Below are 61,941 nucleotides of genomic sequence, written 5' to 3'. Positions count from 1 at the left end.
GAATTGTAAACTTCAACATTAAGAGTATGTGGTATAATCTAAGAGAAATGCAACCTTAAATAAGAGGAGGGGGACGCATTGGGACAAAAGTGAAAGGTGAGTGAAAAAAGCAAATTGCACTAATTAACACCATTCATGTCACAATGTCAGGCTGACTGCATTTGGGAAAGCAGGAACAGATTCCAGGCAGAGGAAAGTAAGGTCTTTGACTGAGCCCTTCAGCATGTTTTTATAAACTTGAGCACAAAAAGAAACCAAAACATCTGGCACCAGGATATTATGCAATGTTGTTTTATGCTGTTTTCATTGTCTAATATTCTTCATGAGAACTGTTAACGAGTTGCTTATTGTTGTCAGATCACTGTCCCGAGGTGCCTCTGTGAAAGTGAAGTGGCACAGACTTCCCTGAATCGCACCCTGAGGTTCTCAGTGGACACTTCTGTGCCAGCCAGTTTCCCCTGAAACCTTTCAGGTGCAAGTTTGTGAAGCTGATCCTTGAGCCCCAACAGGTCAAACCCCTGCAGGGATGTGCAAGGTGGTCTAATCATGCTGCTGCTCTGGAAGGGCTGAGCAGAAAATGGGTAAAAGTGGTTTAAAAAGTTGGCAGTGATCAGGAGACATACTGGCATATCAATTTGATAGCAGATAGGAGCATGGGTGGTATAAGAGCATAGGTCACACACGTTACTTTGGGCCTGTGAGAGGTGGAAATGGCTACCTTTGCTGTTCTCCTTCCTTTTGCTGCCGCTCTTCCCTGTCCTGTGCTGTCAGGGCAGGAGCAGGAGCGAGAAGGCTGTGCTGCCTTGTGTGCTCCACGTGTGTGTGGTTTGATGTATGGTCTCCCCCAGCCCTCACTTCTTGGCTTCCTTCAGCCCAAGAGAGCAAGAGACTCTCCCCATGCTCGGTGCTCACCTTTCTTCCCGCTCTCTCTGAGTGGCCCAGGAGCCTTGTCTGAAGCTAACACCTTCCTTTTCTCTGTCTGCCATCAGATCATGGCCAAGGGCCAGCATTTTGGTTCTCCCTTTTGTTCTCTCGCTGGCTGCTTGCTGACTTCAATAAAGGTGAGATGCTAACAGGCCTGGGGTCGGATCTTGTCTCAGCTTCCACTGCCTTTCCTCTCCCTATTCTTCACCCTTTCCTTGCTCTCATAACTGTGTCTTAACCGAGTGCTTGGTGTTCTCCCAACCTAGAAACTGTTTAGTCCGGGTAAGTTCCCTGGCTGAGAAGCTGCTCATTCTTCTTTAGGATTAATTTATTTTGTTAACAGCTAACTCCATGTGCTGAAACCTTAGCTGTGCACCCCTGGTCCTGGAGCTATGCCTTGGGCAGCACAGGGGAAGGGAACCAGCTGTCCTGTGGAGGAGAGCTCTTGGTAGGAAAGCTGGTACACTGGAGCTTTCCTGCCCGTGAGGCTGCCATGCACTATGACCTTCATGTGATATACACAGCCCTGCTCCCTTCCTTGGATTCAGTTTCTGGATACCTGCAAAGCCCCTGCCTGACAGGGGTTAGAGAGCAGAGGGGAAGGTAACACACCCCTGCAACCCTCTCCCCTCTCACCCCCTAATAAAAGCCCACACCCAAAGGCCAAGTCACAGGAAGCTTGGAGCCAACAAGGGGATGCCCTTGAGGGCACAGTTCCTCTCTCCCTTTCTCTCTCCCCCTTGCATATACCCATCATTGTAAAACATCGTCCTCTTACCATTACAGCTTAATGACTTTCCCTTCAACTTCACTAGAGGTATTAATGTCTCCATTAACAGCCACCAGAAATGGAAGCTCCATATATCATGAGTGCAGCTCGGTGTCCTTCTCCTCATACAGAAGTTTCATAAGCAGTTAAAATGTAGCCCTGTAGAAAATTAATGGCCCAATATACAAAATCTGTAATTGCTGCTAGAGGCGAGGAGGAGGAGGTGGTGGAAGTCTTCAATCTTGGTGTAATTAAGTATCTTGTTCTGTGGCTGCTTCTCCCCTATGCTGACGGGATATAGGACTTCTGCTTCACACACAAGGGATGGTGGGAGGCAAATGGTCCCTACTTAGCATCGTTTGCCCAACAGAGTTAAGCAGCAGGAGAGGTGCTGGTGTGTGGCTCCTCTTCCCATGGCCCAGCCTTGACGGCTGTGGTTACGTGAAAGGGTAGCAGGGTAGGGAGTGGGAGCTGCCTGAAGCCTTCCCAGGAAGATGCTGCTCAGACTATCCCCTGTGCCATGCAGTTTAAGCAATGGAAAAGCCAGGTGGTGGGGTGTGCGAGCCCAGTCTGCTCTGCTCATCCATTTCTAGTGGCGGGGCTCCAGCCTGTGTTGCTGTGTGGTATTGGGGATATTGGTGGCAACCAGCAGTGCGAGGGAGCTTGCCCATTCTGGAGGTGGCCCCGTAAAGTCAGGGAGGCTGGTCCTGGGGTGGCAGAGCGGGGTGCTAGGATAATTGGAGACTGATCTGGTTTTCCTCAGCCCTGTTTCAGAGGGAGGAGGTTGTAGTTACTCTTTCAAGGGTCTGGGGCAAGATGCAGCCACGTGGCTGCTGGTCTAGTCTGCTGTTACCAATACCAGTTGGCTTTAAACTCAATTAGTTGCCCCTAGGCATTGGGTGTTTTGACAGTGCTTGTATGGGCTTATAATGTCATAAAACCTGATTTAGCCTAATTTGTTGTCAGCGTTTCTGGAGCTTGTGGTCTAAATTCAGTTAAACCAGACCACTGTGTGCAGAGTGGGCTGGGAGGCAGCTTCAGCATTGATGTTCTCATTAAAGGCCTGTGAGGGAGAGGAGGGGACACACAAGCACCTGCGGCCAATGTCACTGATGGGCACTGCTCTGCCTGTCCCAGGTGCCCTGTGACCGGCAGGAGGGGCAGTGGTGGGCACCCTCCCTCTGCCTGCTGAGGATGCTGCAGGGAATGACACACAAGGATGGCAAGGATTTGGGGCAGTTGGTGCAGCAGATGCAACCACCAGCGTGAGAAGCACATACTTGTTTAAAAAAAAAATCAGAAAAGTATACCAGAAACTTCTTTTGAGCTTGCATCTGTCAACTGCAAAATAGAAATGACAGCAGCTAATGCTGTGACTGCCTTATTTTTAAATAATCTGGTGTAGCCCTGGGGGAAAATCATATTTTCAGAAGGTTTTTGACACTCTAGAAGGGGCCCAGCTGAAACAGACAGGGACAGTGACAACTGGGATGACCATCTCAAGCGATGTTGAAATCCTCAGCCTTTGCACTGCAATAACCAGATGACACATTTCATTAGCATTGGAAGAAGCAAAATAAAGTAGTAGAGTATTTTCAATTAAGAAAAAAGATATTTAAAAAAAAATACGGTCAGATGACTAAACATTAATGAATCCATCAACACTTTACGCTTTTCTGAACATTGTCAGTTCTGCCTCCTCTGGGAAAATAAAAGGCTTTAAAAATACTTAAAAAGCAAGAGTTTGACAGCATTTATGCTATGGTTATGTGAAAGTCCTTCACTTCTGTATTAAGCAAGAGGGCAGTGATCCTTCAGCCCAGGAAAAGAGAAACAGCATGCCTTTCCTAACCTCCTAGTGCAGATGCATTTTCCAAATACTGAATTAATGTCTGCTGGCATGAAAACTTGAAACAGATTTTGGCATGACACTGGTGCCTAAGGATGTGATTAGACTTCAGACCCTGATGCCAGTTCTTTGGGCAACTTCTCATTGTATGAACAACTGCAGAAACCTTTGGGAAGAGGAGTCTTGGAAGTAGATTGGATGCAGATAGGCAAAGGAAGGCACACCTTGTGACAGCATCCAGCTGATGGGTTTACAATGGCTTTTTTTATTTAGACAGTCTTGGTGCTGGGAACTGCAATTTGAAATTATTTTAAAAAAATCTTTTCTACAGGTATAGCCACAAAAAAGGCAGTGCCCACCAAAGATTGTTCTCCTGCTCTCACATTTGTCTTTCTGTCAGGATGGGTTTTTACAAGTGAGCCATGTGAACTTCAAAGCCAATAGACAGTAATGCATTTCCAGCTCATTTCCATACACAAGTGCAAAACCGTAACCTATCAGAACTTTTATTTTAATTGTACATTCACATTTCTCCATTGATGTGGGCGGCTTGTACACTGCTGAGTGATAAAGTTACACAGCTCTGCTCTTTTCGTGCATTGATTTCAGCCATCAAAGAAACTTAGAAAACTAACAATAAACAACTTTTCCATATATCTGTAGTCAGGCTGGGAAAAATTATGGGATTTTCTTTTTCCTTCCCTTCCTGCCCCCTGGCAACCAAATTCCCCCGACTTTTAGGCTTTTCTGTTTTAAATGACTGATAACATTACTTAATACTTAAGATGGTTTCTGATGGGTCTCTCGCAATGAACCTGGCTTAGGTGCACACTAGGCTGTGCTGCTCTCACTCCTCTGGTAGCTCGTTTGGGTGCATCGTTAGCAGCTGTTGTGACGTGCTCTTCGACAGTGCTGCAGGACAATATAATTTTTCTTAGCCTGCTATTTTTTCCTAACATTTTAGGTTCATCACAAGTCAGTTGCGGTGCTTTACAGTTTACAGACCTTTTTTTGCACAACCTTCTCTGTAGACTGAAAGCCATTCCGAAATGACAAAAAAATGCCGCAACCAATTAGCACGTACAAACATTTATTTTGAAATTTCCATTCTGACTGTTATGAAGAATTACATCATCAAAGCACTTCATGGCAGTGAAAATAGCTCTTACCCCTCTGACTCATCCATTACTCCATTAAAGCTGCAAAATGTGCAATCTGCTTGAAAAATAGGTTGCTTTTTATTCAGTTTCCCATGAAAAGTCAAAATTTGTAACAAAAAAAAGGAAAAAAACAAACCAGCCCAGCTTATAGGGACTCTACATCTGATCCTCTCCCCCTTCCCCCAAAAATAACTTACAAAGATAGTTTAAAGTTTTAAATGAGTTTAAAACCAAGTGCATCTTTTTTATTATTTTTTTTCTTCTTCTCATAATAATCTTAAAATTCTAAAAACCCATAATTTACTTTCTTGGAAAAAAGGCAGCGAGCCGTTGCTTCTTGATTGGAAGAATATGTATCTCCGGTGAGTTCATTTTCTTTAGCTTTACGCTCCTGTTTTTGATGGGTTTCCTGAGGGCCTCGGCGCTGTCCCGGGATTCGGGTGGGCTCTTCACATCATAGCACTGCAGCACCGAGTCCTGGGGCAGGTCCCTTTTGAAGGAAAAGTTTTTGGTGGAGACCCCCGACAGGCCCTTGATCTTGCCGCAGAAGATGGTGGGCACGGCATCCTTGACGGAGACGATGACTTTGGCTGTCTGCGAGGTGCTGACGATTTCGATGTTGTTGCCGGCCTTGGGCTCGCAGCCCGCCCTGCCCGCCTGCTCCACCAGCCACTTCTGTGGCTGCCGCAGCAGCTCAACTGTGCTGCTGCCCGGCGCCCTGCCCTCTGCCTTGCCCGCCGCCTCTGGGGGCTTGCAGGGGGCGAAGGGGGCAGCCGGGCCGGGAAGCTTGTCCGGCATGGGGTGGGCACTGCCCTCAGTGGTGGTGGTGGGGCCAGGGCCAGCTGCCTCCCCGTGGGGCCCCCCTGGCTTGCGACACGAGGCGAGGGACAGGTCCAGGGCCCCGTCCTCTGGTGGTGGTGGTGGTGGTGGCAGCGTGGCCTCGCTGGCCCGAAGCGCAGGCGGCCCTTTCATGGAGAGGTCCAAGGCCTCGTTCTCACCACCCATCTTGATGACAGTGTGACGGCTCAGCTGGGGAAACTCTCGTGGGTGGAGGAGTTCAAAGGGCTTTGTCTCCTCCTTCTCCAAGGGGGTCTGGGTGCCCTTGCAGGAGTGAGGGGTGAAGAGTGGTGGCTTGGGTGGGTCAGGGGCTGCCTTGGCCTCGGTGCCGTGGGGCACAGGGATGGGGACAGGGATGGGGATGGGGACAGGGACAGGCAGGGGCACAATGACGGGGTAGGGCACCAGCAGCGTGGCAGGGGGCACCAGTGGGGAGAGGGGTGAGCTGAAGGCCTGGGGTGGGAGAGTGGCGTAGTCAGGGGGTGGCTGACAGGGAGCAGAACCCAGGGCACCCTGTGAGGGAAACAGGTCCTGAAGGACGGCAGCAAACCCCGGTGTCTGAAAGACGGGGGGCAGGACGGACTCTTGAGTTTGGCCAGAGGGCTTGGGATCCAGGAGCTGGGGCTGCCCAACAGGGGTAGTGGTGCCAGGGAAAAGGCCAGTGTGCAAGGGGCTGGTAGGGCAGGCAGCCCCCGGGGGCAGCACCAGGGGTGAGTTCAGGTGCTGGAAGACATGCTGCTCCAGGAGGACGGGCAGCGGGACGGGGCCCTGGGTGGTCATGACGTAGGGGGTGGCAGCATTGGTGGCTGGCATCTGTGGGGCGGCGCTGCCGGCAACCTGCAGGTGGATGGGTAGGACAACAGGGCTGTCCCCCAGGCAGATGGGCTGAAGCACAGTGGCCGCCACCTTCAGAGCCACCCCACTCTGCGACTCGGCCGGAGGCGTCAGGATGGAGGGTGCAGGAACTGTCACCAGCGGGGAAAGGGCTTTCTTCATCAGGTCAGCCGAGTTGATGTTCCAGGCCTCTGCTGTGATCAACTGGGCCACCCCATTCTCCAGCTTGTTGTTGGCCATTGCTGAGGGCGAGTTGGTGACATCCATGGGCAGGTTTGGGGCATCCTTGTACAGCTCCTCCATGTTGCAGGGCTTCTCAGGCTCTGCTGGCGCCACCTCTACATCGCTGTCAGTGGGACCTGTGGCAGCTCCACGCTGCCAGGAGCATCAGCACCGACATAATTTGGCCTGCAAGCCAAAAAACATATTTTAGGCACCACATAAATCTCCTCCCTAAAATAATATTTGCAATTGCCTTTAAAGACCCCGTCACCAAAGAAAAGCTGTTAAGTGTTTCCATGCTTCAGGCTAACATATGTATAAGACTGCACTATATATACAGAGATGCTGGATATACATACATCCGTGAGTGTTGTGCAAAGAGTTTTGAGGAACTTATATTTAGCCATAAACACAGATAATTTAAAAGGCCTCGAGGAATGCCTGCAGCCAAAAAAACCCTCCCAGTACGCAGCCTGAAACAAGGACTCGGGATGCCCATTCCACGTTTTTAAACAAAGCTTCACGTAATGACAGTGCACGGCAGAGCTCAGTGACAGCATGTTGTTTTAACTCAACAGAAGCCCCCAAAACAAGTGTTTCTAAGAATATTCCACCACTGGCAAAGGCTACTTGATTCCCTTTCAGTACTTGTCCCTTTTTCATTCTGCTGGGATTTACTGAAGGCAAGCAGGCGAGCGCTGCACAGTGCATACAGCACCTCCGAAACTGCCGTGTACAGGACCTGAAAGGAGCATGATCAGGCAATAGCAAAGCAAAACCAATCCAAACCCCAGTGTTCACCCTGCCACAGAGCTAGATACAGTAACATGAACCAGGCACCTGATTCATTAAAGACCTGAAGAATAACACCAAAAGAAAAAAAAGCAACTTCAAATTTATTTTGACAGCCCAAGTCTTTATATCAACCAACCAAATGGCAATTAAAAAAGGGCAGAGATGGTTCTGTTCATTATTATGGTGAAATTTGCAGCCTGTTTCCCCTAAAGATTATCACCTCCCTCTCCTTGGGAAAAAAAACCAAAACAAACCAGCAAATTAATGGTGCTGCACATCCATTGTAGGGGTGGCTACAGGGGTGGCTTCTGTTAGAAGCTGCTAGAAGCTTCCCCTGCCCCTTGGAGCCAATGCCAGCCAGCTCCAGGACGGACTTCCTGCCGCCAGCCAAGGCTGAGCCAATTAGGAGTAATAGTAACACCTCTGTGATAACATATTTAAGAAAAGATGATTGTTCTGCTGAAGAAATTCCAGCCAGGGAAGAGTGGAGTGAGAACATGTGAACAACAATGTAGACACCAAGATTAGTGCAGAAGGAGGGGCAGGAGGTGCTCCAGGCACCGGAGCTGAGGCCCTGCAGCCCGTGGTGCAGACCATGGTGGAGCAGCTATGCCCCTGCAGCCATGGAGGACCATCAGGGTGCAGAGACCCACCTGCAGCCCATGGAGGAGCCCATGCTGGAGCAGGTGGATGCATGAAGGAGGCTGTGACCCCATGGGAGGCCCAAGATGGAGCAGGGTCCTGCCGAGACCTGCAGCCTGTGGAGAGGGAAGCCCACGCAGGAGCAGGTTTTTCCTGGATAGGACTTGTGGCCCCTGTGGGGGACCCACGCTGGTACAGCTCATTTGTGAAGGACTGCACCCCATGGAGGAGTGACCCACAGGACAACAGTTTGGGAAGAGCTGCTGCCTGAAGGATGGACTCACGCTGGAGAAGTCCATCAAGGACTGTCTCCTGTGGGAGGGACCCCATGGGAGCAGGGAAAGGACTCCTCTCCCGGAGCAGCGGCAGAAACAACAACTGACTGTAACCCCCATTCCCTGTCCCCCTGCACCCCTGGGGGGGAGGAGGGAGAACACGGAAGGAAGGAGGGGTGGGGGAAGGTGTTTTTAAGACTGTTGTATTTTCTTTGGCTCTTATCCTGTTAGTAATAATTATAATTATTATCCCCACTTTGAGTCTTGTTTTGCCCGTGAAGGTAATCAGTCACTGACCTCTCCCAGCTCTTATCTCTCATGATATTCTTAGCTGGTTTTTTTCTCTCTCTCCTCTGTCCAGTTGCAGAGGGGAGAGTGAGAGAGCAGCTTTAGTGGGTACCTGGTATCTGGCCAGGGTCAACCCACTACAGTCTTTTTGGTGGCCTGTACGGGGAAGTCATGAAGATTTTGAGATAAGGATAGTAATTGGGAGAGGTAACGGGCAAAACAAGTATTGAACAACGTCAGAGAATAAAATGATCGTGGGGAATTTTTGCTGTAGTTGTGGTAAAGGTACAAGGAGTGGATTTTGTGTAAATTGTCCACTTAAGTTTGGTGTTATGATGATGTTATTTTTATTTTTGGTGGGGAGAATTTTCGTTACATTCTTGTTTTGGTAGGTTGTTATTTTTGTTTATGTAAGGGAAGGTTGTGTGATGAATGTGGAATTTAAAATTCTTAAATATGTGATTCACAGAGGCGAGGGGTGGAATGTCCAGGGTCAACCTACTACATCCATTTATTTAGAAGGCTAAATAATTTCTGCCCTGTGAGCTGATGCCAGCAGATTTTGGCTGATGCCTGGCCGCTCCACCTGGTGCTGCCCATGCCTCCTCCGAAGTGTGCAGTGAATCCTGCTGAAGTAATAATCACCATGGAAACTTGTCCAGTTTCAACTCCGTTACCATGGGAAAGCACTGGCGCACCCCAAATCTACATTTTTCACCTGTACACGGCTGAATTCTGCTCTGTGATGGCAAATCGTGTGCCATCACTTGGCTACTCAGGCCCGTGGGAGTGAGGCACCTCCCCCTGCAAGCACCATGGCTTTGGGATGACAGGAGATGACAGGGAGGGCAGCACCACTCCAAAACTGGATGGGTAGAGAGTCCCAGCTCGAGGATGTGCCTGTGAGAGCATGCAAATAGCTCCATGGCTCTGGTGCTTACAGAAATTATTTGCTTGTGCAGATGTTTGTAAGACCAACAAACCTGCAAAGGGGACAGGGAAAAAGGAAAAAAAAAATCAAACCCCACAAACAGAGGCTAAAAAATGTCCAAAGCAGGGAAGTAGGAAATCTAAGTCTCTCCTGAGACTTGTAAATCCTTGGATTTGGCAGTAAGATCCTATGGTGAGCACAAGACTACCTACAGCAGAAATGCCAGGAGTTGATAATAGAGGCTGGCTGCGTAAAATGCTAATAATTTATCAGGCACGTTTGAGTTCTTAAAAAAGGATTTTGAAAAGTAAACAGATAAGTCATTTCTTTTCCTCTCCTGCTGCTGGCTTTAGGAAAATAATTCTGGATTTTTCTCATCTCCTGAAATGTTCTGCAGAAAACATTCACAAATATAGGGTTGAAGGGTTTTTTTGTTTGTTTCCTTTTTTCAAGCCTTGGCTGACACAGATTACAGGGAGGCAGAGATGGCCAAGCATGGGAAAACAGGAGCAAAAATAAAATCCTTTTCCAGAAAGTGACAAGAATCAGTATAAAAAGCATGGTGCCAGTGTTGTTTTGAAAAAAAAGAAGAGCAATTGTTTCTAAAAATAAAGACAATGAGGAGACAGCTCAGCAGATTCAAGCTGAAAAAAAATAGACATCGTCATTTCTATTAAGGAACTAAAAAGCCATTTTCTACTGCTCTTATATAATCTCTGCCTCCCTGTTTTTCAAATGACCATTTTAAACCCCTGGGTCTCTGCAGCACACACCAGCATCTTTGCTCCTCCAGCTGCTGCAGCACAGCCGAGTATTTTGCACGACAATGTCTCTTCCCAATGTTTCTGTTTGCTTGGGAAGCATGAGATCACGGTGTTTTCACAGAGAATTAATGATCTGGCAGAGACAGGAAATTCCCCTGGCAAACCCATTTCACGTTGAGAAACAGAAAAATTAAGATGAAAATTATGCTGTGTAAGAGACTTGAGGGATTAGCCTGCTGTATGGACCCATGGAGAGAGAGAGAGACAGATCACTGCTTAAGATGAAAGTATAAAACATAATAAAATCTCCCCATTGCTGCTTTAAAAGGCGACAAGGCTGGAGGCAGAGGGAATATCGAGATGAGGAGAAGAAGAGCTCATCTATCACCATCAGACACCTTGAAGAAATGCCTGTGGGCTTGGCTGTTTTTTTTAAAGCATAGTCAAATATTGTTTTCCACACTGAATCCTATATGTTCCTGGGAACTATAAATATACATTGTTGAGCTCTTGGTCCTACACTACCTCTGGGAGGGCCCCATGGTGCAAGGGAAAGGAGACAAGAAAGGTGAGGCACAGCCCTTGATCCAGGTTTATGGGTTTGGGGTGGGGGTTTTTCCTCCCCTCACCTTTCTTATGTGGAATTGTATCTTCCAGTACACCTGCTTCTTGAGCATGTCATCATTACAGAAAAAAAATTAACATACATATATATTTTTATATATATATATACACACAAAAACACACTTAAAAATATTTCCCAATCCTGCCCTCAGCCTGCAGCTTGGCAGTAGCTGGCTGCCAGATACAGTGGAGTCCCAGCACAACTTGCCTCTGGCTCCCTGTAAAGCAATTTTCAGTTTCATTTGGGAGGGAATCTCAGGGCTCCTAAGCACGTGTTCGACTAAACACCTGTTATCAAGGTCAGTAACCAGACAGAGCGAAAAGGATCCAAGTCCCCAACCCTCAAGTGAGGAAACCTTTGAAGATCTGAGATAAGAGACAGGCTGAAGTTGTCCAAAGAGGTGTTTCCTAGTTCCTGGACTCCTTTTTTATATACTCCTTATATCAGGTACACAGTACAAAACCTTAAATCAACATGGAAATGACTGAAACTAAAGTCAATTTTTAGTACTGGTATTAATAATGATAGCTACACTATATTTCTCCTTTAATAAAAATTAACTTGAAGTATGTGCTAGGTTTCAGGGTTTTTTGGGAGTCTTTTAAAATTGCTGCTTTACTACACATAAATGATTCAGTTATCCAGTTTTTAAAATAAGTTTCACATCCCTAATATACATGAAAGAAGGTGTGCTGGTTTAGAGTTAACCAGCAGGGGAAATGAACTCAACTCAAAGGAGAGATTATAAGTCAGAATAACAATTTACTAAAATAATACAGTAAGTACAATCATACAAACAAACAATTGGTTTTAACCCACAAAACCCAAATGTATAACCCAGTACCCTGGGGCATGAACAAAGTGGTGTTCCTTGGGCCCCGCTTGAGTCCAAAGTAAAGGGAGAGGGGAAGAACCTGCTGGTGGGAGAGCGGTTGCAATCTGGTCAAAAGTGGTGATTGCAGTGAGATGCTGGGGAAAAAAAGCTGTTGCAGTCCAGTTGAGGGTGGTCTAAGTCTGGTTGAGAGCGATGAGCTGCAGTCTTTCTCTGGATCCCACAGAGTGGTTGAAAAATGTTCCAAAACTCCAAGATTATATATCCTCCAGTTCAGGCAGGAATGCTCAGTGCTTCCCTCAGGGCGGGGAGTTCCACAAAAGGTGTGAGGACAAGAGCATCCTCCTATCTCACAGGCCTCTTAACACCTAGTTTGTAGCCTGAGGAGTCAGGCTCTATGGGCAGAGGGTGCGAATAGTCTATTGACAACAATAGTCTAGTTTCTGGGAAATGGCATGGAAGGCTATAGAATACACAGTTTTGGGTTACACCCACCATGATGAACTGGTCTTCAGCTGTCCTAACTAGGACAGAAGGTAATATAATCCAGTGAAAGTGCCTTAAGTTTCCTTTGTCTACCATACCTCAGTGCTGGAAAATCAATTAATTTCACTTTCCCAACTTATCTATTTTATATTTAATTTTATGTTTGTTTTAATTGAAAAGAAGCTTGCAATACTGAAATGAGCCCTACTGTAAATAAGCCAAGCTTTCCTATCGAGTGCTGATAAGAGTTAAGTTCATGGCACTATGCAATGATGTGTGTAACTGTACAGGAAATGGTATCTTAGCTATACAAAAATGCCATGAAAGGCTAGTGATCACTCTAGCTTATTTTTTTATCTCCTGCTGATGGCTGTGCAACAGACTTTTCTCAGGGCTGCTGGGTGCCTTCCTGTGGGGCAACAGCATGGCACCATACACAGATACCCCTGTGCTCTGCTTGCTCATCCATACCATGGCTTGTACCTCACTATCTACACAGAACTCAAATTATACTGTGCACACTACGATGCTCCCTTAGTGGGATGCCTGGCGCAGTATCTCCTGGAAAAATAGGGTTTTCCTTCAGTATAAACACAGTAACAAACAGAAAATTAGAAATCTGACTTAACTGGGCAGCTTGGGGACAAAATTATGGTTGGATTTGGACTTCAATGTTTTCCCAAAACTCACTGCTTAATGTCGCTGATCCTCCTGCCAGAAGCAACATTTTATTTTTTGCTCTGCAGAAGGCCATTAACAAGGGCTGTGGTGAGAGCAGCCCTGACAGGGACGTCTCACCTTCAGGAGGCCAGCAGAGCTGCCAAGCACCTCCATGGCCTGCACCTGACCAGAGCATCATACTGGGTCCTGCACAGCCCAGTCCTCATCAGGCTGCTCCTGCCACCGCATGGCAACACATCCCATCACCCTTGATGCACCACGAAACCACACGCCCAACCTGTGCCCTACTGGCACACGGGTTTCTGAAGGAGCTCAGGGTTGGGCCTGCTCACCCTCAGCTGTCTCAGCAGCCGAAGCTCAACCCATGTTTCTGCATCCTTTTGCTGTAAATACGCAAGTGGGCCATGAGGACACATATCGACACAGACCAACCAGCAACAAATCGTCTTCCATCCTACAAATTTTGGTCTCTATAGTTTCAGCCATACACAAAGGCTTCACCATATTATTAGTGATGTTTTGTTGCTAGAATAGAAAAAATGTATTTAAATGAACTGAGCTTTCATATACTAAATACATGGAACTGTTACTATGCAAATAACACATGAGTGGGCTCTCCCTTACATGCAAACCACAGATGAGTTCAGCAGTGTTTGGCTCCCATATTTCCCATTGATTCATCTATTCATCCAGGTACCTGGGACTGCCAGTGCTGGCTACCCCATATACCCTTTTAGTAGTGTAAACCTCAAGCACCAAAGGGCAAAGGAATGACCAACTCAGAGATAATGGTGAACTTGCCTCCTCCTTGTGTTGCACCATTTGTGGTGCTGCATTTGATACCTCCCCAACACATCAGCTGAGTGCAGAGGCACCAGGAGGGACAGTGGGCCCTGTTCCTCTTCTGCTTGCAGAAGGGCTCTCCAAAGTAGGGCCAGGCAGAGCAAAGGAGACCTACAGGACATTTCCTAAGGCAAGCAGCCTTTCACACACTGCCTCTAGAAAAGGGACTCAATGACTCCTCTTGGTCATCACAAAAGGGGAATCACAGGGGATGCACTTCTCTGTCTGCTCCAAGGGGCACCACGGAAGCATCCTGGTTTAGCCCTACCCTCTTCTGCCTCATTCCCTTGACGCAAACACCCAGCAATGCCCTGTTAAGATTTAGGAGGCACCATTCAAAATCAACTGAGGACAAGCAGAGAAAGGCACTAGAAAGAAAGATGGGCAGGATTCATTCTGGTACCAAGAAGAGAGAGAAGGGAAGGCTACACTGGGGTTTCCCTGCCAGTGTGAAAGCTACACCCACAGACATTTCTGCCCACCACTCTGCACAACCTCTTCCACTCACCATGCACCTACGCACTGCCCAATGTTACTTCTCACTCTATGGAAGCTACACCACGGAGGATGAGCTGGACACTGCCAAGGAACAATTAAAATAAGCATCTCATCAGACAACTTCAAGAGACACCAGAGAAATAACAAGTCTCCAATGCAGCTCATGCAACAGGTACTCTTATTTTCCACCACTGCATTATGGTTCCTTCCAGGAGGAAAAGCTATTTGTGTCAAGGCTTCTATCCAGGCTGTTAAGCCCTGGGGGAATGAGAGGGAAAGGAAATCATTACAGCAGTGCAAAATAGCACGTTAGAGATGGGACACTGACAATATGTATACACTGCTTCGGCACACAGCATGATCGTTCTCAAATGCAGAGACTTGACTAACTGATCCTACTCTGGTCTTTTAAATAGTTCAGTTGAATAAATACCATGGCAGTCTGCCTATTGCACAGGCTAATCACCTGCAAAGAGCATGTTAGAGTCATATATTTGCTAACTATATTGCTGTTGTCAACAGCCTGTAGTTAGCAATCCATTCCAGGGAGGAGAGAACTCACTTTTTTCTCATTTAAAAACAAATCAGAACAATTGAAAAAAACAATCCTGTCATGGGCCTGAAACCAGTGTCTTTACTCCCAAGGGCAATATATACAAGACAGACAATAAATGCTGTGGAAGGAACAGAACATTTGCCTGACAAATTTCAACCTGTAGTGAATTTTTATATCCAATTTGAAAGCCTCACAAAACCCCTTATATTGGCAGTGGAAACTGTGACATACGCCAAGCGTAAGGGAGACTGCAGTTGCCACTGTACTGTCAGAGGTCTTTTCCCTTCCCTTCCCTTCCCTTCCCTTCCCTTCCCTTCCCTTCCCTTCCCTTCCCTTCCCTTCCCTTCCCTTCCCTTCCCTTCCCTTCCCTTCCCTTCCCTTCCCTTCCCTTCCCTTCCCTTCCCTTCCCTTCCCTTCCCTTCCCTTCCCTTCCCTTCCCTTCCCTTCCCTTCCCTTCCCTTCCCTTCCCTTCCCTTCCCTTCCCTTCCCTTCCCTTCCCTTCCCTTCCCTTCCCTTCCCTTCCCTTCCCTTCCCTTCCCTTCCCTTCCCTTCCCTTCCCTTCCCTTCCCTTCCCTTCCCTTCCCTTCCCTTCCCTTCCCTTCCCTTCCCTTCCCTTCCCTTCCCTTCCCTTCCCTTCCCTTCCCTTCCCTTCCCTTCCCTTCCCTTCCCTTCCCTTCCCTTCCCTTCCCTTCCCTTCCCTTCCCTTCCCTTCCCTTCCCTTCCCTTCCCTTCCCTTCCCTTCCCTTCCCTTCCCTTCCCTTCCCTTCCCTTCCCTTCCCTTCCCTTCCCGTCCCGTCCCGTCCCGTCCCGTCCCGTCCCGTCCCGTCCCGTCCCGTCCCGTCCCTTTCCTTCCCAAACCTTCCCTTCCCAAACCTTCTCTTCCCTTGAAAATATTTGAGATTGATCTTGCTATTGCCAAATCTTCCAGTTTCTTGTATCTGCAGCGTATCCCAGTTCCTGGGGTCTCTAAACTGTCATGCTTGGAGGAACCTTGCAGCAAGTTTATGAAAATAAAACCTTTCCAATGGCGGTTTATTTTTTGTCCTTGGTATAGTACAGAAACACCTGAACAGCATCAGCTCACTTAGCCTCCAGAAAGCTGAACACGTGCTTCAAGGTGGAGACAGTGCACAGAAATCTGATGTATTAAGCCTGACACATGAAGGACAAATATAAATTTGCCAGCCATAATTACTGCTGAGTCACGTGCCACCTGGTTCGGTGACGTCCCTTTGACCCAGCAGGTGCTTCTGACTCAGTGCAGCTTTCGTGGTCCAAATTTCTGTTCCAACAGGGAAGACAAGTTAGTGTTTTTGTGACTGCAGAAGTACCAGTTTAAATCAGCTTTCCCTCTATGCAGTTGGCAGTGCGCAGGTGTCTCCTTCCAAAGCATGATGTAGTCCCTTGGGACAGGAATGTCAGTGGCTCCAGCATTGTGTTGGCACAGACACATCAGTGCCCAGCAATCACACTCCTGCCCTGAGCACCTGCCATGGGAAGGTGCTCCCTGCATAGCCCTGGGGGAGCATCTTTTCTGCAGCACTTTCCCAAAAGCCAAACTGGAAAGCTGCTTGTTCCTGGGAAAGTCCTGCTGCACTCTCCTCTCCATCTCTCAGCCCCACTGAGCACCACTCAGAATCACTGAATCACAGATGGACTGAGGCTGAAAGGAACTTCTGGAGGTTACCTGGTCCAACCCCCCTGGTCAAGCAGGGCCACCTAGAGCTAGCTGCCCCAGACTGTGGCCAGATGGTTTTTGAGTATTTCCAAGGATGGAGATACAGTGACCTCCCTGGACAGCCTGTGCCAAGGCTTGGTCACCCTCACAATGAAAAAGTGCTTCCTGATGTTCAAAGGGAACCTCCTGTGTTTCAGTTTGTGCCCGTTGCCTCTGGTTCTGCCACTAGGCGCCACTTTAAAGATCCTGGCTCCATCCTCTGCACTTTCCCTTCAGGTATTTCTGTGTACTGATGAGATTCTCCCTGAGCCTTTCCTTCTCCCAGCTCAACTGTTTCAGCCTTTCCTCACAGGAGAGATACTCTAGCCCATCATCTTTGAGGATTGTGGTCAACTTGGTGTCCACCAGGACACCCCAGGTCCTTTTCTGCCAAGTTGCTTCCCAGATGGGCAGCCTTCAGCATGTACTGGTGCCTGGAGTTGTCCCCAGGTGCAGGGCTTTGCACTTCCCCTTGCTGAACTTCATGAGGCTCCTGTCAGCCCATTCCTCCCACATGTTGATGTCCCTCTGGATGGCAGCACAGCCCTCTGATGTAACAGCCACTCCTGCTGGTTTTGTGCAATCTGCAAACTTCTGCAGGTATGCTCTGCCCATCATCCACACCATTAATGAAGAGGTTGAGCAGGACTGGACCCAGTACTGACCTCTGGAATTCACCGGCCTCCAGCAGGACTTTGTGCTGCTGATGTCCACTATCTAGGCCTGGCCATTCAGCCAGTTTCCAATCCACTTTCTGCTCATCCAGCCCCCGCATCAAGCAGTGTGTCCTTGAGGATCTTACAGGAGACAGTGACAAAGGCCTTCCTCAAGTCCACATAGACAATATCCACCACTCTACTCTTATCTACCAGGTTCTCCTCGCATACAGGAGGTCAGCTTCCCAAAGGGAAGGCAAACTGACAATGGACTGAGAGTCTCAGAAAGTCTAAATTAAAATTATATGAGGGAAAAATGGAACTTACTCTAGGGATCTGTCTTGCATCAGAGCTCCTGAGATTTACTATACCTTAACCTCCACAGCTATCACACACATTGTGCACCGATGTATTTACTTTTGCAGTAAGATCATAGGAAAAATGCAGACTCATGCTAGCATTCTTGGGCTCAAAGTGCATGATTTTCCTATGGGAAAAAATATTTTAAAGAATTTTTCTTGTCATTAAATATCCCATTTAACTGATTATTTAGTATCGCTTTCAATCAAAACATTATATTCGCCAGCAAAGCAAAGAAAAATGAGCTGGTTTGAGTACACAGAGCTAAACAAAACAAACAAGAGAGCCCTTGCTTTACAGTAAATTTTAAAACCCATGCATTTTGTTTTCCCAGCAATCAATACACCAATGATAACAAGAGGAAAAGGGTACCAATTAAACATAATTGCCAGCCTTGCTTCCCCCAAAACCCGAAACAAAAAGCACTCAGTGTCAGCCTAATAAAATATTTGTTCCTTTCCCAGTCAAGTACCTTATTAAACAGCCCTTAAAGCATCTCAGTTCTTACAAAGGATTTCCAAGTTTGATATCAGTGAAACGACTTCAAAGCATCATTAGTTTCCCAGTGGAGGTTTGTTCACTGATCTGAGACACTAGGCTCACTATTTTGTCCTGACTCTCACCACTGATCCCAGGCACAGATATTTTTACTACACTCACTTGATCTTTTCCAACATCCAGATGAGAACTGGTATCAGTGTGGCAAAGGCTGCCTTGCCACCACTGCCCATCTCTTCTTGCTTATGTGAATCTGTCTTGCTCCTGGTACAAAAGACAGGGACCCTGCCATGGACTAGTTACCAAGTCTCAGCTGAGAGATTAGTGAGGTAAAATTAAAAATCACTTCTTAAGCTGCTCTGGCACTTTTGCAGGCAAAACATCTGACTTTTCCCCATTATATCAACATGGTTTTGACTACTTTGTCTGTCTCCCAACTAGCTGCAATAGTGAAGCATGCCAGACTTGAGGAATAAACCAGCCTCACCAGCTCAAACCCCATAAATGAAGCAAGGTGCCACCAGTATCACATATGCCCCCAGTGACCCAGGCCTTCAGACTCACTGCAAACCCCTTCCCACATACTCCTTACAGCACCCCAACTCCAGTTAAAAAACACTTTTTGTTGCTGCAGACAGGGCCAGAATAGGGCTAGACTCAGCAATGCTAAGGGGACTCCCCTTAAGCTTGTCTTGCTTTCTGGACCTTCTTGAGACAGAAAGGAAGAACAAGCAGAAATCAGTTTTATTATATTTTAAAGCCATGGGGGTTAGAATAGCAAATTCCAACACTTCTGTAACTCATCTTAAATCAACTGAAAGCCACATTTTCACATAACCTCTCATTGTCCTAATATAGCCTGGTTTAAATAAATAAATAATGAGAAGAAAAGCAAAACTAAATGAAAAACTGAACCTTCCAGCTTGCAGATCCTTTCTGGTGATTTACAAACGCTCCTATCTAAGAACATGGGTAAGGATGTGCATGTGATGAACCACATCTACATGTGTCACCCAGGTTGCCATGGTGGGCCGAAAGGGCAAACCCTTCCTCCTGCCCCTAGCTCTGATGACTCTCATAGCACAGATATTGTCCCAAATGACAAGATTTAGGGATGGGCCAAAGAGCTGGGGATCAACAACACACTCATAAGCTTATTTTCCCTTGTGGGACAGGATCTCACTTGGGAGCACAGGCAAAGACGAAGGTGCAGGAGTATTGCGGTGCTGCCTGAGGAGCAAAAGGGTAGAGGAGTCTTCCCCTCCCCCTGTACAAACGGTGGTTATTTAATACTTCATCTTTCCCCACTAGCATAAGTAACCAAATGCTGCATCACCTTGCCACTTCAAGATCAAGCCTATGCTCATAGTTTCAGATTTATTAGACTGAATCTCCTCCTCTCCCACCCCATCACTTCGATAAACCAAGCCCAACATTTAATCAGCTACATGACGGCTCTAACTCTCAGCAGAAAGTACGTGCATGGCAGATTTCAAGTACTCATGCACCACCCTATCTCTAATATGCGGATGGAAAAAAACCTTCAAGCAAAAAACGTCCCTCATTTTTATCCTTACAAAATATTTAAGCAGCTGCAAGGATTTTGTTTAAAAGAGACCGAAAAACATAAGTCTCCTGTAATGTGAGAAAAAATGCAGCACTTTTTTCTTTGAATCTCACATCCTTTTACACACGCTTTCATCACAGCGTTTGTACCAAGTGTTTCCTGGTTTGACTTTGAGGGGCAGAGAATTGACCTCTTCTCTCCGTCGTGCTGTGATGCACGAGATGTCAGATGAATTCTGACTGAATTCAAAATAACACCCAGCATGAGAGGCAGCATGACAGTGCTGATGGATGTAACGAGAAAACCTCACAACCTTTCAACGTGTTTTCACCCACAAAGACCAATTTTGTCTTCCTAGAAGCCCCTCGACTGAAGTGTGAAATATGCCTCTGACAGATGACTCTGACCACAAATAATATGTAAATAACAGAAAATACTGAAAATAGGTCATGTTACATCTCAGTGCCACTGAGGTTACTGCTGTTCAGTCAACCAGTCCAAGTTATCATAGAATCACAGAATCACAGGAAATACTGAGTTGGAAAGCACCCATCAGGATCATCAAGTCCAACTCCTGGCCCTGCCCAGGACACCCCAAGAATCACATCATGTGCCTGAGAGCATTGTCCAAACGCTTCCTGAACTCTGTCAGGTTTGGTGCTGTGATCTTTTCCCTGAGGGGCCTGTTACAGTACCCAACCACCCTCTAGGTGAAGAACATTTTCCTAATATCCAACCTAAACCTGCCCTGACTCAGCTTCATGCCATTCCCTTGAGTCCTGTCAGTGGTCACAAGAGTGAAGAGATCAAAACCTGCTCCTCCACTTCCACTCGTGAGGATGTTGCAGACTGCAATGAGGTCTCCCCTCAGCCTCCTCTTCTCCAGGCTGAACAGACCAACTGACCTCAACTGCTCCTCATAAGGCTTCACCTCCAGACTCTTCACCATCCCTTCGGACACTCTCTATTAACTTCATATCTTTCTTATATGGTGGTGCCCAAAACTGCACACAATATTAAAGGTGAGGCCACCTCAGTGCAGAGCAGAGCAGAGCAGGAAAAACCCTTCCCTCAACTGGCTGGCGATGCTTTGCCTGATGCCCCCCAGGACACAGTTGGCCCTCCTGGCTGCCAGGGCACTGCTGACTCATATTCAACTTGCTGTCAACCAAGACCCCCAGGTGCCATTCCGTGGCACTGCATTCCAGCATCTCATTCCCCAGTCTATGTACACATCCAGGGTTGCCCCACCCCAGATCTGGAATCCAGCACTTGCCCTTGTTAAACTTCCTATGGTTGGTGATTGCCCATCTCTCTAATTTGTTGAGGTCTTTCAGCAATTACAGATTCCAATAAATTGCATTACCTGTAATGCCTACAAACGCCCCACATGCACATGCATAAATGCAAGCACTTCTTCTCTAATGCCTTTTGCCTCATCCATTTGACTGTGACGTGTAATGGGCAGCAATCATTTTGGCACATGACTAGCACAAAGCACAGACCTCAGGTTGGATTCTAGTTACTGCTGCAATCACTCATGAGGATGAGTGGGCTCACATCCACGCACATCCTCACTGAGGTGGAATGGGGCTGCCTTCCCTTTCAGTCTAGCTGCTGGCCACTACTTGTGTTTGCATTTCTCCAGTGCCTTTTATTCCCCCTCCGTCACGTTTCTCTGCTGCTGGAGCACATATAATCTGCCTAAGTGTGAATATTAATGTCTAATTTTATTGATTTGATGCTCCACGAACCAAGATCTTTCAGCCAGTTCAAAGCAGTCTTCTCCAACTGGGTATCCCAGCTTGGACCGACACACTGCTTGCAATGCATGGAGGTGAGACTATTCCAAACTATGCCAAGATTACACAAAAAAGTAATAATGTTCTTTGTCATCAGGGATCCAGACTCAGACTACCCAGAGGAAAATGGCTGTATTTCAGGACATGCAGGCAGGGCAACCAGCACTGTAAGAATAGCACTGCTATTGCAGGTAAAAGTAAATATTATTTTCCTGATCCTATGAACAAGTCAACATGAACGTATTTCACAGATGCATGTTGCAAGAGGAAACAAGGTCAGTCCTGCCCACACTTTTCCATCAGACCTTTGGAGACAACATGCATCATGATGAGTGCAATATACCAAATTTTGTTATCATCACCTCCCCTATCTTAACGATGGCTGCATGGTTCCAGAAGAGGAGTGTGCTGCTGTAGGATATAGAGTTCCTGACATATTTAGTGCAGCATTTTTCACCAGCAATTTCCGCTGTGATGCGGGCTATTACATGTTCAGAAAAACTTCGGGAAACTGCAGGATGCAGAATGACAATTATATCTTTCCCAGAGACTACTACGTTAATGGATCGGCATCATCCATCACCATAGATCGTAAGGCCTCTGGGGAACATCACCAGGCCACTCCAATAAATCTGACTGGGAGATTTCGTATTTGGCTGTTCAGCTCAGCCTAAGGAAGCAGTTTAACAACACACTCTGCAGTATGACTATGGCTCAGCTATCCTGGTGAGGCGATGTTGCTTCATGTCCATGAAGCTCTGGATGTAAGAGGTCCTTGCACACAGGGCTGCAGCCTGGCATGAATTCCTCACACAGTCGGTTCTTCAAAGAATCGCATTTTGCTACATGGATTGTAGACAGTGAAAGAAGAAAACTGCATAGCTTCATTCCTTTACCAACAACAACAAAGAAAAGGAAACAAAAAATAAAGAAGAACAAAACTAACAGAAAAAAAAAAAAACAAAACCAAAAAACCTGCCAGCAGACTGGTGCAGCTCTGAAGTAAATTTTTTTTGCTGTCAATCTTCTTCATTCTTCAGGCCACCTCAGCAGACAGAGCAGACTGTCTGCCATGAAAATGTAAGGTGATGCTCTATTAGGGAAGAACATACTTCTCGCAAGCTCTTCCTTCAGGAAAGCCAAACAAATAACCCACAAATAAAAGCCTCCATGGCTGTACCATGTCCTAGCTTATTCTTGTAATAACAGGAGGATAGGACCTGAGGCTGTTTCTCCTTGTCTCCCATGCTAATGCAAATACAGGAGCAGTGTAAGAACAGGCTGAGGGGAAGGTCAGCCCCATCGAAGCCCTTTTGGGAGGCAATTCTGAGAGAGGGGGTCTGAGGGCACTTTTGTCTCTCTTGCTTTGTGGATATTCTGTTTCAGGCAATGATATATTTTCCTGCTACGATTTTGATGTAGGTGGAGCTAACAATGTCCTTGTACAGAATCGGGGGTGGGGAACTGCCACAGCATTGCTGCTCCTAGGCTTAACCATTTTGAGTTCTCTCTTCCCTTAGGCACCAGCTTTCACCACTCATTCCACCCCATGCCTGTCCAATGCCACGGGCAATGCCTGTAGTTCTTCTCCCTCAGCCTGGGTATACAATGAGATTGCACCAACATCAATGCTATTCCCACTACGATAGGGCCACCACCAGACATGCCCCCAGGAATGGGGACAGCCTCGGGGTGCCACCCAAGCCTGTCCAACCCTCCCCATCTCCACATGCAGCTCTTTAACAACTCATCCAAAGGACGGCTGACCCTTTCCAACTGTTTCAGTGTGGGTGCACTGGGTTTGGTCAAAAGAGCAAAGATGGAGACTGAGGGCTTGAACTACTGCATCACCAAGTACCTGCTGATAACCCAACAGAGCCTGGGAGATTAGCAAACAAGGAGGAAATAGTTTTAACTACGCAGTAATTTCAGGGAATAAAAACTGCCTATAGCCTGTATAAGTCATGAGAAACAGCACGCGCCTGTCTTGCCTCAGGCAAATCCATATGTTGGTAGCAAGCTACAAAAATGACACCCCTCCTTGTAGATAGAAACAGCAAGAGCACCCAAGAAGCACAAAATATTCAGTATTTTCTTGGTGGGGTGTTAGAGAAAACAACTATGCTCATTTAAGAGCCTGCTGTTGGCAAAGAGGGAGGGGCAGATGCCACCTGCAAAAGCTCTCCTCCATCCCTTCCGGTGAGATGGTCAGCACCTACACTTGCCCCACACTCAGGGGGTAAAGCCACTGCTGAACAGAGGGGATGCTGCACCTTTCAGTTCCTCCTGCATGCAAAATGTGGGGTTGTGCCACACTGCCCCAAGAAACTCCATGGCTCCAGGTGGGCTGTCCTGTCCAGGCACTGCACACGCAGGGATGGGTGGTCTGTGAGGTACCAAGGCAGTGCATGCCAGGCCACTGGGCTCCCAGGGGCCACTGCTGGCCTGTCTTTGCCCAGGATGGTGGCTGAGGGAAACCAGAGGCATCTGCAATATGAGATGCATAGCAGGAACAAGCCAGAACACTACAGGGGTTGCACAAGAAACCCCGAGAGCTAAGGCAGCAATCAAGAAAAACCTATGTTTTTACTGCCTGTCAGTGGAGGTGCTCATGTGCCAAACTGTTGGTTGAGCTGGGTAAACATCTGGGCAGTACAAACCAAACCAGAACAGCTGTCCCCTGGCAAGCACAAACCTTTTGTGACCCCAACTGAATCCTCCCCTAAAAGGTATCACGATCCATAGTTAAGAAACCGAGCAGAAAGCTGCTGGCCACAGCCACCCTAGGGAGGGTGACCACCAAGCAGGTGTAGGTGACCATAAACGCTGTCAAGATGTGCTCCACAACAAGAAGGCAAGAGAGTTGCTCTAAACTCAATATCAACAATTTTTCCAATGGGAAGGACAGGTCAGGCTGCAACAACCAACTTGCATTTCCATGTCTGACTCATACAACAAAAAGGGCCATCTTCACAGGACGCATTTCCCAGAAAACACTTCATGCAGGTTAACTTCAGTAATCTCAAGGGATGGCAGCCAGCTGTCAGCTGCTGGGCATAGCACTTGCTTCTGTTTGGACACAGGCCCTTGGCTGGACCTCACTGGTGAGGTCAGTGCCAGCACCCACAGCTTCCTAGGGTACGTGGCCATGGAGAATGCGTCCTGGCACACACCCACCTTACCACCCCCAGGCATCTTCCATGTCCAGTGGAAAGGCTCCCACAGCATGATGCAAAAGCATGAAGAATCATTAAAATCCATTGACTTTTTGTCTGACACTAGCAATTTTACAGCTTAATGCTAACCAGAGTAAGCAGGAGAGCATGCTGCTACCAAAAATAAATTAAAGGGGGCATGGGTCTTTGAAGATCCCAAATCACCCCGTACAATTAACACCCGGTAAACTCTACCTGGTCCTTACAGTGACTAAGGCCGACTTGGCCACTGCTCTGGGTGAAGCTTTTGCGAGGATCCAGCCACTGGCACAGGCTGACAGTGGCCAAGGGGTGGGTAGAGGAGCATCCCAGCAGTGGCAGGCACACACCACCCCTGTGGTGATGGCACCAACGCCACCAACGCGGCAGCAGCAGCAGGAATGGACACAGTGCTGGGGAGACGCCGGCAACAGGGTGCTGCTGGCCGGCTGTTTGGGTTTAGCTGTCTAAACAGGCACTGAGGGATTAGGTCCCTGCGTGTCTTCAGCACTAATTAAAGGTTGTTTATTATCCAATTGTTCCTGATAGCATATATTTCTTCCTTGTGTAAACACAGTTGACGCCAATGCCTAAAAGAACCCGCAAATCCAAAAGTGGTGGGAAGGTCTGTGTTTGAGCAAGTTATGGGGTGCGAGGGACACCCCACAGCCTGCCCCACTGGTGCCCAGCTCTCCTTATCTAGCAGCCACAGGAACTGGTGCTTGCCGTCACACAGTGCTGGGCTGAACACTCCTGAGCTCCATCAATTTCTTCCATGCTGTTTGTGACTTGGGCAATAGTTACCAGGAGAAGTTTGGGCTGAAGCATTCGCTCTTGGAGCAGCAGTAGTAAACATGCCATCAGATCTGACCAAGGCAGCTGGAGCAAGCTCTGACAGCAGCGTGAAGTTGATACCAGAGCATCCTGGGCAGTGCTCGTACACACAGTGACACACAAAATGTGCCTCTGGAACAACGGGCAGCATACCCTTATTTCATCAATCAATTTTTGGGACCCTAGAAAGGGTTTACCTATATAGTGTCAAACAAGGCCCTTTGGCAACATCTGTGCCCTTGATACAGCCAGTGAAGAAGAACCAGTGCCTTCTCCAGACCTTGGCTTTAGATGGGCAGTGGGTATCGAGTGGGTTTGGCTGGGACGAGAGCCCAGACTTTACATCAGAAAGCCACCAAAGCTGAAAACTCAGGCACCAAGGAGAACAGAAATGCAACTTATCCTCATTGCCTATATGGTCCTGATTCTGTGTGGCTGCATTCTTAAACACAGTTATCCCCTCTTTTTCAAAAGGCCTTGCCATGCTGCAAAAGGACATACATAAAAGGAAGAAGTGATTCTTTTTCATGGGTCTCTTTGTGACTTTCAAGCTTCTGACTCCAAACTAAGCAACACTGATTTCACACAGATTTGCACATGTAATATAAAAAATTTAAACTGATCCACTAATGCTTTTAATGATATAATGCTACTTGCTATGCTTGTAAATGTATAGAATTATTTTAGTCTTTCTCTTGCTGCATCTTACAAAGGCAACATACTGTAGTTTCAGTAGTTGCATTTTTAAATGTGTTTATCTGGGTCACTGCTACTTACAGCATAAGAAGATTTAGGGAAGCCAGTTTAGCATCAGTCTAGTGCAACGGAAAAATTCTTTAATTAAAATGAAAAGAATTGTATTGTTTGGAGGGCAAAAATCTCAACATTATCAAATTAGAGTGTTTGGACTGATTCAAGAAGAAAATAGACCTTTGGGCAATTTCATTCAAAAGGCACTTGGGCTTTTGGGTTTTTTTGACTTGTCACAAATACCCGTAATTGGCAATTTCAGGTATAGAAAAGAGAACATAGAGCATTATAACATCAGGATTTTCTTTGATGGTATGATGTAAAATCAAGAATAATAATATGATTTCCAATCATGGTGGTCCATCTGACACACATAGAGCACTGCCATGTGCACTCCAGCTCACCCTGAGAGGCCACACTCCTGGGCTGTGTAGTGGCTGGAGGAGAAGGGAACCTGTTTTCATGGCACTGCTCCCAGATCCTTCTACTAAGACAAATAATCTGCAAAGAAAGCAAGCAGGGAGGGACGTTCAGAGCCCTGGAGTGGCACCAGTCTCTGGGCATTTCCAATGGTCCTAGCTTTCCACTGTCTTGGAAAATGCCAAAATAAAGGAAGAAGTTGGTCAGGAGAGGCAAAGCTCCCATTCATGTGGGAAATGGTGTAAGAGGCTGAATGGCCTGAATGGTTGAGCACATCCATGTGATGCAATAACAACATCCTTTGGCATCACACTGCCCGCTAGGTGACAGGGAAGTGAATCAGAAGACGAAAGCACTTCAAAGGTTCACAGAATATTAGTTTATTTTAGCTGAAGCCTATCTATCATGGAGCAGGAAGGACTGTAAGCAGAAAGCATCCGCTCCACATCCTGTGGCTGCTGCTGGAGTGGTTCATCCCCCAGGAACAAAAGATTTCCTCCTCTTTTGCCTTTCTTTTGGTCAACGGAGGAGGACAGGTGGGGAAATAGCTGTCATTCCTGCTGCTGAACCACAGCCAGTGGATGCCTGACACTGCACTGGAGTGGGATGAGGTGTTCAGTGCCTGCTCCTATGTAGCCCACTGACTGTATGACAGAAAGCCAAACAACTCTCCATCCATCAGTAGGGCATTGGTGGGATGGAAACATTAGGTTACAGCAGCTGCATCACTATGATCCACAGTTAATTATTCCCCATACCCAAATAGCAGCAAAAAGGGGAGGAAAGGAACAAGTGTGTAGTCGGTAGTTGGATCCTGTTATCAACTGGATGCTAACAGAGGGAAATAACTAAGCATAAAATATTTTTTGTGTCAGAAACAGGGAGAGAGGGTGATGGATTTTCTTCAGATTATTGAAGGCAAGAAAAGGAAAGTCATAAATTCTCAAAACCACGAAGTTTTCACTTAGTTTTTTCAAACATGGCCAATTTTTACCAGTTTTTGGGGGGTTGCTTTTTGTTTGCTTTTTTTTAGTTCCTTCAATCTATTCCTTGCTGACAGACAGCACACCAGCTATTCACTGGATATAGTCATCTACAGCCTCAGTTTTTGGGGTTCTGTGTGACTGCAAGAGAGCTGCTTCTGGCACTTTGAGGCCCAATGCAGCAGAAGTCAGCAGGGCCAGCTACAGATCAAGACCTCAAAGGAGTAAAAAGCTCAGTATCCAGCCCCATAGTAAGAGAGGATTTATTTTATCATATTCCATTTTAGAGATTTATCACTTCCTTTACCTTCCTCCATACGTACAGTGGAGAAAATCTGTTTTAAACATGTGACAGGCACAATTTCCATTACAGAGTAAATTTGGGCGATAAATGAAGAAAAAAAGGAGCTATTATTAACCCAGAGATGATCATCGTGCTGATGAGTGAGCATAAGTTTCTGAATATAAGTGCTGTTCAGCATATTTACAAGATTGGGTTGCCACGTCATTCTTCAGATGATCTGAGATCACTGGAACCCTTTTGCTTGGAAATACAGCTATAAGAAGCTCTAAAATGTTGACTTTGGGTTTGTTCAAGTAGGTATAAATGCCTTCTTCTCAAGTGCCTTGGAAGTCTGCTGCTGGTCCTTACAGAAAAACACATTTCGCCCTAACATCAGGTCCCACAGGTTGTGAAGCCCTACATTCAACTTGGTGGGATTTTGGTGCAACAGCTTCAGAGAGCTCTGTTGGATCAACAGCAGTGATACAGATACCTTTGAAAGCAGTCAGACACCAATCCTAAGGAGACCTTGAGCACGCCCCAAAAAGCTGAAGAAAGGAGCAAAAAGAAAGGGAAGGATGCAGAGCTCCTGACATCTGCATTGCAGAACTGTGGGGACCTCCGAGTTGTCTCCAGATCAAAGGACCACTTGATAGCAGTCACCAAACGCCTTCTAGCAGAACACCACCATTCATCTCAAACTTCACACATTCTCCCAAGAGAGGTCACTACACTGACACGCTTCATGGTTTATTCCCAGGACTAGCTGCAGAGGAAGGAAGTGGTAGCACACAGAGACGTGGCACCAGCAGAGAGTTTGGGGGATCCAATTCTGGGGACACACATAGTGCTGCTGGGAAAAGCAGAGATGGTGCAGGGTACAAGACACAGACAGTTCTGGGCAATAAAAAAAACCAACCAAAAAACCCCCACACACCCCAAAAGAAAACAAAACAAAAAAAACCACCAAAAAAACCCACCGAAAGAAATCCCAAACATATGTATGACTGTTGTAGGGAAGATGAAGAGGTGACTGGAGGAGAAAACCCTAGAGCTGCTGATCCAAGGGATAAGATGAATGAAGCTGCTGAGAACCCCAGAAGTGGTGGAAAACTGAGTGTTAGGGAAGATATAGAAAACAGTGACAAATAAAGAACTGCTGTGCAGTGCCCCTAGCTTGCAGAAAGAAAATTCCTTGAGGGATGTCTACTGTATTTTTAAAATAGTTGCCAAAGATGGATCAAAAATTCCTCTGACCACAGCTGAGGAAGTGATCTATTTTCATAACTCTGAAAGCTGGAGAAGAATTGAGGTGTCTTGATCATACTACAGAAAGCCAGGTCATGTAAACAGGTGTACTTGGGAAATCATGCTCTTTCACAGACCTCCATGGGCTCTCCATGATCTGGCTGTGAAGGTCTGGTCTGGATTGAATGATCAAACAAAGTGACTGGCAAGCAGTAGAGTCCCAGGGCATCTCCACAGTGTGATCTGCAAAACTGTTCTCAGCTAAAATTGCAGGAGCTGTTTGTACAGAATGAAAATACATTGAGGACAGTGTAAGGCTCTAGAAGAAAAATATTCTACTCTCTGCCTGCAATCACTCCCATGTACAAATCCCCTTGCACTTTGTCTTCTAGAAGGAAAGAATATTACACTGAAGCCATTCCCAAGCAATAGCATTTCTTGCAATGACCAAAAATCAACTTTAAATGCATGTTGTCAATTATTAAGCCATTAAGAAATTTCTTATCGTTGCCTTGAAACCACAAATTCCTGTGGCCTGCTTAGACCCAGTTTGTGCTTCAAATTTTCAAATCAGCACAATAGTGAAGATTATTAGAAAATGTGTGTTATGCTGCAGCCAGTAAATACCACAGAGAGCACCCTGAGATCTACACCCCAAGGTTGAACGATTTAACAGACAGCCTCCAATCTGAGAAATAAAATAACTAAGGAAAATGGACTCTGAAAAACAAACAAAACATTCTCAGTCAAAATGTAAAAGAACCTGAAAGAGTCAAAGAAGAGTCAATACAGATTTTCAATTTCATTACTTTGATTTAATAAAATTCTTTGGATAGTGTTGCTTGCTCAGTACAACCATAGAAATTGTAATGGCAAATATTGCACTGTGATTTATGGATTGAAAGGTTGTCTGATTTCATTATGCTGGTAAATATAATAGTGCGGACACCTTCTCTTGGAAAGCTATTTCTAAATTGCTACATCAATATTCAGATTCAAAACTGATATTTACCTTCTAGGGGAACAGCATGTGTCTGTATGTCCACATGTGTGCACACACACATAGAAATTTACATTTTAATATTTCTCCATTTTTCAGATCACAGGAATACATTCTACAGGAACTGTTGCTTTACCCCAAAGCAACCTATGCAGTTGCAAGGTGCCCAGTCCAGGACATTTCTGCTGATTGTATCCTCTTCTCTCACTAAAATGAATTCAAGCAGAAGTACCCAGCAGGGGTTCAGTTCAATCATTTGCTATCCCAGGCCTATGAAGGTGTAACTTCACCTTCAGTTTACAATGACATAATTGATGGATAAATCACCGAAGCCCTAAAATATGCAGTCTAACACTTACGTTAACTCTATATTTTTCAGGTGGAGTAGAGCACAGTAAATAATTTTTTAACTAAACTTTGCCTTTCACTCATGGTTTTGCAACAGAAGTACAAAGCAGTGCGTTAAGGCAGATTTCACATACCAGAGCCCACATGCCACTGTTTGTGATATCCATGGGACAGGAGGCTGACAGGGAAGCAAAGGATGCAAGACAGCACCAGTGAAGGAGAGAGAGGCAGAAGTGAGGAGGCAACGTGGCTAGAGAGGGACAAGGATGTCCCTCTGCAAGACAGAACGTGGTGTCCCTGTTGACCCCTGACTTGCACACCTTGTTGCACACTTCCCTCCTGGCTGTCCCCACAAGTCTTGCCCTGGCCATTAGTCCCTTCTTCCCTACAGCACTAAGGTAAGACTTCAGGATGGCCACCTTAGGGAGCCAAGAGAGTCAAGGTCCCACAGCAGGCATTGCACATGCTCTGCGATGCTGGGGGAGCTGACAGCAATGGGACAGCCCTTGGGAATGCAGACACACAAAGACAGTGGCCAGCAGCACTCCTCCACAGCAGGGACTCGTGTCCAGCTGGCCTGCAAGTCGTGCCTCTGGAGCACATCTTTCAGTGCCAGCTCACATCACCTGCATGCCCCAGTCCTTGGGGCAGCAAGTCTTCAGAGGGGGCATCTGAAAAGGGTTGGGAGAGGATAATGGGGACAGCAACTGAAGCTCCAAGGAGACAGACTCATCCTCTGCAGCAAGTGGAAGAGTGAGGGCAGATGCAGCCATCATAAATAAATCAGGTCACATACCCATTTCCGCTCGCCATCGCAAGAGCCCACAGAGCGATCCTTTGCCTTGTCCCCCTCGATCACTGTCACCAGGAACAACAACTGGTGCTTATCAGCAAAGACATCTCTGAGAAAGAGGGACTTCAGGACACAGTGTCCTTCCCCAGTTCCTTGAACCCCCCAGACAATTTACAATGCTGTCACTTGTACATATTCCCTCCTCATCTGCTCAGTTCTTGCCTCTAAATTTTCCATTTTGCTTTCTAAATAGATGTCCTTAAGAGTCTTACAAGACCTTGATGATAAGCCATTTTATTGATATTCTGGTTCACTTTTCAAAATATTTGCAGATTATAGGATAAATAGCGTTTGCTTTTATCCGTTCTTCGGGAGATAACAGCTGGGTAACTTACGATACCCAGATGAAAATTTATTAGTTAGCACTGGGGAAAGCAGATCCTTCCCAAAATTAGCCTTTGACCCAGTTAGTCTTTCATAAACAAGAGATGATTTAAAAAATCCTCAGCAGATAAGATGTTTGCTGCCCCAGCATCAACTTGCACGAATGCTGGAAGGTGTAAGCATAACAAAGCTACATCAACCGTATTTCACAGCACCAAGATGGAGGATGAAAAACTATGGAAAACTTCCCTAACGAAATGTCAAAGCCAACTAGCTTCACTGCAGCTAATCTGCAAATCTTGATGACAGCGCAGATTACCCAGCCTGCTAAACTGACAAGCGCCCAAGGAAGCTCATGTCTCAGGGATTACACCTCCATTTCAGTTTGCCTTCTTCTGAATTATTTGGAAGAGCCCTGGAGGAAACAAATTTCAGCTCATCTATTTCCTTCTGAAGGCTTTCAGTACACCACCCAGTCAAGCAACAACAGTGCATATACACAGAGAGAGAGACAGAGTCCCAAATATTGACATTACTGCGCAATAGGCCAGTCACCCGCAGATACCAGGCGGAAAGCTGCTGACAGATGCTGCAGTATAAACCTCCTAAGAACCTTCAGGTTTGGCGACAAAATCTGCTGTTCTCCAACCACACTGCCCTGATGCTTGGATCTAAATAACGCCCAAAATGAGATTTATTTTTTTCTCACACTGGCTATCTATAGAAGATCCTTTTTTTAAGTCTCTGTTGTGCAGCTTCTGAATGTCAGGCCCAGCAAATCAAAACATTTTATTGCAATTTCATATTGTTTACTTTTGCAAGGCAGGATCTTGGCAGAGACAAGCATTTCCTCCAGGGACAAGGAGGATGGGGCTGGGAGGAGGGGAGGACGGAGGGATGGAAGGAAGCATTTTAATGCAGACTTCCTTATTGTCTGCTTTAATAGGGACTCTGGCTGAAATACAAAGGAAGAGGTAGCTAAGAAGACCTTGGCTACAAATTTAGAGATGCCAGAGAATGGGTGTGAGGATGCACCAAGGCCAGCCTACACAGGCAGTGACAACAGATCAGGGATGCAGCACAGCACCAGGAAAATGCCAGCAGTCCCAGCCCGCCTGCCACTGCTTCCTCAGCAGGGTTGGGCAGAATCCTGTGGGTCCCCTCTGGGCAGGCGCAGTCCAAAAGGCTGTGGCCAAGAAGGCACAGGGAAGGACAGCCTCGCCCGCGCTGTCCCCACTGTGTTCCCAGCACCAGTACAGAGCCAGTGTGCCCCCCATCCAGACACTCCTGGCTCCTTCCCCAGACCCTCCTCCTCTCTCCACAGCCCCAAACTGTGGGCAGGTTGCCCTCCAAGGAAGATGGCACCATGAGAGTATTTCTTCATGAGGACCCTCCCACTATTCCAGGATGGAGACGAGTGGGAGGCTCCTCGCACTCTTTTGGCCAGGGACACTGGAAAGCACCAGTGATTCCACCACAGGCATAATTTCTCACTGCACATTTCCAGGGAGATTTGACGCACAATGTTCAAGCGATTGGGTAAGCAATATTTAAGTTGATGAGAGCTGATTTAAGAGCTCTAGGTATGGGGAATAATGTCACATCCACACCGCTCACATGTACATGAGTCTGCTGCTGAAGCAATAGTCCTCCAAGGAACCTGCAGGAGAGATGGGTGATGCCAGGGCAGCAGTATGGCCAAAAGGAATTTAATGACTTTGTTTTGTCCCCGACTGTCCATACCGGAGACTCAGACCTTCTCACCTTCTTTAATCCCAGCTTCTTTGGGCTGCTTCACACAAAACAAAAGTCCCAGGGCCAGACCCATGGAAGGAGCCTGATGCCTTGAAGTCATGACTTGCCCCGTCTCTGGCACCACATGCAGTCGCAGGCAGATGGGAAGAAGCAGGCAACAGCTCCCTGCTCCCACTGGGTGCCTGGCAAACCTCAGCAGAGTCAAACTGCCAGCTCTCTGCTGGGCATAACAAATCTCCCTGTCCTTCGGCATTGCCTCTCTCTCCTTCTGAAGCTTTGTTTTGGTAGAGAGTGGTTCACAAAGACCTTTACACAAACTCACCCCGACAACTGCTTTATTACGTAAAATGATTCACTGGTGTTTAAAAATCCAACAAACAGGAACCCTCACTGACTTTATGACCGACTTCCCACGAAGGCACCAAGGCCAGCAATGGCTAATGTTCCGTCTGGCATCGACTCCCCGTGAATATCTCTCAGCAATAACAACTGATAGCAGAGCTTGGAGTCTACACATCATCCCCCTGTTTGTACATAAATTCCCTTTAAAAGGATTTCGGCATCCTTACACTGCTTCTTCCCAAGCATTCAGGCTCTTAAAGCCAAGTCAGCCAGACAGAATGGTGCCATGCAACTACAAACAACATGGGACAATTTTTTATTACAATACACAGCACTATTCTTTCTAAAAGCACTGCCAGTAATATGCAGTGTGTAAGAATACGCATTCATTATAAAGAGGTTAGATACTAATTCCTCCAGCTTAATTTTTTCTTAAGGGCACCAGCCCATTTTTCAATTAAGGCAGGATAATATTATTAATCATAAAAAATTGCTGATGTGTAAAATTGTTTCCTTTCTGGCTAGCATTGGCTGAGAGACGTGGGACATGCTGCCTCTGAATCAGTCTAGCTCAGTGGTAGTATGGAAGCTGTATCATTCTTTTTGGTGATGATTCATGCTGCTTCCAGCCTCAGCCGTGGGGAAAGGCGCATTCTCCTTTGGGAGCATGGGTCTCTGCTGCTCCAGGTGCAGGCTGGTAGCAACGAGCCTATGGATATATATTCCCATGGAAAACCAAGCACTGTCCACTGTGAGGCAAAAAAGTTGGCATGACTGGGCAGCTCCATGCCAAGAGAGTGCTTTAATGCCTGAGCACTTCCAGGGCACTGTGTTTCAGCACCCCCTGAAGAGAAAGATGAGGCTTCTGTCCCCACCCTCAATTTTCTGTGCTAAATTTGTCACTATGGGACTCTCTGGTGAGATCATCAGTGCTTCCTCTTTAATGCTTTTCCCCCTTCCTCTGCTGCTGAATGGGTTTGCCTAATTCTGATCAAGATAACTGTGTACATTGCCTGCACCAAAAGCAGCACGAAGGAAAGAGAAGAATTAAACAACCCAAACCCACTAAAATAGTAAGCTATGAACAAAACCTCTCCTTGCCCTGTAGTAAGCAAGGGAGACTCCTGGAGTGTGACTTGGCAGGATCCAAGAAGATGCTGTCGAAGTGTGGGCATGCTAGCGTTCTGCAGAAGGACAGCAGCTCCCTGCTGCAGTACACCCTAGTACCCAGCTCCTCACCCTGCCCAAACTGGGGACCTCTCAGATCATTCCTGGTGCAAGTGCCCCACTCTACCCCAGGCCAGACCATGAATGTTTTAGGCAGACAGGACTCTGTACCCCTGTCTTGCTCCTGTAGGCAGCTGGCTGTGACCTTCAGGAGCCCTCCCTGGGACACAGGCAGAAGAACCCAAGTGAGGAGCAGGGCTGTCCCAGGCCCCTCTGTGTTGGAGCCGGGAAACAACCCTCTAGCAGGTTTGCTGGGGATCATGGAGCTGGAAGGAGACAGACAGGTTCCTGGCTCCACAAGTGCTGATGTGTATTTCAGTGGCACAGATCCAGACAAAACGCCTTGTCTCCAGTCATGTGTCCAACCCTTTTCCCATCTATGGGCAGTTTCCCTTCCACACATCATGAAGTCATATATCCCCTGACTTCTGTTGAGATTTTGCACTCCCCTGCTTACAGGACCTCCCACAAGCAGCTCATGACAGTTATCTCCTTGGCAGCTCAACCTTTGCCCATCACCTGGAGAACTTCCGGCATCACTCCCAACTTGCATGCCCCCATCATCCTGCTCTTCCCTTCCTGGTCTTGTTTCTCCCCTGTTCTGGAAACTGCATCCTCCATACTTTTTTCCCTATAGTCACCAATCTTCTCCCAGCTGCATAATTCCCCTCCTGTTTTTCCCACACATGATCAACTCCATAACATTATTTCAGTTATCTGTAGCCATGTGTTATTAGTTTTCTGACATCACCAAATACTTTCTTATCTGAAGCATGTATTATTTATACACACATATATATAAATGGACATCTTCCACCATCTTATTGACTGCTGACCAAGAATAAATCATGTAAACAGAACAGACCAGACATTGGGACCACCTTGGGGAATGCCCCATCCCACAGTTATTGCCTCCTGGCAAATACTACACCAAGAGGAGCACATTCACTCTGAAGTCTGAGGAGGCAAATCACATAAAAAGAAATTGTGAGTTTCAGCCAAAAAAGTCCTTTCTGACAAGAGTCACTGCTATTCACATGACTACTCTCATTAGAATCAATGAGAACTGGAAAAATTTGCAGGACAGAGTCTGCGTGTGTCTCTCCTGGTTGAGATGTTCAGCTATATTTTTTCTCGTGAAAAGGAAAACTAACCCTATACCACCAAAGCAATAAACATAGTGGGATTACTGGTCAGCAACTCAAAGGATACTACTTCCAATAGCACTATAGTTAGTAAGTACTCATTGACAGTAATTGCTACAAACAACTGAACAACCAGAGAGAGATTTTCATTTTATCTGTACCCATACATACATAAAAACACCAGTTTGTACAAATCCAAGGTATGTGAAGTTAAAGCTAATGGGCTAGCTTTGTTGAGCATCTCAAAAATCAAATTAACTGCAATCAAATTCATGGCACAACTCAGGGTTCATTTCATTACTATCAGAAAATTCAATCTCTGAAATCTTACAATATTAAGCTAAAGCAATGATCTTTCTGTTAAAGTTCTCTCTTTTTTCATTTTAAGGTGAGAAAAAGCTGCCGGGCCTGGGTAAGGTGGGGGTGAGGATTCCCAATGGATACTACTAAAAGCTTGGCAAACATTCAATCAATTACTCTTATATAAGGGAAAGAAAAAAAACCAATCATCCTTTCAAACTCACACTAAAATATATTTTGCAGTATAAATTCTATCTCTTGCATCTATTTCTACATCATGACTTTTCTTGCAAATATTAACTATATACACACATGCATATATAGGCATACACATCTTTAAATTCAAAATACAAATCCATTAGGGAGCTACTTAAATCTCATTGCAGCAATAACTAATCATCTTATCTCTGTGCCGTATCGTAGGTGGGAGAGTCAGAAGTTCATTGCATTAAATGCAGCATTTTCCTTGTTTTAATGAAGCTGCCTTTTTGGTTTATTTTACAATAAGCACTCTTTAACCTTACTGCAAGACCTAGCTGTAGAATACTCACTGCAATTTCAGTCTCCTTTTTTTAGCCCTCCTCTTCAAGGTTCCCAGCTAGGTTTCTCTGCAGGAGTCAAGTGTGGTTTTAATAAGGCAGATGAGGCAGAGCTTCTCAACTGCTTTTGATAGAGGTGAGGTGGTCAGCTCTTTATTGACTTTCTGCGGTACTGCAGCTACGGACTGTACAGACAATCTTGCTTTATGAGCATGCACCAGGCAGGAAATGGGCCTGGAAATTTCCAGCCGGCAGTGTTTGATGCACTGTTTGGAAAGCTGCATGATGTGCATATAAAGGAAACGAAGGAGAGCCTTTTTCGTTGTTGTTGTTGTTGCTAACCCATCAGGCTGCAACCGCTACACGTACCTAGGAAAGCCTGCTCAGGAGCCATTTTAAGAGTTACTATATCTCAGGAAAAGGAAAGAAAACAACACTGATTATTTTGTGCACATTAGAGAGTGCTGTGTATCAACGATCCTTTTATAAACACTCGGAAAAATCACATGGGAGGTAACTAGCCACTAAATTATTTTACTGTCCTTTTCTTATGCAGGCAGCCACAGCACATACACACTGTATAGAGTGCACAGCTGCACTGATATACACACATCCTCACAAGGGGATGTGGAAAAAAGGAAGCAATCAAGGGCTGATATCATGTACTATTAAGGTTTTATTGATACCAGCATGGAGCAACTGCTTCACTAATTAATGGATGTGCACAAGCTACGCACATCCTTCCAATCAACTGGCAATAAAACCAGGTAGCCTTCTTCACCCCCATACATATATTACTTCAGCTATTTACCCTGCTCCTTGTTTTCCTGCACTGCACACCCCCCTTCACCCACCACCCCACATCTACACTAGCAAGGCACATTCTTCTGCTCTGACACTGGGGAGATGCAGATTCACAGCCCCCTTCATGAGCTTCCCACATGGTGCCTCTCTGAACCAGCTTTGTAACAACAGACAGGGTCCTAACTACGCAGATAGGCAGTGTGGAACCCTCCCCCAGAGATGTCTCCACATATGTGGACACAAAAATAACTATTAAAATCGGGTTTGACATCTCTCTATGCCAATTCTACTCTCTGTCCAAGGGGGACAATATCCTCCTGACCCAGGGGAGTGCAGTGATGGTGAGTGGATCAAAGACGGCAAGAAGGTTCAGACACTTTGGTGATGGCAGCCCTACAAAAGCTGGAACAGATTTTAGCCCCTACAGAAGTACCACACAGGCATAACCACACCGGGTTGCACATTTCAGCTCTCACCCAGCTGCAGCAGCATCAGCTGCAGCATAACTCTTGTCAAGGGCCGGCTGAGTCCCACCTCCTTCTGAAGCACCACACCTGAGTATCCAGAGCTGCATGGTACTAATCACAATTTTGCATCTTTCAGCTAATTGCAAAGCTCCTGGGGACTCTCAAAATAAAGCTATGCACCCACAGAGAGGAGTTCAAAAACCTTACAGCTACACTGTTACTATCAGAGGATACACTCTTACTGCATGCAAGATTTAAATATATGCTTAAATTCTACTCACTTCAGGAAGACATAAGGATTTACTTAACTTTCATTATACTAGTCATTTGTTTTATAGTGACCTGGATAATAGGTATAGCACTTTTCATGTATACCACTGAGCTCCTTCCACTGCAGGGTATTACTTGCTACACATAAATGGCAGAGCAGGTAGAAATTGAGGCAGGCTGGATTTTTAGTTAGCCACCTGAAAAACATGGACAATGATGGGTAGATTTTCACTCACATTGCTGCAATGCTATGTGAGTGCTCCTAAATTTTCACCTGCTAAATAAGCATCAGTGGACAGCTACAACATAGTCCTTAAAGAAGGGACATTTCCATACTGGATTCTGCATTTGATATTTAAAAATGCAGCTACAGGGAACAGGCATCCTGTGAAACAGCAGATGTTAGACTATCACTGCACATACACTGCTTTAATTCAGATGACCTTGCTGAATCAGAAAGCTAAACACAAGATAAATGTCCATTTTCTCTCCTGAACGCCTGTCTTGAAAAGACTCGGTTTTGCTGGGAGTTTAGTTGTCTGTGTTTCCTCTCAGTTCCCCATCTGCAGTCTCTCAAAGTGTGTTCTTACAGCAGTTCAGCTTGTTTTTCCAAATCAGATGCTGGTCAGGTTGTGAATCTTACGAATTTTCTTTGCTGATGGGAATTAGAGACTGCTTCACTTTAACCCTCTAACTTGGCAGAAGCTGGAGACTGGCCTGGACCTGCTGCCAGTTTGTGCTCTGGGTCTACTCCCAGTAGCAAGAGATGCTCAGGGCTTCTGGAGAGTCATATGCAATACACTGATTTCATTAAAATTACAAGTTTTACTCTTTAAAGCAGAACTCAAACAGTCAAACAATTAATGATTTCTTTAATTCCTAAGACCTTTTTTCTGCATAGGTTTAAAATACTCTAAGAGAAGAAACAGACTGCCATTGTCTTTCGGCCTTTTGCTGGTGGCAAAGAAGATTATTCCTATCATATTCTGCAGGGGTGCTGTCAAATGCTGTTCCAGGCTATGGGCCAAAAACTACCCCCAGCCCATGTGCTCAGTTCCCACTGGCATCAGTGATATCTCCACCATGGACTGACAGTAGTAAATGGGCAGAGATGTGCTGGCTGCTCAAATAGCACGATCTATGTGCTGAATAATTCATTTTAAACTGTTGCACAGATGTCAAAATGTTACTGCTGATTTCTAGCCAGCAGAATGGGCGTTTCTTCTCCTGATATGAGTGTGTCACTGCCTGTAATGCCAGAGAAGATTTGGGGGATGTCTCAGCAAGATAGCAAAGCCCATATATGGCATGCCTGTGAACATACAATTCAAATGTTCACTATGGGCCACCTTTCACTCTCCTTATTAGGATTCTCCTGTGGATGCACTCACCCATTGCCTCCAAAAAATGTCAGAAAAGCAGCTAAAAACATATGCGGTTACACAGGTTTGAGCATACAGCCTCCAACAATCATTTCAGCCATCTGGATTTTTGCTAAAGTATCACAGAAAAACTCCGAAGTACAAACAATTTAGGAGTCACAGATGAGTTTTGATAACAAAGTAAATCCAAACAAACAAAAAACCCCACCATCTCTGTGAATGGGCATAGATCTATCCTAAAGAGTTTGTCAGCCTGGCCATGGCAAGAGCTCCACAGTAGAAGTCAAAGATCTCCCTGCCCTCCAAAATCAAGGAAGAGGAGTTTCCTGTGTTTCCTCTTTCACTAAACCTGGAACAACCAATCTGCTCAGTACCAAGTACCAGGTGCTGGCTTCCTCACGCAGGCAGCCACGTGGACCCCAGCTGCTGATGGCCAGCAGACACCTCCAGAGCAAGGCAGGACTCCTGCGGGCAGGCAGGCTTGGGTGGTATGTGAAGGGTAGCTGAGGGTGACAGGAAAGATGGAAGGGAAAGGGGAGAGATGCAAGAAACTCGCAGGTTTGGAATTGAGATCAGAGACTGGGGATCTCTGACACGAACCAAAAGAGCACCCCATGCCAGCCCAGGAGCTCTACTAGTGATGTGTCAGCTAAAAAGTATGGTTTTCCACACTCCTAGAGGGGCTTTTTTATGTCCGCTGGTCCACGTGGAAACAGACCTAGGCTTAATGAGGTCTAATTTGTTTTAAATCCATAGGTTTCTTTTTAATAATTAACAGTCCCATCGCTCAGCAAAGTCATTCCTTACCCCTGACTACTCGCTATTAGGAATGAAATTTAGTGTGAAATACTGTTAAAAGGTGGAAAGCGGGTGACATAATTCAAGTTTTAATTAAAAAAAATATATATCACACAAAGCCAGAGCCATAGAAGGAATAATAACCTAATAAGCAAAAAAAACCCCACCATCTCAACTCAATGTCTACTCTTCCCAATTACCCACTTTGTTCTTCCATGCTATTTGAATTCTTCTAATTGGTTTCTCTTACTGGATGCCCCGTGCCCAGACCACATCTAAGTTTTTCACTGCGATTCCAGGAACTAGAGAACATGTCAGCATCATTACCATGAACATTACACACCCTCACACACCAGGGTACAGGAACTACAATTAACACATTAAGAAATAATAACTGCCAAGGGAGCAACGGAAGATAAACAGCATGGAGCTGATGTAGCAAGAATTCTGTCTCTTGGGTAATGGGCAAGGGAGTGGAATTGAAGTGCTGTGCAGCACTACCCATTTACTAAAGAAAACCCCAAAACCAGTCCAACAACTGTTTACATATTAATTTCTTGAAATGTAATTTCGACAAAAGTATTGCCAGCTTTAAACTAGTTTTTAAAGGAATCTGGAGGCTCATGTTTACAAAGAAATAACAATCATGTCCTCTTTGAAAGTTTAAAATTGGCATGTTTTTTGCTATTTGAAAACCTGTCCTGAAGTGCTGCAGGTTTGTTGTTTTCTTGTTCTGCCTTTTTAATAGAAGACAGGAATACTTATTTCTTTTACTAATTTATAATAATTATTATTTTATTAATTTATAGTAATTATTTATTATTATATATGTTGATACAGAGATATATATAGAGAGACACATATATAAAAAATAATAATAAAATGGACTTTTTTTCCCCTGCTTGTTGATAGCCATTTTTATAATTGCTTGGGGATTTTTTTTTGTTTGGTTGGTTTGTTGGGGTTTTTTTGAATGATATTTAAATAATTAAGTTATTTTCCCAAGGATTTTTAATGAAAAAAATTCTTCAGATTCCAGAGTCTTTTATTTAAAGCTTCCAGTCTGAAAATGCTTTTTGTGAGTAGTCCTACAGAAGCTGCATAACTGCAGAAGCTGCAAGATCGTGCCCACCATCTGGATATCTATTTTCATTCCTGTACCCAACAGAAATCATGAACCACGCTGGTCCTTTTAGAAATCAGTCTTGACTTTAGCTATTGCTTTCAGATGGATCAGTTGAAGGCCTTAATTCTTTATTTTTCACTGAGATTACAAGCTGAAGGAACACGATGGCACAGGCAAGGTTTATGAAATGCTTTGTCTCGTGTCTGTCCCACCCTGGGGCTGCACAGTCACAGAAAACCCAACAAAAACATTGCTGTCATAACCCCTTTCCTACATTCAGTCAAATCCCTGTGCAGGAAAAGGGAGGCAGATGAGGCACAAATATATGGGCAGGATTAGGAGCCCTGCTCAAACCCACCTTTTGGGGAGAGAAGGGTGAGTCCCTCTCAGCTGGGGTGATGCTTGTGACCCATGTGGGTGCTCGGGCACAGGGTTCCTGTGACAGGCGTGATTCCCCCCGCACTGCCCCTGCGCACGGCTCATCAGTCAACTCAGACATTTCAGCAAATCACATGGCACTTTGTAAAAACATAATTGTTTTTATTTTCCAATTTTCCATGTTTTGTGTAGAGTGCTGCTGTGTTCAAGCGAAGTGAATAAAAGCATAAACAGTAAGCACCATCTGGAGAACATTCTTCCAGCATGCTGAGAAATAGCAGCCGCCTGTGCACTACCTGCTATAAATAAATGTCATTAAAAAATGTCCAAAAAATTGTTTGTTCCTGTTTGATGGAACTGTAGCCAGATAAAATTTTCCTTAACTCTGTTTTCAGATACCTGCCACCTTCACGGAAAAAATCCCCAAACCAGATGCAGATGTTTGGTTTTCATCCCTTTATGTTAACAGGGGTATTACTAACAGAAGAGCAATCCTACACATTATTCTAATAACAGCAACAGAGGTTGCAACTTAAGCGTAACATGTGAACAAAGCACTGAAAATCCAAACGCTTTTTAAACTGTACCAGCTTCACAATAGGGTGGTATCTCTCAGCCTGCTAGCAAAGAGAAAGGGCAAAATTATTCATTCTCTAAACTGATAGTGTATCAGTTTGGAAAGGAAAAAAAAAATGCCAGAAAGTCGGTAATTTATTTTCAGTCTACACAAAGCTGCTCCCATCTCCCTTGCTGCTGACAAAATACAGACCAAGCTGGCTGTGGGGCTGTGATGAGGCTCTGCAAAGGGTCGGCGTTTGCTGTGTTTGTTTAATCACTGCAATTAGAGCTACGCAAATAATGAAATTGTTTGCTATAGTGGCCAGACTGGGAAAAAAAAATTAAAAAGAAATGTTTGGGTTGCGTGATTTAAGAACATTTTTTTCTTTTTTGGTAGAATGAAAAAATAAAACTGTTTAGTTTGTTCCACTCTGAGGGCATTCAAGCCTTCAAAGAATCCATTCAGTTTGAAATGAAAAATACATTTTCATGCTGGAACAAAGCATTTGAGCAATTGACATTTTTTTTTTTTTTTTCTATCAGACAAACATTTTCAGCAGCCAGAAAGGGATGCTTAGAAGAGCTTGGTGCTTCTTGGGGAGGGAGAAGAAGATTTGACCACCCATTATCCCATTCTCAGACACACCTTGGGCCGTTGTGCAGGGGCAGGATTGTGCACTGCAGCTTCAGGAAGCTGCTACCAGCCCTTCCCTTCCCTGCTCTGCTCTGAGCAGCTCCCCACGCCAGGGACCCCAAGGGGGATCTTCCCGCTTTTCCCTGCAGTGCGGGGCTGGAATGTCGCCTACAGGACGGTGGCGGGTAGGTGCAGCCACGGGAACAGCAGCACTGCCTTTTCCGGGTTACCGACGGCTCAGCCACAGCTGGCACCGTGCAGCTCTTCCCAGGGCGACACAGCCCTTGCTGTCCACATGAGGCTGGGATGTGCTTCAGGATACGGCACGGGGCTGAGGCTGCCAGAGGCTGATGCAGGATGCAGTCTGAATCCTCCCTGACGAGCTACCAGTGGGAAGAAGGATTTGAAGAAATTTTAGGGGGTTTTCCCCTTTATTTAAAAAAAAACCCAACACATCTTGGATTAGTAAATTTCATGAAGCAATGGGAATTAATCTGTCTTGTAAAACAACATCCACAAAAACAGTTTGGATCCCTTGAACGAGAGAGTGGCTGAGATCCCTAAGGCACAGGGCACATCACCAGCCTAGCCCGCCATCATCATTTAAAGGCAAGAGTGGAAACGATGGACATAAACCAGATTCGGTCCTCCCTCGAGCTCTGCCACTTTGTCCAAAACCAAAGTTGTTGCACACTAGTATGTTCACAGAGCAGCTCTGCTAAAGCCTTGCTTTCAGCTGGGACTGGCCACTGCAAGCAAGGGCATAATTCCCACCATGTTTTATTCTCTGTTTTCACAGGGACTCCGTGTGCCAGGAACTGCATGAATAGGGATGAGGGTACAGTCCCTTCCCCAATGAAATCATCTCAAGCACAGCAAGAGCAGGAAATGATACTGTGGTTATGGTTCCCATTAGCCATATTTTCCTAATATAAATATTTTAGCTACTTTTATTTACAGAGTCCACTCACACTAGTTAAATGATATACTTTGGAAAGGGATACATAGGCTGTCCGGAAATGAAGACACTAGACTACTGATTTTTTTAGGATGATAATGATGATTATCATGATTAATCAGTCTTGATAGATAAGATTTTCCCAGACCAGGTGTGCAGGGAAGGCAGGTGGTGGGAATATGGCTGTCTGTCTGTCTGTGCATGCACACATGTGTGTGAGTGTGTGTGTGTGGGGAGGAGGGTTGTTCTTTGTTTTGCTTTTGCCTTTGGTCAAATTCAAACAATGTGCAGTAACAAGAAGTAAATGTCATTTTCCTCCCATCCATCTTAATTTGGCATCCATTTTAAAGCTTACCTTTGACCTTTTAAAATGTTAATACACTTAAGCAGATATAAAAACCACAAAGCTCCTGGAAAAATTAATCACAGCCATATCACGATGCTAGTCTAAAAATGTAACATCAGTTGTTTTCCTCTTCAAAGAAACATTTGTCCGATGCAGCAGCAGTAACTATGCTACAATTAGCAGTTATTTCCTTTTCAAACAAATATCCATGTTAAATGCCATAGCAAAGCCCTTTCAGCATAATCGGCACAACGCACTATGAATCTTTTGTTGAGTAACTGCCTAGAACCACAGAAAAGGTCCTGAAAAGGACCTTGAGAAGTCACCTAAACCATCCCTCTGCCCCAGGCAGGACCAGCTATATGTAAACTATTCCTGACAGGAAACCATATTTATATTTCCTTAAAGTAGCAGCCTTAAACAGAACTGGGAAAAAACTGTTAAATCAAAATACATAACATATATATATAAATAATTCATATATGTACATTACGTATCCAAATAAGAAAATACAAAGAGACAACCCTGACCTAAATGATAACTCTCCCTCCTCTGACCACTTCATACCCTATAACCAAAGAATTCAAAACAGGAAACTCTAATAAAAACACCTCCTTCCTTTTTGAAAATAAAAGGCTGCTAGACTGAGAACCTCAGCTCCTTGGAAATTCAGTGGCACCTCTTCTCTAGGAAAGTGGTTTCAGATTCATCAGATCCCAAAATATTTGGGTCTTTACGCTTCGAAGTAAAGAGCTCTTCCATTCCCCCAGAAAGCAAATACAAAGTAAGAGTGTCGACCAGCCTTTCCAGGAACCAAAGTGAATCTAAGGTGTCTGTAGCCTGTTCACGGTCAAGGGCATCCACCTTGACTTAATAATTTCTGGTGGGAGGCTGTACTAGGTTCCTCCAGCTCCAGGAGGGTCATTGCACAGCTCTGGGGTTACACACTATGAATCTGGAGATCCATGGCACATAGCCACATACTGCTTCCACTTTCTTGTCTGTAGCATCTGATGGCATCCAGGGCTACCCCCATCAATTTAATACCCCTCTTTAGAAGACAGAAGGCTGTGGTGACAGCCAAAATACATCCTAAAAGACAAGTGATGATTTCATAGCTAAACACAGCTGCTACCCAAGCATCCAAAAAAAAAATCAGTTAAGGACCTAAATGTCAAACCCAAACCAAAGACAGATGCATTCCCTCACTGAGCAGGGAAATAAATTCCATGCAACTGTTTTCTTCCACCTACATTACTCTGGTTCTAGCACAACTGGAGCGTGGCCAACCAGTTTTCCACAAAATGAACACACGCTTAGGTACAATGGTGTGGGAAGATGTGAGATAATGAGCTTGGCACCATCAGCCCCATGAGAGAAAGACACCCCTTCGTGTATCCTGCACACACAAATTAGAAGAGCTGCAGCGAAGAGCCCAATTTCTTCCATTACGGAAGCCTCGTGAATCCACCTTAACCATACATGGGTCTTCCGGCCATGAAATGGCAAGAGGTAACTCCATCCATCCCCTCGAGACCAGAGATGAATGAACAGCATGTCACGCTACAACAAAAGGCTCTTCTGGGCACTCCTTCTTCTAGGATCTGCTTGTGCAAATACACACGTGTGTCTGCCTATGGACATACGTATATATATATATTTATATCTATATATTACATGCTCTCTCCAGTAGACAGTATCCTGGGCCAAAGGGACCCATTGCTGTCACACCAGAAAACCTTCCATGGCTGCAGACCCATGCTTCCACTGATCCTCTGGGTGAAACCCTCTGATTCATCTGCTCACCTGTGGTCCGTGTGGAAAACTCTCCCCCAAGGCCAGGCATCTATACAGCAAATTCAATGGGCTTGGCACCTGCAACAATTGTCTCTGAGAACCCCAAAGGCAGCTGTCCAAGACCATAACACAGACAAGATTCTTCTAAACAAGGAATAATCCTTCTAATTTTCTTCCCTGGGAAGTATACAACACTTTGGGGGGGGGGGGGGAGGGAAGTACAATAACTTCACATATCTTCACATATGTTCCTACTTCCTTCTGGCCTCTCCTCAGCACCCCACAGCCTGGAGAGCAAAGCTTGGCTACGTGAACAGGGCAGACCTCCTGGCTGAGAGTTGCCTTCTGATCTCCAGCCCCATCACCAAGGCTGGAGATGAAGGCATCTACTATTCAGACAGTGATGCCTGACTTCTTGGTTAAGAAAATCCTGATTAAAAAACAATGTGTTGCCCTTCCTGTTTGCTTTGCAGTGGCCTTGTGTGGATCCAGCTCTACGGAAAGCAATCCATCACCAACAACCAGAAAGATGTGTATCACGCAAATACAAAAATACCTCACATTTCACTTAGTTTTTCATGTCTTCCATTCTCATTGCCCATTCTAGTTCAGCTCTCCACAGCATCTTTTCTTTAACCTAATTAGTACAGATATACATGGACTGTCTAGTATTTTTTAAATGAAGGACGGTTTTGTGCAATATTATCACATAAGCTTTCAAAGACAATCAAATTTAAAAGAAAATTAACACAATGAATACACATTTCTCACATTGTCACTCCTGATACGATGTTTCTTGGATTTTTTGCTTACATGCAACAGAATGTACATTGTCATACTGTTTGTGACTGGTTTATTCACCGTATTCTGATAATCATGGACTGTAACTTCAGTAACACTCCTCTAGCTAATTAGTTTATTCACTAAGCACAGATGAATAGCTGATGAGCTACAAAAAGTTGCTATTGTCTGAGTCAGTCACCAAGTAACTAACTTGGCCATTTAGCCAGGGAGAAGTTTTCTTCTCTGAAAGGTGACAAGTAGCTATGTAATGACTTCTATTATTTTCTCAATAAACTCAGAGAAAATAGGACATTGCAGCTAGAAAAACACAGAAAGAGAAATTAGCTGCTACTGTCATTAAGGATTCAGAGGCTGAAAAAGAACAGTTGGTGCAATGCAGCTGGAGAGGCTTTTCAGAGTAAAGTGATTATTCTCTGGCCATTAACAAATTATTTTTTGCTGGAATGCAAGACCTGCACTCCTCCAAATAACCTGGCTTTGCTGTGAGGAGCACACTGGCTGCTAGGACAGGCAAAAGCCATTACCCTTTTGGCCTTCCTGATGGACACTGCACTTCTTCCACCTTTTTGCTTCCATGCCACAGGAAAAGCACAGAAATAATTAAAAAACTGAAGCACACGCAGACCTTCGAAGAAAGACTGGTCTTCAAAATCAGCCTGACTAACTGAATTTGGAGCTGCATTTACCATGTTCAGGGGGGCCACTTGCCCCACTGAAGCTTAGTGAGGTGTCACACCAAACTTCCTTCACCTCCCTTGCCCGTCAGAGCTCACCTGCAATCATTGATCCAAAGATAACAAGACGATTATGATTTATAAGAAGATGATTTATGGACACAGTCAGTACTGGGGCTTGTTCTAAGATCTCTGTGCCTGTCATGGGGGAGGCAGGGGGGGACCCAAACCCTCACCCAGCTTGTCCTTCAAGTCAACAACAATTGCCTTCCTTCTGCTGTAGTGGCTGTTCTCTTGGCACTCCAAGGGGAGTGCATGCAACACAGGGACCTGGAAGCTACTAAGCTGAAGGACAATATTTTTCTGAAAAGGCTGAAGGGAACAGGAGACCCACCCTAGGGTCTTTGGTTAATTTTTGAGAACATTTAGCTCTGTATCTGATGTCTCAAAGAAGCATTTCCAAACAACCATATGCCCAGATTGAGATCAGTGATGAGTGGTGTCCCGCAGGGGTCCATACTGGGACCAGTGCTCTTTATTGTGCTCATCAATGACACAGACAGTGGGATTGAGGGCACCCTCCGCTCTTGTGAGACCCCACCTGGGGTACTACATCCAGCTCTGGGGTCCTCAGCACAGGAAAGACATGGACCTGTTGGAGCAGGTCCAAAGGAGGCCACAAAGATGATCTGAGGGCTGGAGCAGCTCTCCTATGAGGACAGGCTGAGAGAGCTGCAGCTGTTCAAGAGGGAGAAGAGAAGGCTCTAAGAAGACCTTACAGCAGCCTTCCAGTGCCTAAAGGGCACCTACAGAAGAGACAGGAACAGACTACAGGGACGACGTTCTAGCAGATCCTGTTGCACTAGGACAAGGGGCAATGGTTTTAAACTAAAGGATGGTCAACTTAGACTAGACATAAGGAAGACATTTTTTAACATGAGTGTGGTGAGACATTGGAACAAGTTGCCCAGAGAGGTGGCAAACACCCCATCCCTGGAAACATTAAAGGTCATGTTGGACAGGGCTCTGAGCAGTCTGATCGAGTTGAAGATGTCCCTGCTCACTGCAGGAGGGTTAGATTAGATGACCTTTAAAAGTCCCCTCTAACCCAACTAGTCTATGATTCTATGAGCTAGGAAATATAAAAGGGTACTGGAAACAGGTCCCAGTCAGAGGGATCCAGTCACTCACACTCAAAGCCAGCACTTGAGTGTGAAGTGGCAGCTGCCACAGGGGTCCCCCAGGACATACAGCCACCCACAGGACTGGCAAAATCCTACAGATACGACCCTGTGAATTCACCTCACCCATGTTACAGCTCTGCACATTAAAGGACAGCATGGATAAAACTGGAGGGGGGGAGGAGAAAAGAGGAAAGCCTAACAAGCAACATTAAATCACCTGGCAGAGCAGCTCCTCCACAGAGTGGCCTATTTACAGAGTAGCTCGGTGCCCTGGGAGGGACCAGCAGTATTGCAAACCCAGAAAAGGAAATTCCCAAGAAGAACTGAGACAAGGTAACAATGATCCCTGCAGCCTAGGACCTCTCATACAGCCACCTCCTTTTTGAAATCTAGAGTTTGTTGGAAGGACTTAGGCCTAGGGTTTTGAACACAAGAGAAGGAAAACTTTTTCTTCCTGAAGACAGTCTATGACACTCAAGCAATGCTGAAAACTGTTTTACTGTATTATTTTCTGTAGATGCTGTTTCTGAAGGCATGACCCAGCACAGCCTGATCGCAAAACAAAGCCATTCGTGGCTAGCACCACACATCACTGACTGTCTCCTTCCTCTCAAAATAAAATAAAATAAAATAAAATAAAATAAAATGAAAGAAAGTACCCCCATAAATCATTAATTCATCCCAGTTTCATAACAAGAATATTGGTCAGCTCCCATTTTACATCCCTTTCTCTGGCTGCCTGGTCTACAAAGCCACCATTTCAGCTGCTTGTGCATACAGACCAGTGGACACACTGCACCACAACAGCTCCCACATCTCCATTCTCCTGCCTATGGAGAGGATGGCCACCCTTCTTCCACAAACCCTCACCTGCTCTGCCATCTTTTTTAAAGAAATCTTTTTTTTAATCAGTAGCTCTGGGGCACCCATCAGCTGTACTCAGGTCCTGTAACAATCACGTGATTTATGTAGAAGTAATTGGGGTTAAACTATCTGCCACATCAAACTCTTCACATTCGGCCCCATCTTTAGGACCTAGAAACATCTGAAATACATAAAGCCCTGTGTCATTTAAAAGGGTCTGGGCTTAATTAGCATCATTCTGGATTTTATGGGAGAGATGTTGCTCTGCCAGCTTTAGGTAGCTAGTCTATCACTTGCAAGGTTATTTGCTTTTTTTTTTTCTTTAGTACCTACATCAAAATATTTTTCCACACAGCTTCTCTTTTTTTTTTTTTTTTTTCTAATCCTCCAACCAGCCGGATGACAACCACTCCTTATCTCTGGCTGTCTTCCATGCTAAAATAAGAATGCTGTTGTTACATCGAGGGAGCTGCACCCTTCCACCTCCGTTCCCTCCCGACATGCACGCAGCTGGCTGCACAGGAACGCCCGAGGTGCCATTTTCTGGCCATTTTTTTGTGATGCTGTTGCAATTTACCCTCTAGCTACAATTTGTATTTCTAAATCACACCAGGCCTCTCCTGCCATGGATTTTACAGCCTCAAGTGACAGACAGTCTCTGTCCTGAAGAGCTGGTGGTGCTCAACCCATCTCCACTGCCACTGCTTCCCTGCCTTGACGTAGGCTAGGCTGACACAAGGGCCAGCACGCAGCCAAACACAGCTCCAACGAGGCCGGGAGATTTGATTAGCAGCAGAGAATGACTGGATTAGAAGAGGGATAGGATTAGAGATTGATGAGTTGCTCCAAGGCTGCTACGTCTGTATGATTGGCTCCAGCAGCAGCATTTGAATGTCAAACTGTTTCTCCTCGGAGCAGGGAGGTACCACCTATGTCACGCTTCAGACAGTGCAAGGCAGCTGGAGGAAGGTCAAGGGCTTGAGTTGGAGTCTGAACTGACAGCCCAGTATAGGCGAGCCCTTGGTGGGTCACGCAGAGATGAGAAGAGGGGAGAGAGGGAAATATGAAATTATTTGCCCACAGCTACACTGGCAGTTTGTGTCAGAGGCAAAAATGGGAGCCAGATTTTTTTTCAAAAAATGAATTCCTCAAGCAGGAGATGAGCCAGCCGCCTTTGTTACATGCAAATGCATTTTTTCCCTGTAATTCATACTGCTGCAGGCTCTGCACAGTGAGCTCCAGCTTCCTGAAGTTGTAGGGTGTTCAGCATGAACTGCTCATTGCACACCTCATGCCCACTACATGACTAGCTCTGTCCCCCAGCCCATGCTTGCAATGCAATCCACATGCGTTGCAAAAGCTTATCACTTGCTTTTTTTTGTAGGAAGCAATCAGGACCCTGCAAAACCTGTCACTGAGGTGATTTCCAGTCTGACCTGGATAGCTCTGGCTACTGGATCACCTCCAGAATTTAATGTATACACGGAAATTCAGCGTCACTCTCCAGTTAACTCAAGCAGTTATTCCCTCTTCAAATTTGGCTTCAATCAACTCTGAAGGTGAAAGAGACTTCAGCATCTCCTTACTGGAGCTTCTCACAGAAATGCTACAAAATTCATCAGAGACGCTAAGGACAAAATAGTGAGGATGCATTAATTGATCAGGTTGCTCTAGCAGAGCAGCATAAGAAATTGCACCGGCCATCAGCAGCCTCCTGCACTAGTTACTGTAGTTACATCTGATTAACCAGGGCCACTCAGAGAGTCATGAAATGGAAGGGAAAGCTTTTCCAAATTTACATATTAAAAACATGGAAGTGTGCTGATTTCTGTCCTATGGAGTGTTTCAGGCATAACACTAGTAATCAGTAGCAATTTGTGAGGAACACTAAGCCGATTTGCTAGTGATAAACGACATGAAAGGTTACTTAGGAAAAAGAAGAACATTTCCTCATCAAGTTTAAACGGAAAATACCTGAAGAATTAATGGGCAACCAGATACTCTTTCCTCTTGAACAATACATCCCCATTAGACAATATATATACCCTGAATCATGTATTTTAAGCATTATTTTTTAAAAAATACTTCTCGTGGAGCATATAAACTACCATCAACAACAACAACTAAACCAAAGCCAAACCAATCTCTTAAAAAAGAGGGGAAAGTGAGGGAAATGAGAGAAGGAGAATAACTGCCCTGCAACTCCCGCCTAGTGAGCTTGCACCATCTCCCCGGAGGGATGCAGAACTTCTGGAGCACGACACTTCACCCAGGCACCCACCGCCATGCACGCCCGGAGCACTGCGACGCCGGCGCAGATGCCCCGCGACAGCCTCATCCAAAAAAACACATTAAGGGAGACGCAGGTGACAGTCCATCCTCCTAGCAGACTTCGCCGGGAAGCCGAGCGACAGCGGGAGGAATTTCTGCCCCAACTTCGGAAGGGTAAATTCTCCTCCCGCTCCTCGCTTGTCACCGGCTGCGTGAGGGACCCCAAATAATGCCATCTTGTAGCCCACCTTACGTATTTCTAACCTCCTTCTCCCAGAGCGCGGACCCAGGCGCTCAAAGCCGCCGTGACCTGCCGTGCGTGTTTTGCTCCCCGTGGGGCAGGAGCCAAAAGCCGCGGGGGGCGATGCCTGACCGCGGCACGCGCCGCTCCTCCCCGCGCACCCACGGGCGTGATTTTGGAGAAGTTGCGCAGGCAGAAGGAGGAGAAGGAGGAGGAGGAGGACGACGACGACGACGAGGAGGAAGGGCGGGGGTGGGGTGGGTGTCTCTGCCCGTGCGGTCACGGTCTCGCCCCGTCCCTGTCCCCGCCGCGGTCCCTCCGCCCCCCCCACCGCCGCAGCCCCACTGCCGGGACAACCCGCACAAAGCCGCCGCCGCCGCCACCGGGATCTCGCTGCGCCCGCTCGGCGCCACCAGAAACAATAGTCACGGGCCGAAGCGGGGACCGCGGGGCCGCCGCCCTGCCCGCGGCACCGCAGCGCCTGGCCGCCGGTGGGAAGAAGGGCTGGATGGGGGGAATGTGATTCCCGCAAAGCGCCGCCGCCCCGGCCAACCTGTCACCGCTCCGCCCGCCCTGCGCTGCTGGCACGCCGCCGTTCCGCGGCACCTACCTGCGGTGGAGGGTGCGGCAGCCCCTAGCTGGGCTCCATGGGGGCCGAAGCCGCCGCCCGCCTCTGTCAAGCGCGGCCGCCGGCGCCGGGGACGCGCCGCCCTGCCCTGCCCGGTACCGCGTCCCGCTCCCCCCGCGCCGGGCGGGGCCGGGCGGGGCGGGGCGAGCAACGGGAGCGGGGCTTGGCCGACCTGGACCATGCCCACCGCCGCCGGCCCCGCCCCCTCCCGCCGGCCCTTCTCCCCTCCTCCCGCACCGGAGAGGGATGCACGGGATAAGGATCGGTGAGGGTCCCGGGTAGCCACGTCGGGAACAGCCCCGACGCCTGGGAGGATGCTGCAGCAGGAAGCGTGATCCTTGGTCATAAATCTTACAGATGTTTTGCCCTCCGCTTGCTCGAAGTTTTGACCTTGTCTCCTCTGCATCAATCTCGGATTGACCACGTTTCTGACTTCCTGTTTTTCTTTATTCCCGCCCTCCCGACCTCTTTCGCATCTTTTTAATTCCCCCCTCCTCCGCCGTCTTTTCCATCCTCACTCTCCAGCGTCCCCGTTTTCCCACCAGACTCTGAATACCCCAAGCCCCTAGACCGCAGACTCTGGGCTTTAAAATGGTTTTGTCAAGGGCAAAAGAGGTTTTTTCTAGGTTTCAAATCGCTATTAAGTGTCGCCAGCAGCTTATTGGAAGGTGCGGTGCATTAAACTAAATCCATGGCTAGTATTACATAATATGTCCTCAAATGTACATAAAAGATGATTGTAATTCCATCTGGATTTCTGTTGATATTAGCAAACCGCTCGAGATTTCCTCTTGTGGTTTAATGGGCTTTTCAAAACCTTTGACTGGTGCTGGATCAAACAGATTATGATTTAAGAAAGGGTAAAGCACACGCACTCATGACATCGTAGGAATTAGTGAAAGAAGAAAAAAAAGAACTTAGTAGGTCATCTGCCTAATCCATCTTCCAAAAGAGAGTAGGAATGTCCCCCATACCATAATTTATGGGTATTTGTCTAGTTTTCTTTCAAATGCTCCAAATACGTGGCTTCCTCATCGCCCATAGGAATTTAGGTCAAGCTGCCTGAGAGGGAATTTCGTAGCATCTTGGGATTTAACATCCACTACTGTTATTCCAAGAGGTTTATTTTTTTTCCTGAACTGCACAACTGTGCTGTTGCAGTTGGTCATTTATTTCTCGCCCATCATCACGGAAGGATTTTGGCCATCACTTTCCCCAGGTTGAGAGCCCAGGGACAAGCACAGCTTGGAAAACGTCAATGCCATGCTCAGTGTGGCCAAAAGAGTGAGTCAAATGTCAGGGCTTGTTAACAGAGCAGTGGAGAGGAAAACAGATTTTACATTGGTCTGTAAATGTGTGCTGGACCTGCACTCTGAATACTACTGGAATTCTGGTCTCACCTTTTCAAAAAGGAAACAGTAGAGCTGGAAAAGGTTCAGAGCAGGCTAGCAGTGATGATCCATGGTTCGAAAGGGTTTTCCAGTTAGGTACATGCACCTTGGCAAGAGGCACCTGAGGGGAGATGTGACAGAGGTTCCTCAAATCTCAAACAGCATGGAGAGAGTGAGCAGGGACTGATGGCCTTGGCTTCCAGCAAAAAAAGCAGAGGCCATTAAATGAAGGTAACAGGCAACTGCTTTGCCTGACTGTACAGGGGTGATGCTTCACACAAACACAACTGTGGAGCCCTTTGCCATCTGACAGCAGGCAGTTGATGTCATTTTGAGGGGAGAATGAATGAATTTACAGCAGAGAAATCCATGGAGAGCAGCCAAATCACAGCTGGTTCAGAAAGGTCCCTCCATGACAAGTGGTTCATGGCTGGGCTTGCTCTGTTCTTGCACTCTCCCCTAGGTATACATTGATAGTTACTGGTTACCTTCAGCAGTGAATACACCTTTCAGATTTAATGTCACCTGTGTGTTAATTTTGTGCTGCCCACAGCTTTCCTAATGCCCTTACTGCATAGAATTGAGTACTAAAAAGGATGAGTGGCTTTCAGTGGGAGAATGGCAATGCTGTAGCAATGCACAAGTTGGTACAATTATTGGAAGTTGGAGTCATCAAAACCCACTGGAAAAACCATCTTTATGCATTGACTCACTGAAGAGAGGGAGTCACTGGTTGCACAGAAGTTTCTGTCACCCTTCTAAAATGTGACAGAAATAATCAAATCTATCTGTGGCCTGGGGACAGTGACCTTAATTTAAAATCAATCAAAAATCCCTCTGTCAATGGCAGCTGAGTGCCCCGTTTGCTTTCAGACTAATGCCCTCCCAGGCCCGCCATCTTCAGTGTTGTTACACAAGTGGGTAAGTATTGTGTTGTCTTCTTGTCTCTCCTCTTCCTCCATGTCTTTGAAGACGAGATAGCATGGTCTCAAACAGTTCTCTGTGTTTCTGACAGAGAATTTTTTTCTGTGCATTAGTCTGTAAATGTGTACATGCGTACCTCAGCATGGCTTCTTCATCCATGCAGCTTCTCCAGAATTTGCCAGTTCAATATTGTATCTTACAGAAAACTTGCTCTGGTGAAGTAGGTTGCCACAGAGCAGACAAACTGCAGCAAGAATGAAAATGAAGGAGCCCAAACTATGTATGTGAGTGACCTTGGTCAAGTGACTCATGGTTGTAGTCGTTTATGGGACTGATCCCATAGATTCTTTTCACACTGTTTATGCAGAAAAATGTATTCAGGTAGATTAGAATAGTCACCATTTGCCTGTCATGTTGCTCCACCTCCACCTAAATCTCAACATGAATTCACTTCTGAACTCCCATATAAAACTGTTCTAAAATGGAGTGTCTAAGGTAACTATATAGAGAAGACTTACATGAATCTTATGTATTGCCTGTGCTGACAGTGAAACAAAGGGGTGTGCTCTTTCCTCTTGCAAAGCATGTAAAGCAGTCAGCAGTATCATTCATCTGGCCCTATTACTTGATCTTGTAGAAACACTTTGATCCTGTGACAGTACTACACAGTAGCAAAATTAATGCTGCCAGGTGGGATTACTAACATAGCAACCCAGGATGTGTTGCAAGCTTTAAATGGGAATCACAAAGTCTCTGTAAGCACCCACACTACAAATGTTGGGTGGGGAGAACTGACAGACGAGTGCACATACACTGTCTCTTGGGAACATTCAGAGCCCAGCAGGAATGCTTACTGCACCTAAAAGGGAGGTACTGAGCAGATGCGAGATTCATGGCGACAGAAGTAATTTTCAGATTTTCCTCTAATAATATATAGGCAGCAGTAAGCCTGTGGCAAGTCCAAATTGAGTACTGAGCAGCTTTTAAATTGTTTAAGGCATTATCTATTATAAGGAAGTTTATAAAGCTCCATCTCCATTATTTGAGTTTTCACGAGGTCATAATCCACTTGACCCTCGTGGTTTATTTCATCACTATTGTCCCTCAGAGGAATTATAACCTTTACCATTACCACTTGCTAAATATATCAAGAGGTTTTAGTGATATTATCATAAATCACCAAGCTCAGCTTTGTTGCTTGTAACATGACCACAGTATGTACTGGTTTTTGATGCAGTGATTGTCAGCCTGATCTAGTTATATTTTTTAAATACACACGTTAGCACATGCTAACATATATGAATGTGTATTTGATTTCTTTTTGCATTTAAAAATCGCCTTTTTCTGAGATCGTCTGAACTTCAAGCGTAGGCTCTTTAGGCAAAGTTTCTGGGATCAAACATGAAAAATACAAACTCAATGATATTGAAATAAGCACAGTGACTTCAGGTAATGGCATTCTCACAGTTGTTCCTCTTTTCAATTCAATGTATGAGCCTTCATTAGAAATCATATTGTAAAGTGATTATCTTGAAAGCAGTTAGTGAGAAGAGCAAAGATATCCCAGGTAAGCCAGATACGTTACTATGTGGCTTTTTAAAAGGATAAGCTATAGGGAAGTTAATGAAAAGTGAGGATTTTGGATAACAGTAATGCATGTAATTATGGTGCTTTTTACAGTTCGATCTGTTTTCTAGCAGAAAGCGGGTCCCATGTCAGCCCCCTCAAAGTTCTTAAAGAGAATTTGCCATAGCCAATGTACAGTTGCAGTACATTGCAGTACTGGCCTCAAACACTTTTTGACAAGACATACCTTGTTAAACAGTAACTGTGATCCAGTCAAGTTGTTTCTGTCTTCAAGAAGGATTCACCAGTACTGTAAATCAGGCTTACTTGCTGGAACTGCTGGGATCTAAAAATTCTTTGTAGCAACACCTGAAAAAGCAGCTTATCTGTCTGACATGATATTGTGGAGCAGGTCTTTGCATACAATACCATTTCTGATGATGCATGGCAAAACACCCAGAATCAAAAATATCTCATCTGATGAAACCCTGGAAATCTATCTTTGGGGAGGTGGAGGAGGAGTTATCTGCTTTCATTCTACAGACCCGTCCACTGTTGCAGATGGGGGAATAGGGGTGCACTTCAGCATCCCCCACCTCTCCACAGGCTTGCATATCTACAGTGTATTAATTTACATCTGATCTAGTCACTCTTCAACCTTTATGGTCAGCCAAGAGAAATAAGCACTTCTAGGATGTAATTCTTTCGACCTTCCTTAGACATCTACTTTAGAAAGAGATAAATCACTTCTCCAAGTGTAAATGTTTCTCTGTTGACCACAAAAGGACCAGAGGGTGATTAGTTCAGAGGTAGGTGTCTATAACACAGGCTACATGCAATTAGGCAAGTCTCAAACAGATTTTTCTACAATGCTCCTCTCACAGTGGCTGTTGAAGTGTTTTAGAAAGATTTTTATTTCTATGTCATAACTATATAAAATAACATATTTTTCTCCTTTTACAGTCTTTTATTTTTGAGAAACATTACATTAGCAGGACCTGCATGTTGTGTTGTTGTTCGTTATGTTAGTGCTCTGTTCAGAATTGTCTTCAGTTACCTACTGAGAAATTGGCAATTTTTGCACTATTTCACCCTATGAGTCTTGCCAAATATTTGTCTGATTTAATGTAAAGGTGGAGAGGGGGCACATTTTACACCAAGGAAGTGAATACGGCATTAGAAATATCTTTTATCACTGCATGTGACTAGAAAGAAAATATGAATACACACACACACTTTAGTTTTTTCTGATCACAGAGTGATTTTAAATACTATTAGTAATGAAAGATCTATGGTAGTAAGAGTCACTGTACTGCCAATAAGCCCATTGAGCCCATGTACAGTACATCTCAGAAAAGGCCCAAGGCTCAGATGTCTATCTCTGTGTTCTTGTATTCCAAACAAGCAGTGAATAATGCATTAGTTTTGCTTCCAGCATCCTATTTTGAATATGCTTTAGCCAGAATTATTAGCTTTCATGTAGTGTATATTGCTAACAGAGGTCATGCTCCACGCCCATCTAGTGCTGTCTCCAGAAGTGCCCTGGCACAACACACAGAAAAGTTTCACTACAAATTCTCATTGCTGATTGTCACCACGAGGTCCCCTGAGATATCCATGTTACAGGGAAAATGAAAATGTCCCTGCAAACATCTGCCCCTTTGCCCAGGCACTCCAATGTGTGTGTTGAGCTGGGTCAAGAACATCTGAAGTTGTGTAATAACAAGTAAATTCCTGGGGCTGCCTTTCACTTGGCCAAGGTGAGAAGAACCTGAAGAGAGCCTTTCCTAAACCCTTAGGTCTTGACAAGGGCCACCAGTGACCCGGTACTGATGGTGGCCCCAGTCATCTGCTGAGTGGAAACTTGTGTGACAAAGGGGTTGCACAGCTGGGTTCTGGAGTAAGACCATGCTCTTGGCTGCTGTGAAGCTGTACCACTCTCCCCTTTGGCAGCTGTGGTGGTCTAAAAAGAGACTTAGCTTGCAACTACTTATAAAGAGAGCATTATTTAGGATAAATGGTATCCTTTGCAAGGGAGTAGGCATTTACACACACAGACGTACACACACACACACACACACACACACATCCCTTAGTTAAGTTTCCACAGCTACCCTTAATGCAACGCAGCCAGCTGTTAAATCCAAAATAGCAACGAGTGCACATCATACGCCCTCTGTATTACCATTTGAAAGGGACAGTTCCTTGGGAGGATGGGAATTTGACAGGATATGAATATGTCTGAGACTCTATTAGGCGCTAATTCAGCAGGACTGACTGAATGAGATGAAGAAGCAATGAGGAGGAGAGAATCTCTCCAAATTTGAGCTGATTGGTAATTTTGATGAAAGCCTTTTAGTCTCATTCAGTGATTGTTAATTACCTCTGGAAATTAACGTTTATTTTTCTCTTCAGGAAATGTTGTTTGCCTGCCAATATAGAAAAATTAATTAAATTCTTCCATGGATGAAGGTGAAAGTAGGGTCCTTGTGGTCAGTGCACATTTTGGCTGTGGATGCAGGGATATCCCCTTCTGAAAAGTGCAGTCCAGCTCTTTCCTCTTGAGTTTTCACAGGAAAGTAGCATGTCCTTGTCCTTCTGGGGTGAGGTTGGCCTGTCAGGTGCTTTCACCAGGAAAGTCTGGGTGTGGGAGAGCTGTGAAAGATGGGAGAGAAAGGACAGTGATGACTAGGGTTAAACAGCTTGGAAGTAAATTAGGGGAAGCCTACTGCACCACTAAAGGAGAAATAACTAATAATTTGTGATGAAGATATCTCTGCTTAAATCAAAGGTAACCCTCAGCTTAGACCCATCTATTCAGAGTATCATAAAAGTTAATTGATTCAAAAAAGTGATAACTTGAAACTCCATAAGCTATGCCAGCTTCTCCTACTAGTTCTCATTTATTTGATCTTGGCTCAGCCTCAAAAGCTGCTTTTGTCAGCACTAATGATGGCCCTTCCACTGCTCAAGAGTTTATTTCCAATATCGACTATTATGCCGTTCACTCCTGCTGTGCAGAAGAAAAAAAAAGGAAAGAAAGAGCAAGGCAATGTCCCAGGGAAACTCCTCTGTGGAGTTGGTGTGGGCATTTGACTGAGTTCTTGATTTAAAGCTATCAAACAAATATCTGGGCGTAGTTGTTAAAAATCAGACATCATGAAAGGAAAGGAATGCTCTGTTCCTCAACGTGGGAGGAACATAGGGAGACATGTTTTTTCTAATGGTAAGACACTGCATTAAGTCTTAATGATAGATTAAATAGATGGAAAGTCACTTGGAAGCCCAGTGGGCAGAGAGATTTCAGGCTGCCTCTGTCAGGCTCACAGGGAGGAAATGAGGCAGCTGAGAAGAAGCTCAGAGTCAGGAAGGAGGCAGACAGGTCAAACAGACAGGCTTTCCAGAAGCAACTTAGCTGAGAGCAAACAAGCAGCTGCAGTCAATCAAAGCCAGCAGGGCAGCCAGCTCCAGAGCTTGCTCCCAGTTTGCAGCATGAGCCAAACCGCCCCATGGGGAGCTGCTCTTGTGCTCCCATCTTCCATGCAGCACCGGGGCAGCGAGCTGGCATCACTGAGTGATCTTGCCAGGATTGTGACAGCTGTTTTGGGAGAAGGATGCCAGTCTGCATGCCATCCTTCCCACCTGCAAAAGCTGTGGCAAGCTTTTGCCCCATGCCTCTGTCCTTGAGCAAGGTTCGTCTGGGTGCTGGACTGCAGACCTCATAAAGGAGGAGGTGTCCAGGAAAACCAGGGATTTTAGGTCTGGTCCTGGTCTCAGGTAGAAGTATTCTTCACACATTTTGCAGGATCAGCAACAGACCAATGCAGCAATGAAAAATGCAACCCTTGCTGACCTGACTTGCTTTGATCAGAGGGAATCCTTCTTGACAGAGGCATGGGATACCATCCTGTAGGTTTATCCAGCAGTGTTGAAGGGTTACACTTCGAAGACTCTGTCATGGGTAAAAGACAAGTCCATTTTGGCTCTTGGCTGTTCCCTGTACAAATTGAAGAGGAAATAGTACCTTGGCCCACTGGTAGATCTCACACAGGTTACAGATTTCACCGCTAGTCACCTTTACAGTGTGTTTTGAGATCAATATGGGAAAGCACAGCAAGACACCAGTATTTGTTACATTTTACATAAACTATAACGTAAGAGGTTGCTGCCAGCCAATGGTGGTATCTTTTGGGAGCAATAAATTTAGAGGTTAGTAAGGGAATCAGTAGGGGAAAAGCATTGCAAATTATGAAGACAGGCATCAAGAAGCAAGTGATATAAACAGAGAAGATGAGATGGAAAAGAGTAAGAATCTCACATAGGATATATCTGTTCAGTGGCCAGTCTGAAAAACAAAGAAAAACTAGAGGTTCTTCTATATGCTCTAGTCAGCCTAGAATCCTTTAAGAGCTTTTAAATAATGTCACACATGGAACAAATATATAATTTCTAAAGAAAAACACGGAAAGTCTCAGTTATGTTCTTATGAATGCTTTCTATTTCTTTCCAAGCTAAATCTGTTTACCAAGTTGGACTCAATTCTGCAAGTTGCTTCTTCAAAACTACATTTTTTGACAAATTTGTTGTTTGCCAAAACATTCTCCAAGTTTTAATAAAAAAAAACCCAAACCAAACAACTAAAATTCAATGGATTGGAAAGAGTCCAGTAGGCTTTGGTTCAGACCTTGTAAAGCAGCAAATAAACATTTTCTGCATGCTTTAGTAGAGCATATGACTTTTTAGTCTTTCACAGTCTCTGTGTAGAAGAAGGGAGCTAAACACGTGGAGGAATAACTAGTTAGATTTGTTTCATCTTCAATTAAGAAGGCAAGCTAGATCTCCTTCAGCCTCTGGCACAGACATCAGGTTGCCATGATTATAGTCACAAAAACTTTTTCCTCTTCTATGGTACAGAAATCC

General features: G+C 45.6%; 1 protein-coding gene across 3 annotated transcripts; it reads right to left on the bottom strand.

Annotated features, from left to right (window-relative positions):
• Window positions 1-4,032: 4,032 nt before the first annotated feature.
• On the bottom strand, window positions 4,033-53,236 carry RAI2 (retinoic acid induced 2). 3 transcript variants are annotated; one of them, XM_064646703.1, is made up of 2 exons: window positions 53,123-53,236; window positions 4,033-6,781 (listed from the first exon to the last, which is right to left on the bottom strand). In XM_064646703.1, exon 2 carries the CDS (start codon window positions 6,674-6,676, stop codon window positions 5,003-5,005), a length of 1,674 nt encoding a protein of 557 aa, XP_064502773.1. In that variant the 5' UTR covers window positions 6,677-6,781; window positions 53,123-53,236; the 3' UTR covers window positions 4,033-5,002. The 3 variants fall into 3 exon arrangements, with proteins under 3 accessions (XP_064502773.1, XP_064502775.1, XP_064502774.1); XM_064646705.1 differs by lacking the exon at window positions 53,123-53,236 and adding an exon at window positions 52,520-52,609; XM_064646704.1 differs by lacking the exon at window positions 53,123-53,236 and adding an exon at window positions 36,969-37,124.
• Between the last annotated feature and the right edge of the window lie 8,705 nt (window positions 53,237-61,941).

This window comes from Pseudopipra pipra, chromosome 2, assembly GCF_036250125.1.
Source record: "Pseudopipra pipra isolate bDixPip1 chromosome 2, bDixPip1.hap1, whole genome shotgun sequence".
In the NCBI taxonomy this organism is placed as follows: domain Eukaryota; kingdom Metazoa; phylum Chordata; class Aves; order Passeriformes; family Pipridae; genus Pseudopipra; species Pseudopipra pipra.
The sequence above is the reverse complement of the archived record's forward strand: the minus strand, read 5'-3'. Positions and strand labels throughout refer to the sequence as shown.

What these genes read in the sequence shown, in the direction of transcription:
- RAI2 (XM_064646703.1), bottom strand. Translation starts at nt 6,676, where the DNA reads ATGGAGGAGCTGTACAAGGATGCCCCAAACCTGCCCATGGATGTCACC.